The 72,089-nt window shown below is 35.2% G+C and overlaps 3 protein-coding genes and 1 long non-coding RNA gene across 5 annotated transcripts; 3 read left to right on the top strand and 1 right to left on the bottom strand.

Annotated features, from left to right (window-relative positions):
- Positions 1 to 8,533: 8,533 nt before the first annotated feature.
- Positions 8,534 to 9,358, top strand: LOC126824164 (diaminopimelate epimerase). The gene has a single exon (XM_050553346.2). It carries the CDS (start codon positions 8,534 to 8,536, stop codon positions 9,356 to 9,358), a length of 825 nt encoding a protein of 274 aa, XP_050409303.1.
- A 4,083-nt stretch (positions 9,359 to 13,441) lies between these two features.
- LOC126824163 (sulfotransferase 1B1) lies at positions 13,442 to 17,898 on the top strand. Its single transcript, XM_050553345.2, has 4 exons — positions 13,442 to 13,624; positions 13,978 to 14,301; positions 15,156 to 15,256; positions 17,791 to 17,898. The coding sequence occupies exons 1-4, from the start codon at positions 13,447 to 13,449 to the stop codon at positions 17,896 to 17,898; spliced, it is 711 nt and encodes a 236-aa protein (XP_050409302.2). The 5' UTR covers positions 13,442 to 13,446.
- A 17,843-nt stretch (positions 17,899 to 35,741) lies between these two features.
- On the top strand, positions 35,742 to 43,991 carry LOC126824571 (uncharacterized). 2 transcript variants are annotated; one of them, XR_007681565.2, is made up of 4 exons: positions 35,742 to 36,078; positions 36,383 to 36,421; positions 43,024 to 43,156; positions 43,856 to 43,991. It is a non-coding gene; the product is annotated as an uncharacterized LOC126824571 (long non-coding RNA). The 2 variants fall into 2 exon arrangements; XR_007681564.2 differs by lacking the exon at positions 35,742 to 36,078 and having other exon boundaries at positions 36,290 to 36,421.
- Positions 43,992 to 53,118: 9,127 nt separating this feature from the next.
- On the bottom strand, positions 53,119 to 68,608 carry LOC126824615 (sulfotransferase 1B1). Its single transcript, XM_050553882.2, has 5 exons — positions 68,482 to 68,608; positions 57,077 to 57,400; positions 56,264 to 56,364; positions 55,166 to 55,343; positions 53,119 to 54,729 (listed from the first exon to the last, which is right to left on the bottom strand). The coding sequence occupies exons 2-5, from the start codon at positions 57,369 to 57,371 to the stop codon at positions 54,617 to 54,619; spliced, it is 687 nt and encodes a 228-aa protein (XP_050409839.2). The 5' UTR covers positions 57,372 to 57,400; positions 68,482 to 68,608; the 3' UTR covers positions 53,119 to 54,616.
- Positions 68,609 to 72,089: the final 3,481 nt, after the last annotated feature.

The following is a 72,089-nucleotide window of genomic DNA, read 5'->3' as shown; positions in this document are numbered from 1 at the left end:
ACTGTTTATTACTGGGATGTGTTTCCACTGGGTTTCTCTTGTTCTTATCAAGCAATGATAAAATACGAAATTTAATGAGAGAATATGTAAAAACAATAATTGGTTAATACTGACCAACCAGATACAGTCTACGTTGATATTCTAAATTGTCCATTTTATAACAGGTAAGCTAAATAATGCAGTACCTGTACATATGAACTAAACAGGTAATTCAAACCTGGAAATAAGGCGACTGTGTCTGGCACAATCAATCTGGTGACTGTAAATTTATCTAACAAAGATGGTTTTTTTAATTAATCTTATTTATACATGTCTAGCGAAAAGATTAAACTGTCGGAAATTACTTCAGTAGGACCTGACATTATTATACAAACACAATTGAGTGTGAAGCATTGGGATCATGAGAGGAAGAACCCTATATAATTTGAGCCTTATGAAACCTGTTGGGGAAGCATTGGGATCAGAGAGGATGATTTTCAGCAATTTAGCAATTTCTTTTCCGGAGATATATTACACTTCTGGAAAAGCTTGTGAACATGATAGAGACCAGATTTTTTAAAGATGATCTTAATCAAATTTGGTCAACATCCAAGTTATCCTTTTGGACAATGGGGGAGTGATTGGCCGAATGGCTGGCGTGTGCGCGTTGTATCATAAGGTATGTCATTGAGTCAACTGGCGTGCTTTCGATTCCTCGTTTGTACGTGACAAGGAGTAGGGTGGCTTGTCCAACCTCGTGGGTTTTCTCCGAGTCCTCTGAAAATTCTGTTGAGACTTAATGCCCCCGTACGGCGACCAGAAAATGCACAAGGTCGCCGGCAAACGTGAACACAACACAAGAAAATGTCCCAAAAAATTGAAAAAAAGTCGCATTCTCATAGCTTTCTAGTTCAGATCGCAGAAACTTGGCGTTTGTTTTGAACATGCTCAAAACAAACGTCGTGACTCGGCGATCATTGGCGACCATGGAGACCACAGCAGGATATCTGGCGTTTCCACTACGCTTTCACAACGCGTATAACGATCTTGATGCGTTCTGCGCATATTTTCCGTCGCCTTAGCAGCGCAGTAAGGACGCCGCCCCTGTCTGATGGGGGTATAACAGATCTATGGCCGATTTTCAAATTTCGGGCATATTAAAGATTTAGCGCATTTCGATTCTGCGAACAAATCGCAAAATAGTTTTAAGCACTAACTACATTAAACTTCAGATCTCTACCTCTTATATTGCAGGAAAAAATATAAATAAATAATAATAGTACAGAAAATAAATTTCAGGGCAATCTAACCAACTTTTTTGAAAACTTTAATCCTTAATTTATCCAAGGAGAGATAAGTTAGAAAACTTCTAATGACATGATTGAAGTTGGATCAGCCAATGATGTAATTTTCGAAATTCGAAAATCGGAAATAGCAGAGTGAAACGAAAATATTTCAAGGTACTTAAAGAAAAAAATTAAAAACTTTTTTGAAAACTTTAATCCTTAATTTATCCAAGGAGAGATAAGTTAGAAAACTTCTAATGACATGATTGAAGTTGTATCCCCCAATGATGTAATTTTCGAAATTCGAAAATCGGAAATAGCAGAGTGAAAAGAAAATATTTCAAGGTACTTAAAGAAAAAAATTAAAAAATTAGTAAAATAGGCCAGTTAGTCACAAAGCAACAACTATGTAGGTCAACCGTTTTCGTTCGCACAAAAATACAAAAATAATAATACTAATCTTAACAAAAACAATAAGCTTTCATATGAAAAATGAAACCTTAATGAAGAATAATAATCTTAGTGATAACAATAGTTTTTCATCATGTCAAGGTGAAAGTCTAATTACGGAGATTTATATTATTTAAATTAAATTACTGATCTTTTTTTAGCTGAAGATTAACCGGAAATTAGCCTAATTTAAACGGCGAGGTATGATGTAGGTATGATGTGAAATATAACATTCTGTACTTACAGCCATAGATTGTCCTCATTTTAATCTCAATGTAATGTCCAATCCATGTCAACTTGATGCTATACACAATTTATCATCAACACCATTGTTTGTTTGTCACCAAGACAAGAAAATACAAATTATGTCATCAAGACTATCATTTACTATAAAGACAAGATACACCCACCAAAACAGTATAATTGCCACAAAGACCATATTCGAACAGTGGGGTTGGATGTATCATACGGTCTGTCATTGAGTCAACTGGCGGGGTTTCGATTCCGCGGTTGTACGTGACAAGGAGTTGGGTCGCCTGTCCAACCTCGTGGGTTTTCTCCCGGTCTTCCGGTTTCCTCCTACTGCTAAAGACCCCTACGCGCAAGCGAATGATTGAAATAAAATTGAACCATGTGTTAGTCCCGAAATGACCTAGTTTGTGTCGATGTTGAATTCAGATATTTTGACTATTAAACACAAACTAGTTTAATTTGGCCTGCGCCTCTAGACGCACCTAGACCATTCCTTCGCGGGTGTCATTAAATTACCCAAATCGCTCTCCTAAATATTGAGATTATATATTTTTAAACTACATACGTTCGAGCTATCAGTTTCCATGATGATAATTCTGACGCTACCATATTCACCAAACATATACACCAAAAGTCTAAAGCATAAATACAATTTGGCTCACCTTACTTTTACGGGAGCTTTTTTCTCATTTTTGAAATTTGCAGGATCTTTTTATGCCTTCATCACAATTTTATAAATGTGAGGGACTGAGGGAGTAAATTTGCATCAAATTCGGTACCAAGTTCAATACCAGTTATAGTGTTTGGGGTCATGAACTTTATAGCAGCATTTCTCATCTTTCTCCTCCCAGAGACACATAACCAGAAATTGGCGGATACTATTGAAGATGTAGAAAACAAGTTAGATAACTCCATAGAGAAAGATTACAGGGTAGATAACTCTAAACAAAAAGATATACCCAGTGAATCAGTAGATACTAGGCTTTAATAAGAAACTTCTTTGGGGGTTATACTGGTGAAATTCCTATGTTTATGGTTAGTCTTTATTTTACATGTTCATGTAAATTCCTGAACAATTACATTTTGAGCTATAAATACTTCGTGCATCTGGTACCAGGTAGTCTACCGTTGAACTAATAACAGTCACTTTGTAATTCCTATATTTATCACAGAATTGAATCTTTTATTTTACATCATTCATGCAAATTCCGGAAGAATTAAATTCTTCACTATAAATACTTTATGCAGTATAAACTTTCTGTGAATGAATCTTGTTTGTTTTAATAATAATTCATCATGTATTTGAATGGACACCTATCCTTTAGCAAATAGCTATTATTATTACAAGGGAGCTTTTTTTTCTTGTAAATCCCTAACAGCTTATATTCCCAAAATTAAACTGACAGCTTATAACCTAAGAATTTATTGTAAGGTTAAATAAGACGAAACTTGCCAAACATGATGGTATGGTTCTTTAACATTATTTAGCGGGCTACATTGGTTTTATTGTAATGTCCATGGGGCTGTACTATCAGCAGGCTATATTGGTTTTATTGTAATGTCCATGGGGCTGTACAATCAGCAGGCTATATTGGTTTTAATGTAATGTCCATGGGGCTGTACTATCAGCTGGCTATATTGATTTTATTGTAATGTCCATGGGGCTGTACAATCAGCAGGCTATATTGGTTTTATTGTAATGTCCATGGGGCTGTACAATCAGCAGGCTTTTTTGGTTTTATTGTAATGTCCATGGGGCTGTACAATCAGCAGGCTATATTGGTTTTATTGTAATGTCCATGGGGCTGTACAATCAGCAGGCTTTTTTGGTTTTATTGTAATGTCCATGGGGCTGTACAATCAGCAGGCTTTATTGGTTTTATTATAATTGTGATTTTTCTTTAGAAACTTTGTATTCTCATTCTTTTCTTATATTGCCTATGTTTTGTTGAGCAGTTGTCCATTAGATTAAGTAGAATACACAAAATTAATCGGGGGTCACGGTGCCCCCCCCCCCCCCCACACCCAAAATCGTTATGAAATGAAATGAAATGAAATAGGGTTTAACGTCTTACTCTTCTGCTCCGAACCGGAATAATGAAGACGGGCATACGCCATACAGTGTGCTATGATGGAAATGTTGCCCAGACAGCGGCACTACGACCTACTCTTATATCGAATTCCAACTGTCAAGGGATCTTTTACGTGCACGCCAATGTGTACACAGGACCTTGGTTTTTTGTCCATCCCAACGACTAGACAACTGTCCTTGTCAGGCCCTCCGTCCTGCATCGCTGACAAGTGAGAAACACGCCGGAAAATCTGGATGAACTTGCTCGTTCAATACAGGGATCGAACACCCGATCTCCATGAAAATCGTTATGTACGCCATTGGTGTTAGGTGCACACTGGGTTTATACATATGTTAGAACATTAAGACTTTAAACCTCATTTCAGTTTTTTTTCTATTCTTAAATAGGTCGTCTGCCCAACCTCGTGGGTTTTCTCCGGGTCCTTCCCCTGATATATGTATTCAGAATATATATAAATAGTTTTTCTCCCCCTCCCCACACACACACCTATTGGGACGTTTTCTTTATAATCTACTTCATGGTTGGGTTGAACTGAATAGAGGATATTTGCATGATAACGATATAAATGATAAAGATACTGGTCTAACTATGTTACTATGTTGAGAGTCGAAACAGATTTCAATACAATAAAAACGGTCACCTGCTTTATTCATCAAAATTTAAGCTATTTAAAAATATTGTTAATAGATTAAAAACCGTTATTATGGTAAATAATAACCGTTATTATGGTAAATAATAACCGTTATTATGGTAAATAATTATCATTATGGTAAATAATTATCATTATGGTAAATAATTATCATTATGGTAAATAATTATCATTGTGGTAAATAATTATCATTATGGTAAATAATTATCATTATGGTAAATAATTATCATTATGGTAAATAATGATCATTATGGTAAATAATAACCGCTATTATGGTAAATAACCTATATTGTGGTAAATAATAGCCGCTATTATTGTAAATAATAGCCGCTATTATTGTAAATAATAGCCGCTATTATTGTAAATAATAACCGCTATTATGGTAAATAATAACCGCTATTATGGTAAATAACCTATATTGTGGTAAATAATAACCGCTATTATGGTAAATAACCTATATTGTGGTAAATAATAACCGCTATTATTGTAAATAATAACCGCTATTATTGTACATAATAACCGCTATTATTGTAAATAATAACCGCTATTATGGTAACTTATTATTATTATGGTAAATAACCTATATTGTGGTAAATAATTTTTATTATGGTTATTCTGGTAAATATGGATTACTATGGTAACCACCTTTCATTGTGGTAAATATCAATTACTATGGTTAAAATATAAGTCGCTAACAATTTGATTAAAAATATATATTACTGTTATATTATGTCTTTAATGAATGGATCATGTAATAATGTTCTTATTCTATCTGTAACCTTGTCTTTATTGGTGATCAGCGGGACGTTAAACCCCATTTCATGTCGAATCTATACCAATGGGTATATTCCTCGAAATACTTCAACAGCTGGTCCGATTAGTTTAATATTTGTCAATACGTCACAGTGTGATATAAACGGAACAGTCAGGGTTCCTCCTGTCATTTCTATATTATAAGATATCAATTTATTCATTTCCTGGCTTACTCTGGATCGAAAGAACGAAATAAATGCAACAGCCGTGGCACCAGTACCACATGCATACGTTTCGGCATCCAACCCTCTTTCAAATGTCCTTGCTTTAATGTGGTTGCTACTGGATACCGTACAAAAATTAATATTTGATCCATTTGGTGAATAATGACCATAACATAGCTCAGTACCGGTATCATGAACTTTAACAGTCTAGATGTCATCGACTATCCTCACATGATGCGGTGATCCCGTGTCAATAAAGTAGTTATTGTCATCCAGAACTTCCACATCTCGCAAGTTGAAATCCTTCAAACACAGATAGTAGTTTTTATCATCGGCCATTTGACCACCTTTGTATATAACATCGTTTGTTTCTAGGGTCAGATATGGATTCAAATTATACGTTGACTTTAGAGCTTGAGCTATAGCACATCGACAACCATTTCCACGTAGAGAACCGATACCGCCATTAGAGTTGTAATAAACAAGCTTAAAGGTAGCCTTAGAACTTGGAAGTAGTTCCATTAATCCATCCGCTCCAATTCCAAATCTTCGATGACATACGGTCTTGCCCTCATCATCAGGGATGTTATTGATATTGGACGAATCTCTGTTATCAATAATAATGAAATCATTACCAGCGCCGTGATATTTTATAAATGAAAAGCTACTCATCGTTGTATGTTCGCCAGACAATAAAAACAAACTGTTTTCTGGACACTGTAAATATTTTATTCGTCGTTACGGTTGATAGGAAAGACGATTAAGATGTCCAGTATTAATAACCGCCACACATCACTAACAATATATAATTTACATTCTAGGTTAAGTCCACCCTTTTCATTGATACGAAAATGAAATGAAATGAAATGGGGTTAACGACTTACTGTTCTGCCTCACGAACTTAAAGGCAATTTTCCAGTGAGCAAGTGTCGGCAAAAAGGAGGCATATAAAATAGGATCGTCGTCGTGTCATAATACAAGCTTCCTGAAAGTTTCAGAAAAATCAGATAAAAACTATATCCTCTATTGCGCTGACTAGAAGTGTTTTCGTTTCGGCAAAAAAGGGACAAAACTCTAAAAGATAGGTAGCCAACCATAAATAAATATTTCCAAATATCTTGACAATTACACGACAATATTTTTATATATAGCAAGCCTTAAATCAGTTTCGCACATTTATAGTCATGTTGTACTTAATAAGCTATGACCATTTAACCATCAATAAATAATAGATTGAAAAATGGTTACGAGTGTTGGCCATAACATCTGGGCACTTTTGAGTAAAAAATAGGTAGCGTGCCCTTGTTTTGAAATTAATCCCGCTTAACCAGTCTATCGATCATTCTCCGTCTGATTGACAGGCCGGGATAATCAAAACTACCTTTTTACGAAACATAACAGAAAGCTGGAATAAGAAATTGAATTTAGAAACACGCACGTTATACAATTCAACAGTTGTTTTAAGAACATTGTAAAAGTAAAATGAAACTACTGCTAATATTTTTTTCTTGCCTAACCCTAAAGCTGCTGTAATAACCAAAACGTTGAATATTACTGCTATTCAGAATCTTCAATAATAGATTTTCTACGGCTGATAGATGTGTAGAGAATTTCGATCATGTGCGTTGGCTATTTATAGACTCATACGAGTGTTATCGTATTGTGTGACTAGCTGGCAATCACTTCGAGACAAGCCACTGAAGTGTGCACATTCGCCGTGGCGAGTTCAACTTTCAGTAGGTAAAATTTCGCTGTATCCTATATAAGAGAATTTTTATCCGTTGTTGCCGATATCAGTCCTAACATTGGTACGATGTACGAGCGGTTCGAATTGGGTACGAAACTGGTGCATGTTAAACAAATAAAATCTGAATACAAAAGAACGCAATTTTATTTGAAGATTGGTTACAGGTATTTAGCTAATAAGTCGGTTGTCATGTGATCGAAACTATATAAAGCAAAGCAATAAATCGACGAAAATGACATAAACTCGGCAAAAACAAGGAGACGAAATGGCCGAAAATATGCATTTCGTTGCTATATCTTCCCAATGGGCAAATTAAAAAGAAAAAAATGTTTGGCTGAGAAGTAACCTCGAGTTGGTGATCAGATCCAATGAATACGAACTCGAAGTGTCGACCAGTTATCCCCCTTTAATAATTATTGAGATATTATTCTATCACCCAATAATACATTCTACAGTAGATATCGCTCGTGTGATATTATTTTATCACCCAATAGCACGTTCTACACATTCTACAGTAGATATCGCTTGTGTGATATATTTCACAATATACTGCGATATCACTTTACATGAATTTGATGGGTCAATTAAAAAGGAACTACTTTTTTTCTTTTTTTTCAGTTTATATTAAAGGTAACTTATTTCTTATTAAAAGGGTACTATTTTTATTTAATTGACTCTGATGAAAACACTGGGTCAGTGTAAAGGACTTTGCAATGGTTAAATTGCTGTCAATAAATGATGTCGCCGTAATGTAGTCAGGTTCAGTAAAAGTACAATCTATAGCAATCAGGAACCTCGACCACTGTCGCTGTTTGTCTTACAATTGCGGAGACGAGGTGACTCAGTGAGTAAGTCGCTGCCTTTATTAGCCCAGTAGGACCAGAACAGTCGGACGTTAAACCCCATTTCATTTCATTTCATTTCAATACAAAAAGGCAGGTTATATTACAATATTATTTTGATATAGGATATGTTTACATAGATAAATACGGTAACATTGCATGACTCCTCATATTTTTATCTATTCTGTTTGACCTGAATTTCTCCTATCAAACCAAATAAATATAATATTTTATAGTTTATTTGTGTATGAGTTCAAAATGAATGTCGTTTCATTTAGAAAATATCATGGTGCTGGTAATGATTTTGTTGTAATAGACAACAGACATGATGGTGATACTGCTTCTATCTCCAGTGATCAAAGAAATTCTATGTGTCATAGGAATTTTGGTATAGGAGCTGACGGGGTGCTGGAGATCTTGTCTAGTTCTATAGCTAACTTTAAACTTATATATTACAATGCTGATGGATATGTGGGAAGTCTGTGTGGAAATGGATCGAGATGTGCCGTATCTTATGTTTTAAAGTCACTAGATGGCCACCAGTCTCAAGAATTGACCTTTGAGTGTAATGGTGTTATATATCACGGTGGATACATTTCTCAGGATGATAAATATTATCTATATATGAACGATGTTAAAGTGAGAGATATCTACAGACTGGATGATAGTAACTACTTCCTTGACAATGGGTCGCCTCATCATGTGCAGTTTGTCACAAATATCCAGACTGTAAAAGTCGGGGAAGTCGGACCGGAGTTATGTTACGGGCGTTACTCACCACATGGTTCAAATATAAACTTTTGTACTCGAACAACTGATAAATTAATCAAAGCGCGAACTTTTGAAAGAGGTGTGGACAAGGAAACATTAGCCTGTGGTACTGGTGCTACAGCAGTCGCCATTATTGCCCATTTCCACGATAGAAGTACTGTAGTAGACGAGATTGTTCCTGTCTCTTATGATGTAGAAATGCCTGGTGGAACTCTAACAGTGGAATTTAAAGAAAGTAAAGAAATAATATCTGACATTAAACTCATTGGACCGGCAGTTGAAGTCTTCCAAGGAAATTATACATTGATATAGATTTGAGTTGAAGAACGTTATACATAGATATAACATTTAGTTGAAGAACGTTATTTATTGATTTAGACTTAGCCTGAGGCTTGGGTGTGATTATACTACAAACAATATCAAAGTTGTTGTTAGTGAAAACCCTGGATTGTAATAAGTCGTGATACGTGATATACTATTATGTTTTGGTCTAGGGCAGGAGGTGGGGGGGGGGTGGTAGGAGTAATAGAAAATTTCTATCGGTGAGTTTAGAATAATATAATTTAACTGCGTGCTAAAATATTGCAAACCCAAAGGATCAAACAAAATATAGGGGTGCATGTAAAACGGAAGAGAAAGTCTTCTTCTATTCAGTTATAACTGATTTGCCCACTTGATGTCAGTAAATACCATACTAATCCCTTTGAGGATGACTACTGATATCTCTAGCGACAATCTAGCTAATATAGAGATAGCCCTTGAAGAAGATTTATTGGTGTAACGATCATGGTACGGTAATGAATGCTAAAAGGACCAAGCCATGCTAATAGCTCCAAAACCACCCGATTAGATTTTATTACATACTTCGAGAAGGTATTTGTTGAGTAATAAAACCTTCTAGTAGTTTATCGAGGGCTGGCCGTCCTTACCGCACGGTACAAATATTATCACCACTAGAAGCAACAAATTCCAGAACAAGCCAGAACTCATACCAAAATGGCCGCTTTATACAAATGAGTATTTAGGGGAATACTAACCCGAACCCTAACCCTAACCCTTTTAAGAGAAGTAAAAACTAAATTAGACCCAAGTTCAGTCTTTTAAAAAGGGTTAGGGTTAGGGTTCGGGTTAGTTATCCCCAAAAGTCTCATTTATATAAAGCGGCCATTTTGGACTCCGGAAGCACCCGAACCTCGATAAACTACTAGAAGGTTTTATTTGTACCGTGCGGTAAGGACGGCCAGCCCTCGATAAACTACTAGAAGGTTTTATTACTCAACAAATACCTTCTCGAAGTATGTAATAAAATCTAATCGGGTGCCAAAACTAGGGGTAATGTCAATAGAGGTACACTATGGTCCTGTATAAACTTTAAAAGCATGCAGCAAGGAGCATTTTGAATGAAAAACCCGAATCTCATTCGGCACCTTTATTTGAATCTCTAAATTAACCAACAAATCTACCAGCGTATTGGATACGATCAGGGAATTACCATCACTTGTATATCAACTAGGAATTCCAAAAAGGAAGAAAAGGGCAAAGAACATTTCAATATGCCGCTTCTTTATTCTGGAATTCACTACCTTAAACAGTTGAACATGCGTCTTCATGTTATGTTTTCAAAATGAGGTAACCAAAACATGCCAAATCCTTTATTCCTTTTTATTTATTGTTGTCATTTAAATGTGTGTAATATATATATGTATATATATGCACTTTGTAGATATTTTTAAATATTGTTACTGTGCAGAATGTATGTATGTAAGCTTATATATGATATATATATGGACTGTGTAAATATTGTTACTGTGCAGTTGCTAGTTTTATAGAGTAGGAGGGGCATGTTAAAAATTAGAACTAATATATTAAATATGTTCCCATAGAAAATAATAATAATATTATTAATATTATTATTATTATTATTATTATTATAGAAAATAAAGTCATTGTTATTATTATTGGTATATTACTATTATTATCATTATTATTATTATAAAAATAAAGTCATTGTTATTATTATTAGCATATTATTATTATCATCATTATTATTAGCATTACAGTCTTATTAAAACACAGATCCTATTTCGTTTCGTTTTTTATAGTTCAAAATTTCGTTTTACTTGTCTTTACTACACTAGGATCTGGTAGAATTGTTATATTACCAGTATTTTGGTTGATGTGAGGGATAAGCCAACACTGATTGATTGATCAATGTCTGACGCCATACGGTCAAAAGCCAACCCCTGACATGACCTTCGAGTACAACTTGTCAGAGCCTCATGTAAGTGTAGGCCATTGAAAGTATAAAAAACGAAACAAAATATAGATCTGTATTCCTATCAGGTTGATTAGCATTATTATTATGCAACGCAGATTTCAGACTGTGGCATTTAAATTTAGTTAAGATATTGGGTCTGAAACTGGATACAACTGTTTTCCACAATAATCCACAATAAAGACCCTAGTCTTCCTAAAACATAAAGTGGTTCAAAAAGTATCTAACTAGATCAATCTTAACGTTATTTATTGCCATTAATTTTAATTCTGTTCTTATATAGATAGCAGGCGCCTGGATCTTAATCTCGGTCCATATCGAGATCGAGCCCTAGACTTCATGACCTGGTTAGTAAGCGATCGACTTATCCACTGAAACATCTATTGGAACAATGACGTAGATCAGACTAAGAGGCTGGGGTTGGGCCATATCGTCAGGATCGTTTTTAAGAGTTGATTTGTTATCTTTTGATTGGCATTCTTATTATATGATCTTACAAACCATCTTACCAATCCGCTAGTCCAACAAACTATAGCCTGTATCCAAATAGACCATGTTACCAGTCCGCTAGACCAACTAACTATAGCCTGTACCTAAATAGACCATTTTATCAGTCCTCTAGTCTAACGAGTAATTGACACTAGCGTCCGCATCCCATTCGTACATCATTTTTATCCTCTGATTTAGGCCATTATTATTTTCAGTGGATGCCAAGATGAATTTGATATATTGGGAATAGAATAATATTATGTCCTATCCAAGGCCATTCACCTCCTGGTCTCATTCACTTTCGGTTTCAAATTAATAATTATGATCTCCCTTACAACTAATTCATCATTCACGAGTGACTTCAATGCTCTAACACCAAGCACCTGACACAAGCAGCATAAGCCCCTCACGGTTTTCAAGATGTATCTGACAAGATATTTATAAAATCTTTAAAATCGGTATTTGCAAAGTTTGCAGAGAATTGGAATGCATTGGGGAGAATTCGCTTGCAAAGCTATTATACATCAAAAAGCTGGCTAAATCGGAAACACGGAAACACTAAGGTGAAATCTTAGTAGGACACCAGCCCCTGCAACGAGTTCCCGCCGCAAGCGACAATAATGGTTTCCCATTCGCCGTATCTCCAAAAGAATGTCGAGACATGCCTCTAATCCACCTATATATGTAATATAGTTACTTAATGTCCTATTTATTTTACTGAATAGTGGAGCAATATATGCACATCACACGTACCATGATATACTGGTAACCCATATAAATATATAAATTGCTAAGATAGAGATTAGCACGACCAGCCAACAAACCGGATAAAAATCATTAAAATAGGTAAGGTGTTGTATCAAAACAGATAAGATTTATAAACCAGAGAAACTGAATGTCAGGATATTATCAATAATCAGGACCATATTGCTTGATTTGGATTTTATAGCCGAATTAAACGAATTAAAGTTCCAGTTAGGATAACGGTTGCATGGTGGATCCCGGGAGTCTTACGGGAGGTGAACCGACCCGTTTGAACATAGAATGTTATTATACGAGCGTACATTGAAACAAACTACAATTGTAGTGTTTCACCTTATACATGATACCTTTTCAAATTTGAGTGAATTCTGTGTCACTACAGACCCGGGACTGCACAGCGCAGTGGACGCTTATAGCTAGCCCCCGGATCAATTCACTTTTTTAAAATTTTTTGGAAGTGTCTGTATGTTTGTGTTTTCCTGAGTATGATGTCCTGTCCGTGTATTTGTTTTTGTGTAAATTTTGTGTGGTGCAGTCCCCCTGCACTTTCTATTAGTAACGTAATCTTCTAGTTGTTTACTGGGCGTTACCACCACTCTCTCTATCTCTCTCTCTCTCTCTCTCTTTCTCGATTGATCGATCAACCTGGATTAAAACCTTTTTAAAAATTAAACCGCACAAAATCGGGCCTCAATCGTCTATCAAAGAATTATCGCATTCATTATGGCTGTAGGTTAGTTGGAGTCATATTGATATGTGTTTCCTCTTACACATTATTGTTACTTTACTAGCTTGTAATCTCATCAACAATTTAAAATAAACGGATGATTAATTAACCTCTCTTTGTTTTGTTGTAGAGGGGGGAAATTATAAAATGACGACCAGAAAGTTTAAAGATCGTTCAGGTTGTGAACTGGGGCCATTTATAGAATATGACGAGATATTATTCCCCATTCTACCCATTACAACACCAATTGAACAACACTTTAATAATATAGCCAACCTTGAAATAAGATCAGATGATGTTTTAATCAGCGCCTACCCTAAATCAGGTAATATATAAGGATTAGAACCCCAACCTTACACCACACCACGATCTTACCTACAATCAAAATCTAGCTTATAACCTTACACGACGACATTACCCACAGTCAAAATCTAGGTTATAACCTTACACTACGACATTGACTATAGTCAAAATCTAGGTTATAACCTTACACCACGACATTAACTACAGTCAAAATCTAAGTTATAACCTTACACTACGGCCTTACCCACAACCAAAGCCTAACTAATAACATTTGTTTTTTGTAATGTAAACATTATAACAATTACTAGTATAAAAGTATCATAAACACGTTTTCAATTTCCGTGTTAAATTCCCAATCTCTATCAATTGTTGTAGGTACCCACTGGGTTTGGGAGATGGTGCGCATGCTGATTAGTGGATCGCCTAAACATACAACAGATTCAAAGGAGTGTCAAATGTTGGAATTTACAGAGACTGGAATCATTGATAAACGTCCATCTCCAAGGTTACTCAATACCCACCTCAGCGTAAAACATCTCCCAAAACAGATCTTTACCAAGACAACTAAAATTGTCTACGTGTATCGAAATCCTAAAGACGTAGTAGTTTCCTTGTATTGTCATATCACGGGAATAAAACGAACCAATGGATACGAGGGAAAGTTCCAGGATTTAATTGATCTGTTTTTACGTGAAAAGGGTAATGTATGACATTAATCATTTCAATCCCCTGCCGCGCAGCAGCCAACTCCAATTCTACTCTAATTTAGTTTTAACATATTTTTGGTTCATTAAATGATAAGACACGCGTATTTTGCAACTCAAAAAGGCCCTCTCCTTGTTAAATATAAAAATACATTTATATGGCACATCCTGCCTTATTACTTGTTATAGTCCATAACCCTCCCACTCACTTGAATTGTGGTACCAGGGTGATGTGAATGCCCCAATAATTATAACCATTGAGAGACCAATGCAATACATGTATAACCGTATTGATTAAGAGTGCATAAATCCGAATAGATCCCGAATTCAATTTTCACTACATCAGTGGATAAATCAATGAATGTTAAAAGTTTAAAAATATCAAAATATTTCAGACTATTTCATGAACGTCTGTGTATTGTAAAACAAATCAATATGTAGGGTAAACACTGCTCACCACATAATAATAGATTTGTATCTCAGCGAGCAGGATTTATTAGACAGGTCGGTTCAGAAGTACAGTAGGACGTTAAACCCCATTTTAATTTATTTTTTGTACAAGGACTATAGATATTTCTCCGCGATTCCTCGTAAAGTTTACGAGAGAAAAGGATTATTCTCAATTTTGTAATATTCTTAAAATCAGGGAAAAAGTTGTCAAGATCAGATTTCTAAAAAGGCATTTTCGCAACACATAGCTGCCGGGTGGACGTATTTCAACGCATGGTGATGCTACCTTCTACTATTGCAGAGTTCTTTAATAAATTGGTCAATTAATTCAAAGCCTTTGAATGAGTTACCCATTATTGTAATTGTAATTGGAGATAATTGTTTTGTATTTTATTCCAGTGGCCTTTGGTAAATGGGGTGATTATATTAAAGAGTGGGAAGATATCTTGGACAAGGGTGAGACACCAATCATAGCAATAGCTTATGAAGATATGAAAAAGGTATTTTATTGTATAATGTAGATTGGTTAACATGTATATATTTATTATACATTCAATCCGTGGATCGTGAATTAATAATAATCACCCTACCATACATGCACTGTCTGTCGATGGTTAACATGTATATATACTATTCAAAAAAAGTAGGGGATATTTGATTTTTAAGTGTTATTAAAGTCACCTAATGAAACTGACGAAGAAACAAATGACAAAATGAAATGAAGTTCACATTCATCGATTTATTTCAAATGATCGTTAGACAAAGTAAGGCACAGACTGACCATTATAAGGGTAAAATGATACCCGGGGTCAAACAGCAAAGTTACCACAGCATCACAACCAAGTCAGTAACGGGTAAATCCTCCTCTGTTTGCCAAACAAGCATTGATCCGACGTGGCATACTCCTAATGAGACGTCTAAGGTCATTTTGGTCCAGATTGTCCCATTCCTGTTGCAACGCAGCAGCAAGTTCTTGGACATTGGCAGGACGTTGTTGACGTTGACGTAACCTCTGTCCAAGCATGTCCCAGACATGCTCGATGGGGGAGAGGTCGGGACTCAGTGCTGGCCAAGGTAATGTGGTGATGTTCTGTTGTTGGAGGTAACCTGTAACGATCCTGGCCCTGTGACATCTTGCGTTGTCATCCTGGAAGATGAAACGGCGGCCATGACGTCGTGCGAACGGCACAACATGGACTGCCAAGATGTTGTCCCGGTAGTACTGGCCTGTAACACGCCCTGCAACAACATGTAAAGCCGTTCTTCCAGCAACAGTGATGCCTCCCCACACCATAACAGAACCACCCCCAAATCGATCATGTCTGATGACGTTAACGTCTTGGAAGCGCTCGTTTCGACGACGCCACACCCTCCTACGTCTGTCCAAAAAATCAACAGTGAACCTTGACTCATCTGAAAACATCACATTGCTCCAGCGTCGATTATCCCAGTGTTGACGATCCCTACACCAACGACGTCCTGCCTGAATGTGATGATCTCTCAAACAAGGGATCACGCGAGGACGTCGGGCGCGAAGGTGACCCCTATGCAGTCGATTCCGAATCGTCTGGCCACTCACTCTCACACCAGTGTCTGTTTGAAGATGAGCGCTGATCTGATTTGCTGTGATGACACGATTTCTCAAGGCCAAGGTACGGATAAATCGATCCTGGGCTTGAGTTGTCGCCCTTGGTCGACCTGAGCGTGGTCTGTCCTGTACAGATTGTGTATCACGGTATCTGGACCATAGCCTGCTTATGACAGACTGAGAAACATTCATCGTCCGCGCCACAACCGCCTGTGTTGTGCCGATCTGTAGCATGCCAAGGGCACGTAACCTTTCATTTTGGGTAAGCCGACACATATCAAAATTTGTTTTCTGGTCACTAAAACAATTAAACTGATGTTTCCACCCTGGAATTCAATGCCACAATGACTGTAACATTCAAAGTCAGAGTCGTGCAAATCTTGGGTTGGACCCCCATGATGATCCCAAGCATCACCTGCATTCTATGCGGTAGCTATTGGTGCGTTTGGGCGTCACATGTAACTGGAAATGTTTCTTCTGTTAGGTTCTATAGTGACTTTTTTCGTAGTCATTTGCATATTTTAGTATTATGCCCCCAAAATCAAATATCCCCTACTTTTTTTTAAAAGTATATTTCAATCGACTACATAAAACGTACACCCCATTGTTAGCATTAAACCTCACTGAAACCATTGATCGGGAACTAATAGACAATCTTCTAGAATATGAATATTTATCCTGTCACACGTGTCATATAACACTTACACTCATCAAAGTAGAAGGGTTTCTTTACCATGGTTTCTTTACCTTAAATATTACCTGGAAGGAAGGATCCGGTATGCTCAGAAAAGGTTAGCTTACCCAATCGTGCCATTTAGCTATGAGTATTAACGAATGCCATGCGCGGGGTAGTAAATGCTGATTGGTTTCACATTGTAGAACGACTAATACCACTTCACGTAGAAAATATAATTGATCTAATTATATTAATAATAATATAATTGATTTAATTATATTAATAATAATATAATTGATTTAATTATATTAATAATAATATAATTGATCTAATTATATTAATAATAATATAATTGATTTAATTATATTAATAATAATATAATTGATTTAATTATATTAATAATAATATAATTGATCTAATTATATTAATAATAATATAATTGATTTAATTATATTAATAATAATATAATTGATTTAATTATATTAATAATATTATAATTGATCTAATTATATTAATAATAATATAATTGATCTAATTATATTAATAATAATATAATTGATTTAATTATATTAATGGTCCCAAATGGACGGATAAGATACCGTTTTAATAGAAGCTTTAAAAACAGTTATTCAATATTTTTTTTTTCCAACACCATATTGTGACACATTAGAATTTGAATTGCTTTCTGCAGCAAATCGTTAATCAATGTATCTATCCGATAATATTCAAATGCACAAGATAAAAACATTTCCCCTTTTCTTCTAGGACAAGTTGGAGATTGGAAGAATTGGATAACGGTAGCAGACAATGACAGGTTTGATGAATTTATTGAAACAAAGATGAAAGAAAGCGACATGAAATTCATCTATACTTTGTAAGCCAAATATATTAAAGATAATTATTTGGGTAAATAACTTTTATTATGGTAAATAATTATTCATTATGTTAAATAATTATTCATTATGTTAAATAATTATTCATTATGTTAAATAATTATTCATTATGTTAAATAATTATTCATTATGTTAAATAATTATTCATTATGTTAAATAATTATCATTATGTTAAATAATTATCATTATGTTAAATAATTATCATTATGTTAAATAATTATTATTATGTTAAATAATTATTATTATGGTAAATAACCTTTATTATAATAAATAATTATCATTATGGTAAACAACCTTCATTATGGTAAACAACCTTCATTATGGTAAACAACCTTCATTATGGTAAACAACCTTCATTATGGTAAATAACCTTCATTATAGTAAATAACCTTTAATATAATAAATAATTATTATTATGATTGATGATAAATACTTTGTATTGTGATAAAGTCGTTTTATTATAGTTAAAAACATTTATTTGGAACGATAATTATTGTATTATTGTATTATATCATTTTTATTATTGACATTACCTCATGCAGTAAAACAATTTATTGGGACTGTACGACTACTTTTTATTGTAGTAAATAATTATATTGTGGTAAAAAATATTTATTGTAGTAAATAATTTTATTGTATTATATAATTTTTATAATGGTAAATAATTTGTATATCAAAATAACAACATAATGTATACCGAAATAACATAACGGTAAATGACTTGTGTTCTGGTAATATCGTAAATGACGTTATTGTAAAAAAAACTTTTATTAAATAAAACGTTTTGATTTTAGAGAAGAAAAATATTCTGGCAGATACATTTTATGGTGGTAAATATTTTTTGCTAATTGAAATAATGTTTTTATGGTAACCTCCTGTCATTTTGGTAAATATCGATTACCATGGTAAATCAATGCTCAATAGCCTTTGTGACACTATCCTGTGTCGCATTACCAAACAAAACTACGAGGACAGATGTGACTTTAATCCGGAACTTTCACATTGTGTATACGGCCCGTGATTATAAGATACAAGTGTTAATTTTAGTGTACAAATGTCGAAATACGACAACAAATGAAGAAATAAGAATTAAGGACTATGAATTAAGAACAAAAAATTAAGAACACTGAATAAAGAGCTGTTTGTCCCTCCATAGGATAGAAGAACATGGCTATTAGCCATATTCCATCAACAGTATTACTTATGTGGAGACAAGTTAGATTTATTACCACAGCAACATTTTTATAGGGTAGGCTTACAAGCTTCATTATAGACCCTTACAGTTACCTTCAATTCAACCAATTTGCAGCCTGTCTTCTTGCATACTGGCCAAGGTTTCTAGAAATGAATGCCTTTCGTCTCAGACTTTCCAAGAAAAAGGGAAATTTTGGCATTTTGAGACATACAAAGTGTAATAAGTGACCATTTTGTGGAGAAATGTAAAAGAAAGTCAATTTTTGAAAAATATTTCAATATTTTGAATATGTTTGATATGACTTGTTTGAAACTATTTAAATCTTTTTGCAGAACTCACATTTTGACAAAATTATGAAAGAACAAAAGGCCCATGGACCTGAGTTGCAACCTGGTATACAAAACAGTACATAACTTTAAAGGGTCGCCATTTCTGCAGTAATTTTTTTTTTTTGGATACTGTATTATAATAATGTTGCAAAAATGAAGCTATAAAGAAAGATCGGATAATCGTTTGAAACATTTAGTTAAGTGAGCCAATTTGAATGGTTTTATTTATAGCTATCATCAATCATGTAGATTTGAGTTTGTCTGCCATTTTAGCACTCTAACACTCACAGTGGCATCGCCAACGACCCCCTCGCCTTCTCCCCCGCCCCCTTAATACGCCAATAATCGTTATCTAAAGATCTCAACTGGGCTAGAATACTTTTTGGGTTAATAAGGATTTGTTACTGGTTATTTACATAATGTAAGTCATTAAGGTTCTTTAGAACAAATACACATATATTCAGAATAACTTGCATATTCTAATTTACTCTGAAAATGATACACTTTGATACTAAGAATTGTCAAATAACTGCATTCTTTTTTTAATAATTCATACAAATGTGGTCATAATCAGACAGACTATTGTTAGCCGATTTTGTATTCTTGTCGGATCCCAAATGATCATAATCTGGATCAGATATGGATTCCATCGAGTTACTTCTTTTATCTCCAATCATGTAACTAGTGTTCCCATTGTGATTTGAAAACTCCACCCGAAACGTCTTGTTGACTTGGGTGTATCCCAGATCAATCTCTCGTTTCCTTGAATCCGATCGCGAACAATCTTCTTGATTCCATCGAGTTACTTCTTTTATCTCCAATCATGTAACTAGTGTTCCCATTGTGATTTGAAAACTCCACCCGAAACGTCTTGTTGACTTGGGTGTATCCCAGATCAATCTCTCGTTTCCTTGAATCCGATCGCGAACAATCTTCTTGTTCTTTACTATCAAAAGAGACGGATCGTTCCAAATGATAGAGTAGGGATGCACCAGTGACACTGTCTTGTTCTTGTGGTTGAAGAATATCTATGGGATCAGCATAGTGATGTGAGTCCTTCATCCCTTCCAGTATACGAGAATGGAACAAACTTAACGTTGAAATTAGAAACTCTCGATCCCTTGCTATCTTTGGAAATTCACTAAATAAATTAGACACCATCGTGCCATCATATTACTATACTGGGATACGAAAATCACAAATAATCCACTGTAAACTAAGATTATGCTGCTCGAACCTACAAGGCCATAAATTCCTCAGACACGTCGATGATAGCCCTGCTTGCCTCTGTGGTCACAAATTCGAAGATACCGAACACTATTTACTCGTATGCCACTTATATTCAGATGCAAGAAAACGGACAATCCATAACCTTCAACATAATCATAAAACAATCAGTTGTCTGTTGTATGGGTCAACAAAACTTAGTCCAGAGATAAACACACTTATTTTCCAAGAAGTCCAACAATTTATTTCCTTATCAAAAAGATTTAAATCTCCATAAACAACTCTTAAGTCATTCCAAGCCCTGCACTCTGTGTAATCATCTAAGTCTCTATATTATCCATGATGTATCATATATGCTCTATAATTATGTAATTATGTATATATGTATGTATGTATGTAAATATTTATAATGTGTACATGTACCTAAATCAGAGAGAGGGGTCACACATAGGCATAGCCTGTTCCCCAATCCTAATTCAGATTTAATGAATAAAAATATTGTTTAAAAAAAAAAAAAAAAGTGTTTTTAAATGGTATTTCTTCATAATAATCGTGACCAGATACTGACTGGGAACCTTCATTAATGATATGGCTATTTCCATCCTCTGTACATTTCGTTTTAAAGCATGCCGTGAAGAATATATATATATTCACGTTTAGTTTCCTGAAATACAATAAACCATATTAAGAACAGATATTATAACGCTTGAGTAATATTAATTGGACGAACACAATAAAACCGTCTTATCAGAAGATATTATTATCCATGAGTTCTATAATTTAACATAACCCTGCCCTAGAATAGTATTTAGTCATTAAGCACATTAAAACATAACGGTGATTATATTTTCAATAAAATACGTTTCGTATAAACTGTAAGGCCATGACCTTTGGGTGATTGCGGTTGTAATACAAGTGTCATCGCTTGGACGTCATCGCGGGGATTTTCCCTTAACAGTAGTGTAGAACGGGTTGGGGGGGCAAGTACCTTTGAGAATTAGAATTTGAAATACCAATAGATCGCAGAGCCGCTGTCAATATAATTGAATTTATAAAGTCACGTGTCTCTATTTAATAATAGAAAATAAACTACATCAGCTACAACCACATGATTCATATCTCACGATGGTATGACTACGCATGTTTTATTCTTTTCAATTCATATAAAAAGAACAACTGTATTCATATGTTATATGAGAATCTTATTTATCACCGATAATTACAGTATATAGTTTACAATCCATTAAAGTGAGGGTCTAGATTATAAGCGTGGTTTCCATTCCAAACTTGTGCCATACGTTAGTCTCTAAATGGCCAAGTTTGTGTCGAGTTCACGTTACACCCCGCCCCCTTCATCCCTCTCTCGTCTTCAGTAGAAAAGTAGAATCATCTAACACGGTTAACGAAAGCTAGTTTTTAAATATTAAACGGGTATGGCTAAAAGGCTAGTGAGCGGAACATCAAACCTGGTGACTAAGTATTTGTCCTGCTCCCTATTCTTGAGCCATATGTGAATTTGTAAAGGATACCAGTCATAGACAGTCATAATGAAGCCGGTTTTATCACTCTAACAGAGATACAGAAACCGTCTTGTCTCTGTGGTCCAATCGTGACAGACAAGGGCACATTCTAAAACAAAATTACCCGAATATCAATGTGAAACAGATATCTTCTATAATTCTTTCATATCCTCGTCAATTAGTGAATGGAATACATTAAGTGGAGACATCTCTTAAATTCGAAACTGATGGCACAAGATTCAACATCACCAAAATTGTTTTCGTTTTGATCCCGGGCAAACCAAATCATTCAATGTAAGCTGCATACCTCTTGTGGCAATATATTTGTTACGTCATATTTCTGATAATACAATTCATAAATGGGATCCGCAATTTGGAGATACTAAACACTTTCTTTGGTTGTGCCCCTTATATCCAGGGGCCAGCAACAATACAATAAACAAATTGTCATGTACCCATCGAAACACTATTATCTACTGCACGGTAATGACGACGAAACAGAGAGCTCATTAATTATTTTGAAGCTGTCACCATTGGCAATTACTAGAGTTTAAACTTGTTAATTGTTTGTTTATCCATAAAATGTAAATATATGTGTCTATATCTGACATGGAGAGAGGTTTGAAATAGATTGCATCTATTCCTCAATCCTGAATAAAAATATTATTCCATTTTAGAAGCGTGGATTTGGATTTGCACAATGTAACGGCCAACTTGCACCTTTCATTTTATTATTGACTTAAAGCTGAACTCCGATTACAAAACTACAGAAATAATTACATAAAAAAGGGGTAAAACGTCCTAAACAACCACCATACTTGTTTTCAATTTGTAGAACAAACATGGCGATCGCTTAGGGGTAAAAAAACACAGACAGGCCACGCCCACATCCAGTATATGCCGTATCAAGCAAAGTGTGCACATTCGGTTATCTAGTCAACTACAAATTACCTCCTGAACGATTGAAGTTTTCTCACTGTGACTACTATCAGCTTAATAAGAATATTATTGATACACAATTATTATCTCTGATCAGGTACATATTATTTTACTAATTAGATAAAATAAGCCAAATAAGTATCATATGTATTTTTTGTTTAGACAAGCCCTGTATGATCTAGTCTTGTGCAACATGTCCTGCTAGGAAGAGTGTGGTAGTCATATATACTCAGCCAAATTAAAAACTTGACACTCGGGATTTTTGGGACTAGATTTTTAATATTTGGTTTAAGGCAACTATTTAGTGTTATGTTGTGCACAGACGACATTGACATCAACAGAAAGCAAGAATACGTCTCGCCGAAAGTCCTTGACATTGATAACGTTCGTGATGTCACAGTACCCCCCAAAATGAAATTCACAGACTTGGAGAACAATCGGAATAAAGTGTTTAGTAACGGTTGTGGCCTCCTCTAGCGTCTCGTACTGCCACACAACGTCTTCTCGTGGATCTCAGAACATTAGTAAACACTACCCAAGGAAGACGTCGCCACTGCTCAGCAAGAGCATGTTGAAGGTCCTGTGACGTCACCAAATCGGTCAACTTCTCTGACGCATACTTGAGCGTAACGTTCACCTCGTCTGCGGTACACTCGGACCCTGCCATCGGCAAATCTCAAAGTGAATCGAGATTCGTCACTAAAGACAACCGAATTCCATTGTCTTTGAGTAAATCTTATGTGTCTTGTGGCCCACACAACTCGGTTACGGCGATGAAGAGGTGTCAATATTGGTCCATTATAGGGCCTCCGAGCTCGAAGACCAGCAGCCTGCAACCGATTTCGAACAGTTTGTGCAGTTACCCTTCCACCAAACATCGCTCTACTTGTAGAGGTTGCAGTGACAAATCTGTTTCTAAGATGACATAATCGTATTGCTTGATCTTCCTGGAGTGACGTCACACGTGGCACTCCCGTCCTTGGGCGGTCGGCAATAGTTACTGTTTGAAGCACTCTCATTCTACGATTAATTATTGTCTGGCGTGAACAATTAAAGGCTCTTGCAACAGTGACTACAGACTGACCAGCATAGAGCCTACCTATAGCACGTAGACGTTCTACATTTGAAAGGCGCGGCATTTGTTTTTCCAGTTCAAGTTACGTGTGCGTGTTCAGTTTAAGAAAACTTGCATCGATTGACCTCACGAGTTTGTGTTTGCACGTGTTTTTCAGGTTTTTCATCTTTATAGGCTCAAAAGTCACGTGATCCACGTGAATTTACAATTTTATGAAATTAAAGGCTTCTTACTACTTACTATCGTTAGAAACACTTTAAAATTTATTTGACTTACCAGAAAAAAAAATTTGTTGAAATTCATCAGTGTCAAGTTTTTAATTTGGCGGAGTATATGTCTTAATTCTCGTCTCATCCTTTCCCATCAACTTTCCCATCAATTTGGCATGACATGGTATACAGTAGGAGTTGAAGCAGAGTATCTATATACACGAATTATGACCATTAATGATACTTTCCTCGTGTATGTAGCAGTGAATTTTATGGTAAATGGACCATGTGCTTGTTTTCTTTACCCGCCATCTCAGGCAAATTATTCCATGTCGAGATAACGATGTTTTTATTAGTTTAGCAATATTACACCTTAATATTATAATAAATGTAAACTGTCATCAAGTAATTGTTATTCAATATTAACTGACTATTGTTTGTTAAGCGTTATCTAAATCTGGCTTGAGTCCATGCAGGTAAGATGCCTGAAGACGAATTTCGGATTCGTGACGAAATAATTCTGTCATAATATTACTTTAATATTTTATTGTTGCATGTCAATGCTTGTACATGTATTTATGTCAGGAATTTTAATATATATATATATATATATATATATATATATCAGTCAATCATATTCATTTGTCAACATATTCAGTGAACATTCATCTACATTCATAATCAGTATGTCCATCAACATTATCAACCTTATCATCAGTGGCCTACAGAGGTCATACGAACGGCTTTTGATCCTATGACGTCAGCCATTTGATTAACCAATCAGCATTGGTGTTTCTAGCGGATAACCCACAGTTCCGTGCAAAAAACGCCTAAAGCTCGCCGTAACAGACCGTTTCATTGTCTAATCCCTCACACCATCCAGAACACATCAATGAAAACAACTCTTCAAGATCCTGGTGTTGTAAAGACAAGTAAAACAAAATTTTTAACTATAAAAAACGAAACGAAATAAAATCTGTGTTTTACTCAGATTGCCTTATCGTCACCATAGTTACCAGCAACATCATCACATCGGCATTGGTTGAATAAAGTATTATTAATCCGCCTACTGCCTTGAGTCACCTATTTATGTTTCTGAAAGTGTATTGCTTACTCTTTACACAAAATGACAGTTTCAGGACATATCGAAGATCAGATTAGGTCAAACTAATTAATGCTAAGTTTAATTGATAAGTACCCCCTCTTTCTTTCCCGTTAATTATATCGAAGGCGAGGCTAAGAAGCGGCGATAAATGGCTCTAACCGACTCCGTGGCTATGAGCTAAGCCGAATCACTTCGTAGCTTGGTGTTATTCACTTAATCGCATTGCTTTGAGTCCGTAATCTGAAGAATCGGACGTAAGAAGCCGAGAAGTTATTTAATTCATTGTGCCCTGCGAAGACAAACACTTTTTTTTAAGTATTCAGCCATCTGTCCATAAATCTTAGTTGAAACAGAGAAAATCCACGTGTTTCGAAATGGAAGTCCACTCCTTGTCCCATAAAGTCGGGAATCAAAAGTGGTCCTTAAGATCTAAAGCACACAAGTTGCCGCGCCCCCCCCCCATCCGTCCTTAGTGGTGTATCTGCTGACAATAGCACATGACAAGCACTGAAAATATGCTCCTGCATAAACATCATCTCAAAAATACAAGTTAATTACTTCTAACTTACAAACTACGACACTGCGTTCTATAACGTGATGAATGTCAATTTCTTTGGGGGGGAGGGGGGGAGGGGAGGGGGGGGGGTTCTTACAGCAAATACCTCCCCAGTCTCCTTCAAGTAGTAAGTGGTGCCCATGTCGCGTGTCCTATCTATCTTACCAGCCTATAAGCCACTCCCTGTCAACACCTGTCTTTATATCGATTTTAAATTTTTCGTTTAACCAAAACTATCGATTATAATATATTATATAACCAATTCGATACACACAGATATCATGCTTTTTAGAATCTAGTTTCAGCTTCATTAAAACCACATATGAGATATTAACAAGCTGTATTAAAGGTGGTTACCTATTTAAAGCAATATGTTTTAATTGTTGGGGCCTACTCTACGCTAAAACTGTATCCATATTGATTATTTAACAGCTAAGTATTTAAAACCAAACCCGAATATCTCCTAGCTGCGATTTAATTACATCTGTTCTTACCTGTAACTACCCCTCCCCCCTTCAAATACCTGACACTGGCCTGTCTTGATTGATCATTTGTTTCATCAATGTCATCACGATGTGGAATTGTATTACATAAAGGTGACTCCTTTCTAGTTCAAATACGCCATCTTGGAAATGTGTTGAGAATCATGATTACTTGGTAAGAACCTCCTTCATGTTTTTTTGTCGAAAGCCGTGTCCGGTTTGTTTTCCCAGGGGGAGAGGGGGGGGGTTGTATCATAAGGTCTGTTATTGAAAGACGTGACCTGTTTGTTTTCCCAGGGGGAGAGGGGAGGGGGTTGTATCATAAGGTCTGTTATTGAAAGACGTGTCCTGTTTGTTTTCCCAGGGGGAGGGGGGGGTTGTATCATAAGGTCTGTTATTGACTTAACCGGCGTAGTTTCGTTTCCCCGGTTGTACGTGACAAGAAGTGGGATAACTAGTCCAACCTCGTCTGTTTTTTGCGGGTTCTCCGGTTTCCTCCCACTGCTAAAGACCTCTACGCGCAAGCGAATTACTGAAATAAAATTGATCCATATGTTAGTCCCGAAATTACTTAGTTTGTGTTTAGTGGACATTAAACCCTATTTCTCTCTCTTTCTCCCTATAGTACCAGGGATTGAACCTTAAACGTCGTATGACATGCTGCTATCATATGAACACACTCGTGAAATCAGTTGCTCTCGTTATGTACATGTATAAGATTGATAATGTACTGACACTTTTATTTCACGCTTATTTTCTCTGGTACTTTATTTCTTCGTCAAACCAATATTTGTCATGTAGATAGGAGTATAATATTCTGTTTAATAACAATATAGACATGTTGGTCAGCTATCGTGTCTTATAGTATGGAGCTAGTACATTCATTAAGCCAACCAGATCTTCCCAATTCAACATTTTATTGGTTTAGAACCTTTCCCTTTATTCTGACCTAACTTTCTGGAATCACGCAGAAGGGATTTTATTTCAGTTGATGTTAAAACTGACTGAAACCGACTAATAGAATATCATAACATGACGTGTCGAGCAATATAGGAAAGGCTTCATATTTGACGGTAAAGAATTCCTACGAATAAGTGAGTCTGCTTCAAAATATCGAGCTGCAAGATGATGTTACTACTGTTTGTATACTACGCCACGTTCTTGTCTTGGGAAGCAGTTGATGGTAATATTACATCTTCTTCTTCTTTTAGTTTTATTTATGTTGGCCGAGAAATTTCTGTGGGATTTTCAGGTGTCCTACTGATCTGCTCCGTTTGGGCTAATGGCGACATTCTTGTCTTGGGAAGCAATTGATGGTAATATTACATCTTCTTCTTGGTTTAGTTTTGTTTATGTTAGCTGAGAATTTGAGTGACTGTGGCGCTGATTCATTGGCTCACCAACCATTAGGTCCAAGTTTCCATAGGAGTATGAGCCAGTGGAGGTGGGGGGCAGGAGAGGTCGGGGTCAATCTGACTCTTTGGGCAGCCGGGTAAAGTGAAAACAAAAATTATGATTTCATCTAGTTAGCAAAATAAAGTTCGTGAAATCTAATAAAACACTAATTTCCGTTTCCTTTAATTGCATACCACGAATTTGTACTGAACTCACTATGAATTAAAACACTTTACTTTGTGCGACATTTTTCGGGCATCGATTATTATTAATTCTGTGAACGCAGCTGCAACAGTCTGATTGGATGTTTGGAATTCAGATCGGCATAGAATGGGATTTCCGATGCAAACCGATTGGAAACTTTGGAGTTGCTTATTTCACGGGCTAGAATAACAGAATTATACGCATTTGCGGCAGTTAAATTTTCCAGAGAGAGCGAGCCCCCCCCCCCCCCCATGTCCAACAACGATTGTTTGGAATTTGGGATTTAGGTAAGACACCCAAGGTAGGCTATATTGGACCACACTGAACTTCCTGCATTCACGGGCACGAAAACGCGTTGGTGGCAGTTAAATTGTCAAACTTTTCTCCCGACGGTGCCATCTCCGTGGACTGTAGACGATTGATTGGTTGATTGGAATTCGAGTCAGCCACCTAAGTTAGGCACAATTATACCACTTTAAAGTTGTTGTATTCACGGTCTGGAATAACAGGAAAACGCTTTTACGACCGTCAAATTGTCCAAATTTGGTTGTTTGGGATTTGGGCTTCAGGTAAGTCACCTAAGGTAGGCTACGTTGAACCACATTGAACTTGGTGGAAAAGAAAGAAAACGCGTTCGTGTTAGTTCAATTTCAAACTTTTCTCCCGACGGTCCCATCTCCGTGGACTATTGACGATTGATTGGTTGATTGGAATTCGAGTCAGCCACACTAGTTATTAGGCTCTATTACAACATTATTAAGTTGTTGTATTTTCTTTGGTGGAGTGGGTTCTACAAGATACACTCCTATTCTTCCCCTCTCGCAGACGACCGGCACCGCCGTCTGTAACCCGAAATTTGTTTGGTCAGTTCATGTTTTGCCCATGACATCGCTGTCAAGCGTTACATCACTAGTTTATAAACAATATGATCGAAGTACTACTTTTCATCGAGTGTAAACAATATGATCCAAGTACTACTTTTCATCGAGTATAAACGAGTTTAAAAATATAAACAACCTTAACCTTAACCAAGTCAGCGCAGAGTAACTCGTTCGCTAATTGGCCGAGATATCCCACGTGGCATATCATAAATTAGTCAACTAGGTTAAACCCGAAACTTGTCATTTTAAAAATATTAATCAATTGCCATTCGTTGATTAATCCAAGCGGTGATTATTTGACATTTCGTTTTGTCTTAGAAAAAAATCATAAATTTATATTGGTAGTTTAATTTCGTTCAATGTGGCTTTATACGGCATATAAAATGTGCAAGCATGCCTAATTGGATAATACTATTTCAAATTTTATTATCAGCAAGGTTCGGAAACATTAGAACAACGAAAAAGTCGAAAAGCGAAGAATCTCGACTGAGAAAATTCTCCGCCGTTTGTTCACAATACCAAAAGGCCCTAAAGTGAACGTGAGCATCTCTTATAAATGAAATTGAAATTTCTATCATTCTATCAGTGATTCAGATTCTAATACCCTTACGGTACCTAAATATAACATGTACACGTAAAACCTTAATTTAGTTCAGTCGTGTGACGACGATAACAGAATACACGTATAGCTGTGGCGGTTGTTAGAATTCTCAAGAAATTAAACTTGATTACCCAATAAACAATTTTAATCTCTTGACCACTAAAGGTGCTAATTAATTGATGAGATTAACAGAAGTTATTCTCATAAAAGTTATAATATACAAAACATGGATTGTAACACTGTCATAGGAAATGTTTTTATTAAACTACCAAATAGCAAATAAATTCCCTGGTTGCTATGTGATTTTGTTTTAGAACATCCCAACATCTTTAACTTGATTTTTCTCAAAACTGACTTTCCTGACATGGGCAGCTTCAAACGGGCACAGCTTAGTTAATCAAACCAATCATACATTATTTTGAATGTACTGAATTGGTGAATGTGAAAACCTAATGTTTAAAATTTCCCCATTGCGACTGATTATGCCATTACGGGTCACATTTTATATATAAATTTATCTGATATCTCTAGATTTATCTTGGTAAGAGGACACCGGTTAAACCCACCTTCATAAAAGCATATGGGTATTAAAATATTTAAAGTCACGCCCTGACCCAAATGTATGAATAATGAATTACCATGTATTAATCGTTGATGTTATACATACGTATACAATTTCACCCACCTGTCTTCTTTATTTTATATATTATGATTGGCATACTTGTTCAACAACAAAGTTACTCAAATATCTATTTTATTTTTACACGTGACGGCGTTAAGGAGAATGAATAATAATAAATTTTTATTCGTACACTAAGTACAATAAATATGAAAAAAATAAATACATATACATATATACAAGTTCTCAATTAATACAGAGTTGATTAATTATTTCATTTAATTTTATATATTCAGTTGGGGAACAATCTCTTAAATCTATGTATTCTCGTATTGCATTTCCTATTCTCTTATCATTTTCCTTCCAGGAACTTTTATCGTGACATTCTATTTTATCTACAATATTTAACAATGACTTACGTTCTAACTTGTATTTTGGTATATTATAATGATATGATAAGTGATTGATTTTATTGCACATATTAGACTGACTTCCCAACAACGCAGTACGTCCACATATATGAAGACATAAATTACTACTATGTATAATACTATGACAAAACTTAATAAAACGTTTATGAAGCTGAGTTTTAATTGACAAATCCTGATATATAATATTTAATAAACTATTGTGGGTTCTTGGGGAAATGTTGAATACTTCCCTAACCTGTTTTCTCCAGGCTACATAAATACTCTCTAATGACTTTTGTGAGAAATCCCATACAGGGGCATACAATAAGTTTTGAATAATTTATATTTAACTTTAGATGAGGAGAATGTAAAATTTCTTAATGTTACATTACTTTTAACAGTAACATTATTTATACATTGACGTAAATGTTCATATTTTGACGAACTATGAAGCAGATTTCCTAAATGGGATTCAGATTCGACAAGTTTGATGGGGAGGCCGTTTATAAGAATGGGTTTAAGATCCTGATTTCCAGTTTCAGAGGGTTTGCATGGAAAATATATAAGTCTGCTCTTGTCGGGATTAAAAGTGAGGTTATATTCTTCAGAATATTTACTTGCTATGCGCAATAAACCATTAAGAGAGTTTTTACTTGGGGCGATTAGTGTGAGGTCATCAGCATGACGAGTGCACCGACATATACATTCCCAATATGACAGCCAAGTTTACTTTGTCTGCACCTTCTCAGAAGTTCATCGATATAGACGGTAAATAGTATTGGAGAGAGTACTCCCCCTTGTTTGACACCGTTAGTTACAGTGAAGGAGTTGCAAACTGTTTTGCCACATCTTACTCGTATCCTCTGGTTGAGGTATAAACAAGGTAGAAATACAGGACACAGACATCTAGAACGTAGCAGTTGGAAGAATTTTACATAGTTAACCTTATCAAAAACTTTGCTAGCGTCTAGTAAACTAACATACACACTAGAGTTGCGACTATTATAATAATTGATGGTTTCATTAAGTACAAAAGAGCAATGACTTGTAGAGTGTTTCTCTTTAAAACCAAATTGTTGATCAGAACATTGAAACACGTGATTAAACTTATCTAATATAACTTTGTCAAATATTTTACTAAATATTTACTAAATATTAAATGGTCTGACTATTTTTATTCGAGCCAATCACGATGGCGAACCAGGTAAGCAATGTACTTACTCGTTCGAATGGGACGGAAAAGCAAGATCATGTTTACACGTTGGTGTGTACGTTGTTATTCGTTATAAGAGTAGATCGTAGAGATGTAGTTCCGTCAACATATCCCTCATAGTACACATCATGGTGTATCCACGTCTTCATTTCCCATGTCACCAATGTCAAGGACATTGTAAGCGTAGTTCGCAGAGCAGCTGTTTCATCAAAATATTACGTTATGGTGTAAGCCTTCACCCCCCCCCCCCGCATTGATGCTGAAACGTAGAACGTTAAACCCCATTTCATTCATTCATCTATAATCAACCAGAAATGTTTTAGAATGTGTTAATTATTTTACAGGGTGGACCGAGATATATTTTGTGGATGGCGACAGTTTATTTAAATTTAACTTGAAGTCTGAAACCAAAATAAAACTGTTAACTGGAACAAAACACGCTAAAGATATATTTGTCGATTCAAGACGCAACACGTTATACCTGTTGGTCAACAATTCTATGAAAAGTTTCAAAACTAATGATACAAGTTTAACAGACGGTAGAACATTATTCACAGATGAATTTGACTATGGTAAATATGCATATTCATAAATCAAGTACATGTATATGTAAAATATGTAAATAATATATAGATTTGAAATTGATACATCCGTAAACGATATAATGATAAAAGTATGCCGACATAAACTTATTTCAACACTGGTTTAATAACAATTTAACATTGTGTAAGTATTTTTTGCTCATCGGATGGGGAGCTTTTCAAAATAATCGCATTGTATAGAAATGGACAACTGTTTTAAAGTTACAATTGTAAAAGTTAAGATTGTCTATCGTTACATAGGTGATATAAATAAAAGAGAACCTATACCCAATATTTATCAATATTTTGATATTAATTGTCAAAGCTTTATTTATCCCAACTTCTAATACCTTGTCTTCATCTATCACAATAAGTGTGCATACTTTTCTAGCTAAATGAATGTTATAATATTTAGGAAATAAGTCATAAAAATTAGCATTTTTACATGTGTAACTAGCCAGTTTAACATGCGTAAGTAAGACATTGCATGCATAGAAGTAATCATACGTATTACTAGGTTAGAGGTTACAATTATGACGAAAATTCCGCTCCTTATTATACCGCCATATTAGTTCCTGCTTTCTCCACTCTCTGGGTATGCGCCTTGCAGTTTTAACCCTAACCCTAACCCTATGAGCAAAATGGTGCCCGAGCACCAATGTTCTTCATTAGCCCTGTCCGTGCAGAGAATAGGGCGTTAAACGCGAATTCATTACATTAAATTTATTTCAGATACTTTCGTTGTAATTGTCCATGACTACATGTATTATAATAACCTGAAACGCATAAAGAAAGTAAAAGTCGATACCAGAACACCAACAATTGAAATAGTCAAGATATTTAAGGGATATGTCAATTATATGGAACTTCATACGGGCATCGATAACATCAAATGGTAAATATATACTTTTTTATATTATGAATTGTTTTAAAAGAATGGGACAAATGGTATAACACGTGCGCGTTGGATCAATGAGACAAGTGACAAGGTTTCGACTAGCCGCTTGTCTTATTGCTAAAGACCCCTACGCAGATGCGAATAATTGAAATAAAATTGAACTATATGTTAGTCCCAAAATGTTTTATTTTGTGTCCAGTGGACGTTACCGAAGCTCCTCCTCTCGACTATTTACACCAAGTCTAGATTACTTCGACACCCTATGTCTGGATTGAATATTTATAATGTTCTATTTCTAGACTGATAGTTATAATGTTCTATTTTTAGACTGATTAGTTATAATGTTCTATTTCTAGACTGATTAGTTATAATGTTCTATTTCTAGACTGATTAGTTATAATGTTCTATTTCTAGACTGATAGTTATAATGTTCTATTTCTAGACTGATTAGTTATAATGTTCTATTTCTAGACTGATTAGTTATAATGTTCTATTTCTAGACTGATTAGTTATAATGTTCTATTTCTAGACTGATTAGTTATAATGTTCTATTTCTAGACTGATTAGTTATAATGTTCTATTTCTAGGCTATATGTTTTAATTGGCAAAGGAAATCTGGTAAAATGTACCCTTGATGCCATTCAATGTGTTTCTATAAGAGTATTTGAACATGTTCTTATAATAATGTTCAAGTTTTATGGTGAGTTATTTATTCTTACGCTACATCTAGAAATATGGAATTTATGTTTTTGTTTTAAAATGCTCTAAAGGTTAGGGTAGGATCACAGCCCAGCTTAACCGGAGCGCGCCCTGTACCTGACTAGAATCGCGGGGCCCTTAACGCGACGAAAAGATTAGTTCATATCCTTTTGAATGGCACACATGTGTAACACACAATTAAACGACCTGTAGTACAAGAATAATTACATAATAGCTGATCACATATGAAATCCATTTAGTTCCGAATGGCATACAATGCGCGGAAATGACATATAATGGCAGGGAACTGTTTTTACATGTGAAGATTATAACAGAGAAAGTTGAGGAATTGCAGACTCACCCAGTCTCCGAACATTGCGCCGCCACATATTAAGCCTAGACCGATCTCCGAGTGGAACTTCACAGAGAAAGTTGAGGGATAGCTCAGTCTCCGACCTCGCGCCGCTAGATCGATTACCGTGAAACTTTCATTTTTTTCTTTCTCTTTTTCCCATGAACCGCCCCCCCCCCAAACCTCGGGGCTCATGGTCTGGGACCCTCAGGCCCATGCCTAGACTGGCCTTTGGGTTGGATGCAATGAAATTTGATTGCAGAATCTAAATGTTCTGGCCAACAAAACAACACGAGGGGAAATAAATGGAATTTGCATATTGACTTCCGATGGATTACATGTTGTCGACTGTGTATTTATTGGTTGAATTTGTATTTCTGAACATATTTTTAAACCAATCCATGTTTCTTCACTACGTCAATATAACGTTTCAAGCTATGCCCGAAAGCTCCCTAAGCTCGAAAGCTCCAAAACACCTGCACCAAATGCTCTAAAATGCATACACTCCCAAAATAACTACACTGAAAAAACACTTGTGTTGGATCTCAACACAAGTACTTGTGTTAAAACTAATCTACACAAGTTATGTGTTGTTTTGCATTGCATTAACACAAACTTGTGTCGATTTATAAAATCTTGTGTGTTTTTTCATATCATTAACACAAGTAATGTGTACCTTCCACGATTTGTTTTCTTTTTAAGAAAAAAACTCCATACAAAGTCTGAATTCGGGAGTCGTCAAGTTTTAAGAAAAGTAATAAAGGGCTTAATTCACATCTCGAAAATCACTGGAAGGGAGTGAGTACCAATTAATCAGACAATTGCCAGACAGACTTGAATGTTAATTGGTGTTAAGTTGTCTGTATAGTTAAAATGTCTGTCTTTTTTTATTGACCCAATAAACTGATAGACCAAATGAATATATAGTGTACATGTGATTTTCAGCACCCTGGTGTTTTCGAAAATTGATTCAATGTGCAATGAACAAAAAAATGAGTAAAACTCTTAATAATGTAATTGGTTGATGTAATCGAAATTGGACAGTATTGGTTAACTGAAAAGTAACCAATCAAATTTAATTGATCATCCACGTGTATCTCATAATCGACTTATTGATATAATGGTTCTCCAAGTTATCTATACTTTTTGTCTGCGATATCACTTCGGTGGAAGCGGGCGTAAAATACAACTAACTAAGAAGAAGTATCTATACTTTAGTCATTGCGACAAATTCTTTCTTTGATATTATATCAGCGACATTCAGTTAGATGTAGTGACGTTAGCATCAACAGAGTGCTTTAGCCGTGATATTTTTTTTAAAAAAATAATAATGGTCACATAGAATACCAGACCGCAGGTTTGTAAATTTTTACAAAAAATAAAACCGTGTATTTAATTTAGCATGTATATATTGCTTCTATGTATATAATAATTCGTTTCGTTTAAAACAGTCAGATTTAGAACCACTGCCACTGACTGCACCGGAATTCTATTTATATAATGGCGCCACAAAGAAATTTTTTTTGATGTGTTCTAAAAGTGTTCCGCTAATTCAGCAATCTAATGAATCTGTCTTAATTTTTCTGAAATCGTGCTTAATTATTATTAGCTAATCGGCGCTACACCGTTGTTCAAATACTTATAATTGCAAGAAACCCCCGACTAGGACCAGCAGGTAAGAATCTGTCTTGATTTTATAGTAATGCCCGGTTGCAATTTTTGGCCGCCATCTTTGATTTTTATAGACGTTCGGGCCAAAAAAAAGGAGAAATGTATATCCAGATATGGACTATAGCTAGATACTAACTTTTGTGTTAGTTGTTTATTTGAAATGTAATCTTAATATTTCTGTAAAAGAAAAAAACAACAACAAACAAATCAGCCTTTTTTTTTATATCAATGTCATCAATGTGTAGGCCTAATAATTAGACTTTCAATGATTCAGAAGTTTCTCTACAGTTTCGTTATTTTTTTTCCAGTCATTGATGTTAGCATATGTACTACACAAAGAAAAACAGGTAACAGAATTTCATTTCCTTTTAATATATTTTTTAAATAATGGCCAATAATTGTTATTGTATGTAACAGGAAAAGTATTTATCTCTGTAGAGAGAGGGCGAGTAAATGGGGTTTAAAATTCACTAAATTCACTTGACACAAACTATGCCATTTATTTCCTTGTATTAAATTGGTCGAATCAATGATGGGTTAGTTGTATTTTACGTCCGCTTCCACCGAGGTGATATCGCAGACAAGGTCGAATCAAGTAGGCCCATGCTTTATGTCCTAGAATCAAGTAGGACGGGTAGTCTTCTTCCGTTTCCGCCCTTTTCCTGAACACTGTCTCATTCTATTGCCATCTGTGTATGTTGTGTTATATTAATTCTGCATAAACCTAGAGTTGTTGTTAGTGTTTGTCGGATAGATCCTTTATACTTACTGGCGCTAGGTAATTTTGAGGCTAATATTGTTCAATTTTATTTGAATGATTTGCTTGCGCGTACCGTAGGAGTGTATTAGAAACAGTGTTCGCGCAGGTTCGAGAACGGCTGAAGAACATGAAAACACTTTCATGAGTCTCGAACATGAGAGAACAATATCCATGGTAACAAGATGAATTAAATTTATACAATCTGTTACGATAACTTGTTTGGTATTGACTTCGCTATTAGGCATACTTATGATAAATTATGACTCCATTTTACTCCTTTTCAATTCTTTGGATGACGATTACATCACCTTTTGATACGCCCACATGGAAATGTGGTCGCATATTGTCATCGCCCTCGTCCGTAGGTTTGTCCGTCGTCTACAGACCTGATTATTTTGAAATTGATATGTTGTTTATTTTAATGAGATGAATCCTATTTAATTTCAATAATTTCCGTTAGTTTCTTCTGGAGTTATGGCCCTTGTTTCACTTTGTGAAATTCATTTGCATCTTTTAAATTAGTAAAACGAAGACGTCTATTAAATTTCTGCGATTTCCCTGAATTATGTCTAGAGTTGTGGCCCTTGTTTCACTTTTTCGAACCTTGTGAACGCGCGAACAACAAAAATATCATCCGATTTGTATGCATTATTTAAATTAGTAAAACACAAAACAAAAAAATCTGTCAAATTTCAACAATTAAGGCCCTTGTTTCAGTTTGTAGAACCTTTGTAAACCCACAAACGACAAAAATTATAATCTTTTCTTGTAAATGCCCACATTACCTACAAAAGAATGAATATGCGACAATCCCTGTTGACTGAGCAAACGATTAAACTGCTGTGGGCATATGTTTCGTTGCCTGGCAACCTAACTTATTTGATGTTATACTGGCCACATACTACATCCAATTTTCGAACGGTATTAAACTTTTAAATTAATAAATGCACCCATGATGCTGTTTTCTCAGCAGTTATCGATGCGTCGACCATGTTTGTTCTCCCTCACACCAGCTATGAGGTAGTGTGGGATTTGAGAACGGGAACGTGTTCGTGAACGCATTCCAGACTGCTCAAGTCCGACAAGAACCCACCGGAACACTGTTTCGAATACACCCTAGGGGTATTTAGCAAAGGGAGGAAACCGGAGGACCCGGAGAAAACCCACAAGGCTGGACAGGCGACCTTATTCCTTATCACATTCAAGTGGGGAATCACATAATAATGGCTTATTTCAAATAAGATATTTGCATATAAAGAAAGTAGGCCTACAGCCTCTTTCAAATGTGATATTTGCATATAAAGAAAGTACAAACTTAAATCGTCAGTACTGGATAAACTAGCCAAAGGATTCGGCTGAATCAATTGGCGCTAAACTTCACCTAGTTTATCGTCTGATTTTAGAATTCATTAGCCAATCACCACTCATTTATATCGAGTGGGTATCACAAACTAGCAGTCGAACTGTGACACGGGTGCTACAGCCAACAAATTCCAACCACCATACTATCGGCTTAAATGCACGCCAATTGGACCTCAGGTTTTGTGTTCCATTGAAACTACTAGAAATGAAATGGGGTTTAACGTCCTACTATTTTGCTCCGAACTGGGCTAATGAAGACAGGCATACACCACACAGTGTGCTATGAGGGAAATTTTGCCCGGACAGCGGCACTGCGGTGTATCGAATTCCAACTGTCAAGGGATCTTTTACGTGGACGCCAACGTGTACACGGGACCTCGTTTTTTCGTATCATCCGAATGACTAGACAACTGTCCTTGTCAGGCCCTCCATCCTGCATCACTGACAAGGGGGAACCACGCCGGAAAATCTGGGTGAACTTTCTCGGCCAATGCAGGGATCGAACACCCTACCTCCAGGCTAGCGAGCCAGCGTCTTACCCACTTAGCCACCATGACGACTAGACAGGGAATCCATGCTGAAAAATCCAAATGAGCTTTCTCGGTCAACACTGGGAGCAAACCTACAAACTCCCGGGTAGCTATAACATAGTTTGAGTTAATAGAAATAAAACATGATCTGGATGCAACATTTTATTCTAGCATACTAGATATACTATAAAGTCGTACCTGGTCAGCCGCCAAAGCTGTTCTCATTTACATGAAAAACCAAAGCCAATTTATACTAAATTCACTTTGATAACACGGGTAATTAATAATATGGAACAAAAGGACTTATGTAAAGACTACATAATTAAATCATTTGTCATTGATAGATTATCTCACTATAAGCATATGGCAGGCTTCTGAACAATTGATGTGTGACAGCTAACGCTAGTAAACGTCATTAGTGATCAGCGGATTATCTAACTTGACCATTATACATATGGCAGCATCTGGTTCTTTATTAAATGAACAATAGTGTGGTCAATTAGAGAACAGTGGAGAGTTTATTACACATGCGGTCATAGGATAATTATAATCTTTTACCTATCACTGTCTCTCACTCACACTATGTAACAATACCTCCATTGCCAACAGTTTGTGAAACAAACAAAAAAAATATAATCACCCTATCCTTAATGGATATAAAAAAGTAATATATATATATATATAAAATTATTTGAAAAGTTCCTCTGAAAAATTGTTATAATGATGATCCAATTTTAACACATTAATAGTTCACAGTGTACACTAATTATCCACGGAATAAAATAAAACACACACAACAGCAACAACAGGATCCACAAAATTATCGGCACATCTATTCAGATCTTCTATATACAGGCACGTTCAACGTTGATTCAACAGGAACTATTTATATTTCCTATAACTGGAACAGCCAGTTTGTTCCGTATATCATTTGTATCAATTTTCTTCCTCTTACGACAAAGTTAACGTAGGATAAATTAACTTTTCTTTTGGTGGTGTGGAGCTAATATCTTCTCCTTGTAGCGTAATTTCGCCCTCGGTCTTCGCCGACACCATCTCGGTCAGAGCAGAATACGTTGCTCTGACTTCTTTGTTATTTTCGTATAATTTGGCTGATTTCTCATTTCTTTTTTTAATACATTTTACTAGTAAGTAAATACCAGTAATTATTCCCAAAAGTATTCCAAAACCGCTTACAACAAAACTTAAATGAGGCCATGGCTTGTCAACACTTATCTTATTTACACTTCTCAGTTGATTTACTAAATCTTTAATACGAATATTTTTAATGTTTTTAAGTTTAAAGGGAATCTGTGGAATTGTGACATTTGGAAAGGCTACTGTTAATGGTTTCCATAATTTAATGCTTGAAATATTGAAATGCATATGTATATTTCGAATAGAATTTTTAATGAGATAGTTACTTTCCTTCGTATAATATGGTAGTAACGAGAGATATTCATTAGATGCAGAGCATGACATATTCAATTTTATAATATCTATGGGAGGATGTGCAACTAATTTGTGTCCAGAATTCGAATGTTTACCATAAAAACAAAGAAGAGAAAACCTTAAAATTTCTGTAGTTGATATAGCCCAATAACCATCCGTTAAATATTCAGCCAATGGTAGAATTATTCGAGGTCTAATATTAACATTACAAACTTGTTTTACTAATTTAGAATTTTGCATAAACAAAGCTATAATACATAATTTACTTAAATTTATTGGATAAAGAGGACTTTTAATAGGACAAAATTTTACAACCCGATTTTTGCATTCTTGAACTTCAGGTTCAGATAATAGCGCATACTGAGTTCTTTCAGCATTAACAGCAAACATTTGACTTTCTAGTTGATAGTTAGCGACCATACTAGATAAATCGGATGTTTTATCAATTAAATGATTAGATGTCATAGGCGCTGGTAAATTGTGAGCGTAAAATATTTTAAGTTGCTTGTTAGAATCTAAAAGAGGAATATTCACAACTATAAAAATATGATCAGAGTCGATGACTGTGGTACAAGTTAAAAATTTATAATATTGCCAAAGTTGAGATGACGGATCTTTTGGTAAATGAACCGCATTAGATAATTTAGATCTAATTTCTATTAACATTGGATACCACATAAAATTTATGTCGAATTTTACTGTGTCCTATTTTAAATGTGAAATTTACACATCCATGAATAATAAGAGCATCTCCGTTAACAGATTGTAGTTTCACCTGTTCTTTAATTATTTCCGGTTTAAATTTTAAATTTTGATAAACACGATAATTCATTATTCTTACCTCTGCGCCGCTATCGATTAAGGACCTGAAACGTTGCTTTCCTACTGTTATTAAACACGAACTTGGATTTTTTGAAATATTTAAATTAAATAAAGGCAGGTTTAATGAGCTCTTTTCATTAGCTTCAACATGAAAAGAGCCTTTTAGTTTAAATGTTGTTTTCGCATTGGCCTACCCTGATGTCTCGTTGATTTATTCATAACTCTTGATTGATTTGAATAATATGCAGGCTTATATTGACAAAAACGACTTAAATGCCCTGGCTGATTACAATTCCAACAAATTATATATGATTTCGAATTGTAATGAGATTGATTTGGGTAATTATTAGAATTGAACCTAAATTGATTTGGTTGACTATTAAAATTTGACCTGACTTTACTTGCACTATTGTCATACTTTCTTTTATTAGAGATTGTATTAATAGTTGCTGCAGAACGACATTCATGGGTTTTATGACCATGTTTATTACAATTTAAACATTTTCGCATAGGTCTTAAATGATCTACTTCCATGGGTTCGTGACAGTGATCTGAAATATCTGGATTCATCCTTAATGCAAATCGTTCTTGTAAATTTTGTTCCGTCATTGCCAAAACAGTTGCCTCTTGTAACGTAGCAGGATTTTCTCTCATTAATTTCATTTTTAATTGAACATTGCCTATTCCAGTTATAAAACAACCTACTAATTGTCGTTGTATTGGTACTAACACAATTTCTTGTGCATTGTATGCTTTTTTAGCTAAATCTAATAATCTCTCAGCAAATATCTGAACATTCTCGTATCTACCTTGACGGGCGTTTTGTAAAACTACTAAATCATACTGAGGGTCAGCAACTGAACCATATCTGTTCGATAGTTCTTTTTTTAATTGTTCCCAAGTACAATTTGGATTGTCGGCCAAATGTCTACTTAAAAAGTCACTAACAGAACCTTTACTAGATTGATAAGCGATTAATTTCACTTTTTCAATGGCAATTTCAGCTAAAATTGCATATTTCTCTATGCTTTTTATCCAAGTTTCAAAATTTTGTCTTTCCCCTGAATATGTTTCGACTAACTGAGAAACGCCATGGTGTTTTAAAGTAGTTGACAAGCCTTTTAACTCCCCAGTTAAACCTTGAAATAGCGCAGAAACATCTCCTTGTTCAGCCATTTTTACGAAAAATAACAAATAACAAAGCTAACGTACCTTTCTGACTTTGACTGGTTCTGTACTTGGTTCAAACTGGAGAGAATTCGGCTGCCACTACTCTATTCTGTATCTTTCCATACAACCACAGTTGTATCCTGGTCACGGTCACCAAATTATGATTATAACATAGTTTGAGTTAATAGAAATAAAACATGATCTGGATGCAACATTTTATTCTAGCATACTAGATATACTATAAAGTCGTACCTGGTCAGCCGCCAAAGCTGTTCTCATTTACATGAAAAACCAAAGCCAATTTATACTAAATTCACTTTGATAACACGGGTAATTAATAATATGGAACAAAAGGACTTATGTAAAGACTACATAATTAAATCATTTGTCATTGATAGATTATCTCACTATAAGCATATGGCAGGCTTCTGAACAATTGATGTGTGACAGCTAACGCTAGTAAACGTCATTAGTGATCAGCGGATTATCTAACTTGACCATTATACATATGGCAGCATCTGGTTCTTTATTAAATGAACAATAGTGTGGTCAATTAGAGAACAGTGGAGAGTTTATTACACATGCGGTCATAGGATAATTATAATCTTTTACCTATCACTGTCTCTCACTCACACTATGTAACATAGCAAGCCAGTGCCTTACACACTAAGCCACATGGCTCTCTTCTAATTACTGTGACAGTCCAGTCACATGACAAACAAGGGTTATTAAAACAGATTTTCACGGCGTCGGTAAGATCTTCGGGATTCAAATGGTTTTAGATATCACACAGTTTGTATATGGTAAGGTATCTTAAACAGTTAATTACATGTCACATATTTATTTTTTTCAGTTTCCATATTAGATGCCATAGCAAATCAAAGATCATATAATAAAATAAGTCAAAAAACCCAAATATGGGAAAAAAGAGAGCTGAAGAAATGGTGATTTGAGCACCTATGATTTCTCATAGTTGTTTTTTGAGGGTGAGTGTTCAATTCTAATAGAAAAGATTGTTGTTGTGGTATTTTAGAATCTCACCATAATGTGTTTGGCACAATATAGCCCGGTTGGAGCTGATGTGACATAAACCTTAATTTCATTTTATTATTTGGAATTTAAAATTCAGTTTAGTATAGTAAAACTGTGAAGTACATGTATGTGCACAGACAGAATCTTACTTATGTCCAGATACATGTAGATATGACTATCTCATCTGTGGGGACCTACGGTGACCAAGTGGGTTAGACACTGGTTCGCATATTTTAAGGTCGCGGGTTTGCAGAAAGACAATGCAGAACGGAGGGCCTTACAAGGACAGCTGTCTAGTCGTTCAGATTGAACAAAAAAACGTGGTCCCGTGTACACATTGGCGTGCATGTAAAATAGCCCCTGGCAGTTAGAATTTGATACAAGAGTAGGCCTTAGGGTCACGGTACCCGGCAAAATTTCTCTCATAGCACACTGTAAGGCATATGCCCAACCTCATTAGCCCAGTCGGAGCTGAACAGTAGGACGCCGAACCCCATTCCATTTCATTTTTTTCATTTTGTCTCATCTGTGACAAAGCAAACCAACACATTACAATACAATGTAATTAAATTAAAACTTTCATCTTTTAACCGTCGAGTCGATTTAAGTCAACTAATACATAGTATGTTTTTTTTCTCCGTTAACTACATCAGAAAGATCAAGACAGTTGAAAATGGCTATTCATATTATGGAAACTTTTTCTCACAGAGCTTGATAATCAGGTAAAATGTAAGTAACATACATATTTGTATTTTTAATCATCAACTAGTTCTATACACTTGCTTGGTAATCTAGTTATTCTTCTTGGGGCAATGCCTAGGACTCAGCTATTTCAAGTACTTGGCATGCTTGATTTTTGCCAATCACATCCATTACAGTAAATAGCAGTAAAATAATGATGGGCAATATTTTACTTTTCAAATAGATTTCAATAGATTTTAAAGGGAAATATCCAATTTGTTGTCAATGGAAATAAAATAAGAATGGGTCCAAAAATAATTAGACATTGCCAAGTAAATAGGTGCTGCCAATGATGTAGTAGGGAATCTGGATTTGCAGACAATACATGTATGAACCGGGTGAATAGTTGACCTATTATGAGACTTCAGTCCCAAATCTCAAGACTTTTTTCTGACTTGGCCTGACAATGACAGCTGTCTAGTCCTTCCGATGAGACGAATATTGGAATGCACGTAAAAGATCCCCTGGCAGTTGGAATTCGATATAAGAATAGATGATAGTGCCGCTGCCCGGGCAAAAATTCCCTCATAGCACACTGTGTGGCATATGCCCGTCATTATTAGCCCAGTATAGGAGCAGAACAGTAGGACGTTAAACCCCATTTCATTTCATTTTTCTGACTTTTAACCCATTTGATTTGAGCATAATAATCTGCCTGGGTCTTTAAGTGGACAAGACACAATAAGCGTTACGCAAAGTTGAAACCAAATAGAGACTCAGTCTCGATGTGGCAAAATAAATTGTTTATTTAAACATTGTATTCTTATTGCCTACTTTTTATTTTTTAGGCTGGAACACCCTTGAAAGAGTATCCTGTAATCTTGATGCTTTGCTTCTTTTATTTATAAAATATTCATTTTGTTTGGGTTTTTTTTAATGAGGAAAAGGCTCTACATCATTTTATTACTCCTGCAAAATAGAGCAATTTTCTTTTGTTAGTTTTCTGTGTATGCTAGTTATTTCTAGATGCCTCACAAATCACTTGTAGTGTGATTTTGTAGCATTTTTCAGTTTTTGAAATTGTTTCAATTTAGTGCATAATTAATCTTATTAGTGCTTAGTTTGGATGTTATTAAATTTAGATATATTTGAATTATATATTTTGGGGTATGGGGTAGGGATACTGTGTACATATCTTTATATTCTCAGTTCTTGTTATGGGGTAAAGAACAATTTAAATAGCTATTTTATATTTTGTGATGGGTAAAGTGTGTGGGGCAAAAAACAATTTAAATAGCTATTTTATATTTTGTGATGGGTAAAGTGGGGGGGGGGAGGGGTCATTATATATAACACAATATAATTTGTATTAGAATTGAAGTCTCTGTTTTTCTGTTAACATTTCAAATATCTATTTAGTTTTGATGTATTAATTTACTTTTTCCTATGATTTTATGAATAAATAATAATCTTACAAAATTTTTTTTTGTTTCCTTCTTTTATCAAACTTTACAGGTCTAACAGAGCAAAGAGAGGGGTCCTGCATAGAAAGGTTGCTATGCTGGATATAAATTGGGGAAAAATACAACACAAGTTTTTGATGATGGTTATACACAAGTTTGTATGAAACCACACAAGTTTCAGAAATTTCAACACAAGTTTCAGAAATTTTAACACAAGTTTCAGAAATTTCAACACAAGTTTCAGAAATTTCAACACAAGTTTCAACACAAGTATTGTGTAGATTTCACACAAGTTTCAACACAAGTTTTGTGTTGTTTGATACATTTTAACACAAGTTTTGTGTTGTTTGATACATTTTAACACAAGTTTTGTGTTGTTTCAACATTTAACACAAGTTTTGTGTTGTTTTAACACAAGTTTGTGTTGTTAAATAGAGATACCTAACTTGTGTTGAATTTAACACAAGTTTGTGTTCTTTCAACACAAGTTTTTTTTCAGTGTAGAACTCGAACCTTTTAAAATACTAATTACACAAAAACCTTCTAAAATACTTACACCCAAACTGTCTAAAATACCTCCTAAATTACTACCATCGGAGCTTCCAAACCTGAAGACAAACAACCTGGAAACGTTTTTACAGGGTTATATGTTTGTAAATCAGAGAGAGAGGAGTTACATAATTTAAATTCAGATATCTACTGACTAAAATACAAACATATATTTTAGGTTTGGATAGCATTGTACTCAAGACTGGTTTCATAGATGAAATGATAATCTTCCATCTAAATGACTCAAGTACGGAACGAATTAGACACAATTTTAGAGAAATTCTGGGCTTTTATATTCTCGGTCAACGTTTATTCTATCGTGATTTTGATCAGTAAGTAGTTCTGTATTTACTTACTTATCTTTGGCACACACAATGCTATATTATAGTGCTCTATTTGCTCTATTTACTGTTCTAATCCTCTCTCCCTCTCTCTTTCTATTTCTCTCTCTCTCTCTCTATCTCTCTCTCTTCAACCAATGTATAGACAACACATCTTGTTTATTTGGGGCGGATCCAAAATTTAAGTTTCACCGGGTTACAAACGATTATGTATTCTGAACTATTTCAAATGGGACTGATTTCAAATAAAGAGTTATTTGTCTTTTTTTTTTAAGAATTTCAGTATATAATTTAAAAACACAAAAATCCAGAGTTATTGTACGTTTGCAATCTTTGAGGGCTTCCTTTCTTATCTACGCCATAGACATGGGTATAGGTACGTATTGTCTCTTGTTTTTGTTTTTTTGATTTTGCCATGTTTTTGGAACGTGGCATTTTGTCCAGAACGAGGCTTGGTAACACGGCCCCGTTTACTAAACGCAGTTTTCTTTTCCAAGATAATTATTAGCGGTATTTGCTATCACCAAAAATAGAGTCACACAAATAATGTTCCGACCATCACGTGACTAATGACAGATCTACAAATTAGATTATTTATTGGGACATGATATAATTCATTATTATGATTTACTTTACTGGAATTCTGTCGTGTATAATAAACGCTTCCCAAGCGAAACAACACAAAACAATATCACATGACAAAAAAAATCATCTGGTGGTCGAGGCCCACGAGCTCGCTTTGCCCGACAGACGTGATAAACTAGCATTGCAGTGAGCTACATATTTCATATAATACCATATTTAGACCATATCATGAACATCTGTATTTACTGAAAACTAAAGTTATTCCATCATTCAGGTTTCAGATGCTGGCATCAGTCATGACAGTATTGCGAATACCCCTTTGTTTACTACTCCACCCTGGACTATATGGCCACCAAAGATCGATTTAGATCTAACGAAAAACACCATGAAAGATACTAGTTCCACGGTGTTTCAATCTCTCTTTCCAGAGTTAAGGTCTGAATATGCTCCCATTTACACAGATGGTTCCAAAGATGGTGATCGGGTGGGTTCGGCTACCGTCACGCCATCTGGAATCATTTCTGTCAGATTTCCATCCGCCGCTTCCATATTTACTGCTGAGCTCTAAGCCATTTTTCAGGCTTTGGAATTCATGCAATCATCTTCTAATTTAAGACACATCATATTTACTGATTCTTTATCCTCTTTACAGACAATAAACAGCTTGTCCCTTTAGTAGCAGACATTTATCTTATGCTACTATCTCACGAGTTTCTTTTTTGGTTTTAAATATTTGTATGCATAAAAGATTGATTTTATTTTTAATTTTACTTACAGTGATATTGTTTTTATTTATGCATATAATTTTTTTTCTGTGATATCATTTAGCCTGTCTCGAAATAATCACCGTGTGTTTGGCGCAATATAGCCCGGTTGGAGCTGATGTGCCATTAAACCACATTTCATTTCATTTCCTTATAGGTACGTATTGTCTCTTGTTGATTTACATGACATAACCCCACATTTATAATTCGCTCTCGTCGAATGTCTGTCCCCTAGGTCAACCATTATTCCTATCCTTGACACAACTACCGAGCCTTCTATCAGTTGCAGACAATAATAATCAAGAAAAGCTATAAAGACTCATCCTGTGACATTATGAATCGTACAGACTATATCTCTCAGGCAGAGAAACAGCTAAACAACCCTAACAAAATACACGAAATTAGACCAAAATATCTTTAAGGACAGCGTCACTTTCATAAACAAAATCTTATATGATCTGCTAGACAAAGAATATATATTTATTCGCTAAATCTGACTGCCGACATCTACATCGTTATAGGCTATGGGTACAATAAGGACATCGATATTTGACTGTAATGCGGACTTCGATATTTTCGACTTTTTTTACTGACATAACGTTGTGTAATTTTACTATAATTAATCTGTAGAACATCTTATGTTTATATAAAAGTAGCACATTACTAATACAAAATTCACCAGTGTTTATCTGTAATTGTGTGTTATATAACAGTAACACATTACTAATACAAAATTCACCAGTGTTTATCTGTAGAAAATCTTATGTTTATATAAAAGTAGCACATTACTAATACAAAATTCACTAGTGTTTATCTGTAATTGTGTGTTATATAACAGTAACACATTATTTATACAAAGTTCACTATAACATTATCACATTGCTAATACAAACCTCACTGAACTAATAAATATTCGGTACTTAAACTAAATGGCATTTGTATTCCAGAGAATGATGACGTGTGAGTTATAATGAGTTATAATGTTCATGGGTAAGGTACAATGCTCATATCTATGACTTCAAATGGTCTGTTTTATATAATCAGGCTAGAATAAACAGGTTTACATGGTTCATACAGTCGTTCAATTAACTATATATCTATGGTATTTCAGAGAGCGGAAACGATAGTATGGTACGTCAAACTACATGGCATAACAACATAGAAGATGACAGTGGTACAATGCAATATACTGTGTCATCCCATGGGAATAACAATAGTCTAAACAATGATCATTTGCAGCCTAAAGATGTCAGTCGATTAGATTCTAATGACATTATTATGATCAGTACTGGTGCAGTAATATTTATATTTGCTGTCATCGCATTTTGGATTGGTTACAAAAAATGGTTGAAATATCGAAGAGCGCGCACTTTTCAACAGATGGCACCAAAGAGTAATATGGAAAGGCACCAGGGAACCGCACCACACTCTAACAATTACACGGGACAAACCTATAGACAGGACACACAAACAATTACACGGGACAAACCTATGGACACCTCGCGCTAACAATTACATAGGACAAACCTATGGACAGGACAGAATAAACACACACCACCAACAACAAACCTATAGATCAGATCAAGTGAATGGATCCCGGAGTTTGACGTAAGCGTCCTAAATAAATGCATTTCATTACGGTTGGTGTAAATGTTTAGATCAATCATTATATAGGATCGGCAAGCTGCACTAGGACCTCAAGATTACTGCAAGAACCTTGAAGTGACCTCATTTTCCATTTCCTACCAGCTTACTACGTAGTATGATAATACTCAGCGGTAGAGTCTATGAGACTATAAATAGCCATCGCACGTGCAATTCTCTACACATCTATCAACTATTACATCCGTAAAAAAGCTATTGTTGACGATTCTGAATAGCAGTAATATTTAGTTTATTGGTTATTACAGCACCTTTACAAATTACGTTCGTTTTATTTTTTAAATTGCTTTATCATTAACTATACCGTTAGGAGCGGCATCTTTTGGTTTAGTACAAATAATATCTCTGAAATACTTGCGTTGGGCAAGAACATGATACTAGCAGTAGTTTAATTTTTCTTTTACAAGGTTCTTAAAACAATTGATGAGTTGCCCAACGTGCGTGTTTCTAAATTCAATTTATTGTTCCAGCTTTCTGTTATGTTTCGTAAAAAAATAGTCTTGATTATCCCAACCTGTCAATCAAACATAAAATGATCGGTAGACTGGTTAAGCGAGACTACTTTCAAAACAAGGGCACCTAACCTTTTATTACTCACCTGTGCCCGGATGTTATGGCCGACACTCGTAACTATCTTGCAGTGTATCATTTATGGCTGATTAAATGGTCATAGCTTATTAAGTACAACATGACCGTTTATTTCGCGATTATAAATGTTTGAAACTGATTTAAGGCTTGGTGTGTATATAAATATTGTGGTGTAATTGTCGAGATATTTAGAGATATTTATTTATTGTGGGGCACCCTAACAGTGATAAAATTCCAATGGTAGCGTTTTATGTCACAATGGGCTATAAATAAACCCATTATAAATGTTTAAATATAAGATAAAGTGACATCGCTTTAATGTAAGCGTAATGTAAGCGTAATTTAGTCTGTTGTCATATGGCGATCGGACTTTATTGTTAAAACGGACACGTTTTATGTAAACAATAATAGTCACTTTAAGCGAACGTGGATTCCTTTTAGAATGATACACACTTCAAAGTGAGAGAATGCCGCTTTCAAACAAATACATAATTATGTTATTCTCACCTATAATCATATATTAAACATTTAGCAATGACTTTTACGCTTGATATGCCTAGTTATATTAATAACATGGTAGTGTACTTCATGTCATGTTTTTACTTGTGTATATTATTGTTCTCCTGGTGTAATTAATACTGTTATCTGATTAATGTTTATAATGTTATTTTATGTTGTATAACCCTATTAAGTTGGCATGATGGTTGGAAGGTGTTTTTCTATTATTTGTAACATTTTATATTTTCGTTATTACTGCCTAATTCTAATTGAACAGTTATTAAGTTGTGATTATTAATGCTAGTCTGATTAAAGGCTCAATACCACTCTCGTTGTAACTGAATAATGTGTCCTAATCTTTATTCTGGTCAACAAATTGTACTAATTTACAATATTCCAGTTAATTGATGATACAAATTTCATCTTAACACACCTTATTTAAAAATTTTGAAAAATATTTTCGAACCCTCTGGACAAGTAAAATAGGATGTAATGGATAATTTACACAACAGGTAGGACACTTAAACATCTAGTACTTAGATAGAGGTATTATTTATTTTCTGGAGCTTTCAAGCCAGCAAGAGTGTTATTGTCCCTTTAAGAAGTGATATTATAATGGTGTTATAATCTGCTATCGCTAATATAATTAATGCTTCTTACTTTATATACCGGAACATAAATATACATATATCGTCATACAGTACTGACAGGCCAGTTACTGCACTTAGTAAGGGATTCTAACTAGTGACTGCTTTCAATGTACAAATTTTGTAATATTTAAGGAAAATCAGATAAAAAGATAAAAAATAAATGTAATTAAAACTGACATGTCGATAGATGAACAATGCATAGAAGATTAAACAATATAATAAATCAACAAAAACAATAGATGGGATTAACGTCGTTACCAATGAAAGGCTTGAAAAGTTGTGACAGGTTAACGACTTACTAGGAAGTTGACCTTAAAGTGTTTAATTTAAGAAGCATTAATTATATTAGCAATAGCAGATTATCACACCATTATAATATGGTGAAACACTATTAAGGTTGCTCTTTGATTTTTAGTACTGATTATCTGTTATTATCCTACTTAAGGACAGTTATTGTTATTGTTTGTATTATTTATTGTTATTGTAGGTGCTTCTAATTATTTTAATGGTTTCTCCTAATTATTAATTAAGTTGGTGTAAGCTAAAATATATATAAATAGGCTGACTAGATGGATATTTATCATTAACTTGAAAACATGACCTGTATGTGTTACGAAACGTCGTTATTAAATAATAGAGAAGTAGTTATATCCATATATATACCCTGTGTTGTGTTTTGTTATGAATATGCATAACTTGTATTGGATCTAATGGAATATATCCGACATGTTATGTACACGACTTCTTAATTAATATTTAGTTTATGGTTCTTTGTCTTGTAGCAACCAAAAGTTTCCAGCTTGGCTCTCCAGTCCGACATACATGATCGCCCGACCTTCTTAACTCGAGACCTGCTAGACGCCCCACCTTGTCTCATCTGCTGATCTCGTTTCCATTCTGGGTTTATAAACCCTTCTAGACAACGAATCTCACAATATTACACATCTGGCTACTGCATTATATCAGATTTAACATTCAGTACAGATTGCTTATAAGACAAAGGACATTACATAACTCAAGCCAGCCATAAGTTTATATTATGGTAATGGGTAATGACTAATGAGTTCCATCAGAACCATCATGGGCGTCAATCGGCGACATAACTATATTTAATCTATTCTGCTTCCATGTGTCGAGATAGCACAACTATGGAAGACCAAACAGCTCTTTATTCAGTGTTCTAAGTTCTTAGTTCTTAGTTCTTAATTGATTTTCTAAAACAAAAATGATCTTTATGTTAAAATACAATTAAGTTAAAAAAATCATTTTACAAATCTGATATGAAATATGTTTGATTTGTGAAACAATATTGATTTTAAGATACAAATATTAATTTTACTGTACAAATGTCGAAATACGACAACAAATGAAGAAATAAGAATTAAGGACTATGAGTTAAGAACTAAGAATTAAGAACACTGAATAAAAAGCTGTTTGGTCTTCCATAATAACGAGGACTTCGCTACGCTCTTACCTCTTGCAAAAATTCTATAGGGCTTGGTAAGGTCGCGATGAAATGCGGAAAAAATTGATAAGGAGTCCGTGGAACAATAATCTTTATAGTTTATGTCGACGTGTAACTAACTGTAAGTCAGATAACACCCTATCGGCGTGGTTATTATTTGAAATATAACATGCCGGTTTCGCCCTTTAGATTTAGCCTATATTTCGAATATCAACCTGGACATCATAATATAACACCATTCCACTCAAAGGTCAATTCATCGGTTGAGTTTAAAACATAGCTATGATACACCTCGATCCATTTCCTCACAAACTGCCCACATAGCCATTAGCATTGTAATATATATGTTTAAAGTTAGTTATATAGAACTGGACAGGATCTCCAGCACCTCGTCAGCTCCTATACCAAAATTCGTATGAGACATAGAATTTCTCTGATTATTGGTGATAGAAGTAATATCACCATCCTGTCTATTGTATCATTACCAGCACCGTGATAATAATATACGTAATGGGTAGGAATAATGGATAAATCGTACAATCTAGTAACTCCAGGTCGATTTGTATAACTTGAATCATATACGTGTTCAACCTCAATGTCAAGTACCACAGTTATAATATGGAAGAGGCCAGTTTGTTTTATAACATATACGAATTTTGTTCCCCCATATAATATCTTTAATAATTCTATTTACCATAATAAACATCAAATAACATCTGAATGTTAAAGTCATTAACAATATTCATTATAAAAATCGTTGAAATGTTCCAATTAATAAACCTAGTGAATGTTATCCATGAAGCTACCTGTTAAAACATACCCCTTTCACTAAATGCCCTTTAAAGATAATAATACTAGATATGTACATGGCGATATTCATAATAACAATAGTTTTGTTTACTATAATAAAGATGCATTATGTAAGAGCTAAATCCGTCCATTCCAAGTCTTGTTGTTCGCTTCAAATATTATATAAATTATTATTTTGACATTTATTCACATGACAAGCCTTTAATTAACTCTCTGGATCATCTGATGGCGGAGATTCACATGACAAGCCTTTAATTAACTCTATAGATCATCTGATGACGGGGATTCACATGACAAGCCTTTAATTAACTCTATAGATCATCTGATGGCGAAGATTCACATGACAAGCCTTTAATTAGCTCTCTAGATCATCTGATGGCGGAGTATCACATGACAAGCCTTTAATTAACTCTATAGATCATCTGATGGCGGAGATTCACATGACAAGCCTTTAATCAACTCTATAGATCATCTGATGGCGGAGATTCACATGACAAGCCTTTAATCAACTCTATAGATCATCTGATGGCGGAGATTCACATGACAAGCCTTTAATTAACTCTATAGACCATCTGATGGCGGAGATTCACATGACAAGCCTTTAATTAACTCTATAGATCATCTGATGGCGGAGATTCACATGACAAGCCTTTAATTAACTCTATAGATCATCTGATGGCGGAGATTCACATGACAAGCCTTTAATTAACTCTATAGATCATCTGATGGCGGAGATTCACATGACAAGCCTTTAATTAACTCTATAGATCATCTGATGGCGGAGATTCACATGACAAGCCTTTAATTAACTCTATAGACCATCTGATGGCGGAGATTCACATGACAAGCCTTTAATTAACTCTATAGATCATCTGATGGCGGAGATTCACATGACAAGCCTTTAATTAACTCTATAGACCATCTGATGGCGGAGATTCACATGACAAGCCTTTAATTAACTCTATAGATCATCTGATGGCGGAGATTCACATGACAAGCCTTTAATTAACTCTATAGATCATCTGATGGCGGAGATTCACACGACAAGCCTGTAATCAACTCTCTAGATCATCGTATGGCGGAAATTCATGAGGATTAATAATTTAATTTAAACAGATATCTCGAATAACAAGTACCGATGCTAAGATAATCCACAATTTGTGTCTCGTATTGCCAAAACATCAATCAGTGATAACTTCGCTGAGAATAAAATAATTTGAATGAATTTACAATAATATATTCATTTTTCCTTATCTATCTATGATAGATCCAACTGTCAGCTCTTACATACATTTTACAAAAAAAAACACATTAAAAATCATTTACAATATTATCTTTTACCCATATAATTATCTGGGTTACAAAGTATAAATGAATTTCATGTGACTTTCTTTCATCTTTGTTTCAATAAACTCATCAAACCTTTCATTGTCGGCTACCGTTATCCAATTCTTCCAATCTCCAACTTGTCCTGTAAGAAAAGACGAAGTGTTTATCCTGTTATAAACCCTAACCCTAACCCTAGCCCTATTTAAAGAATCATCTGAAAATAGCCTACACGAAGTCAGTAATCACCAAATTACCGAACTTAGGTTTAGCGTTCAAATGTTATGACGGTTCAACCCAATTACAAAAGGTCATAGGTCAATTACATAGGGAATAGTAGGGTCTTGGCAAAAGGTCATAGGTCAATTACATAGGGAATAGTATAGTCTTCTTGATAGAAGGTCATAGTTCAATTTATTGTATTATTGCTGTACGTTAGCCTCGAGTTGGGATCACTAAATCTCCAGGTCTATTATATTTTCTTGGTAGCTATTAGAAATTGTAATGGTTGTTTAAAAAAACGAAAACAATCCCCACAATACCTCGTGTACGACATAAATGTCACAATTGTGTAAGCTAACCTTTTCTGAGCATACCGGATCCTTCCTTCCAGGTAATATTCAAGGCATTCTCTTTGAAGTTTTCTGCAATTGATTTCATTTTACTAAAACTGCAGGCATCAGCAATGGCGGCACAGAGTTCATCTGTTACATCAAGCTCCAGAAACTGTGCTACTTCCTTTATATATTTTACAGGATTCTTAAAAATTATCATGAAATAAAAGTAGAAAAAGTTAATACTAAAACCATGGTAACAAGCAAGGTGGGTGTATATATTTTACCGGATTCTTACAAATAATCATAAAATAAAAGTTGAAACGGTTATTACTGAAACCATGGTAAGAATAATTTAATCTATTATCTTGACAACAGAGTCTACGATCTGGCATACCTCTCTAGATTTACCCATATCCAAACACATGTCGTGCAATAGCGCTGAATGGTGTTCTTTGACACTATCATTAACTGTAATTCTTTTTATACGGAATTATAGTAAAATACACTGCAGCAGAGGAAGTAATATTGGCAGCGACCCCTTTCCATACTTTATTGGCATAAGAAATTCTGGAATTAATATCGGCAGCGATCCCCTTTCATACTTTATTGGCATAAGAAATTCTGGAATGTCAACGAGTCCGACTGCACAACAGTTTGGCCCCCATCCTTCGACCAGCAGTCGATTACTGCAAACACATCAACAGATCATTAAGGTTCCGATAGTAGCCCTCGCTGTACGTCTGCAAACGTTCATGCAGCAGTACTTAGTTTTATTATTATTATTATTATTATTATTATACAACACTTATATAGCGCTATCTTCCACATACGTGTTCAGGTGCGCTTTACAATAAATACATGTATAGAAAATAGAAAATCAGTAAAAAAAATAATAATTATAGAAACAGTAATGGGAGAGGGAACGCCCCTATCCTACAGAACTGTTCGTATTCCGCTCAGATCGGTTGGATATGGCGTTAAGAGAGACTCATCTGACGACCTCTCTAGTCACGTGACCATAACCACATCACCAATGGAACATGCTGCCAAGGCGTACAATTCACTGGTCGTATGATAGTCGCATATATAGATATACACTTTATTTAAGATATAATAAAATACCCTTTTCATATCTTCATAAGCTATTGCTATTATTGGTGTCTCACCCTTGTCAACGATATCCTCCCATTCTTTAATATAGTCACCCCATTTACCATAGGCCACTGTAATAAAATATAAAACAAATTATTTCCAATTATTACTAACGAGATCTAAAACTTTAAATACCTTGAAAAAGAAATGCAATAATACAATCGCAGTAAAAAGCACATAGCTGGACCATTTCACATTCCAACTGTAGCTCGTTTTTTCGTCCTTTGGTATACAGCTTTCGTGGCCAGATTAATGGAGGGGGGGGGGTAACTCTTCGTGACGTATAACTATTGAAATGATGCTTTCCGGTTTATAGTATTTATCAGCTACCTATATAGAATTTTCAAATCAGGAAAACGTTTCATTTATTAACGGACATAATAACGCTAATCTGAAATAAAATGAAATAAAATGGAGTTTAATATCCCACTTTTCTACACCGACTGGGTTAATGGAGACAGGCATGTGCCATAGTGTGGTATGAGGGAGATTTTGCCCGGGCAGCGGCACTGCGGTCTATTCTTATTTTGAATTCCAATTGTCAAGGGTTCTTTTACGTGCACGAGATCTCGGTTTTTCGGCCCATCCGAACGACTATAGGTTGTCCCTTGCCAGTCCCCCCTCCCCCATCCTGCACCATTGACATGGGAAATCTCAATGAACTGTCTTGGTCAACACCGGCATCGAAGACGGGACCTGACCTCTTGGTTAGCGAGCTAAAGTCTTACTCATGGAGCCACGGCGGTTCAGTGCTGTGCTAAGATATTAATATTTAAACATTACCCTTTTCACGTAAAAACAGATCAAGAAAATCCTCGAACCTTCCCTCATACCCATTGGTTCGTTTTATCCCCGTGATATGACAATACAAGGAAACTGCTACATCTTTAGGATTTCGATACACGTAGACAATTTTAGTTTTCTTGGTAAAGATCTGTTTTGGGAGATGTTTTATGCTGAGGTGGGTATTGAGTAACCTTGGAGATGGAAGTTTATCCATGATTCCAGTCTCTGTAAATTCCAACATTTGGCACTCCTTGTCGTCTTTCGAGTGTTCGGGTGATCTACAAATGAGCATGCGCACTATCTCCCAAACCCAGTGCGTACCTACAACAGATGAAATAAAAGAATGTTTACAAAAGTGAAATGGAACAAATATGTCTGACTTTAGTTAATCGTTGTAATGATATCTGTCACACTTTGTTATTATACTACATGCATGTAAGTTCAATAGGAGATTATTATGCTATCTGTCTAAAGTGGGTACCCTAAGGTGGTTACAGCCACTGCTGTTTAAAGGGGGAATACCCTCTACTGTCTAAAGGGGGGATACCCACTACTGTCTGAAGGCGGTAACACCCTCTACTGTCTAAAGGCGGTAACACCCTCTACTGTCTAAAGGCGGTAACACCATGTACTGTCTAGGGGATAAGGGGGTAACCCCATCTACTTTTACATGCCATACGTTAATTATTCCAAACGAATTCAGGTGCGCCATACCAGCAAAACCAGCAAAAACATGTGACGCACTGCAAGGGTCAGATGCTTGGCACATCAATGTCACGCAAGAAATTAAACGTTTATTGAACACCGGGCGATTTCAGAACAAAGGTCAATCTTTCCCTGTTTGGGACATTAACGACGGTCATTTTAAACTGAAAAAGATTAATGTGAAAGAAGATAACATTCATTAAAATGTTTTCTATCAAAGGGATAATTTAAAACAGAATTTTAGTCAAGATAAACTTTATTGTATGAAATGGCCGACGGGGAACAGCATACAATTACACAAATAACATTAAAACATATATAAAATAATAAAAGTGAAAATGATGTAGTAACAAGCAAAAATGCTTATAGAAATCTGTTTCCGGGGATGCAATGTACCACTCATTCTAATCATCCAATAGAGGGTTTGGGGTTAGGGACAGCGGACAACTTCCTTCATAGCACGGCGTATACCCATCTTCATTAAAGATACATTATTTAAAAATAAGATAAAAAAAAAACATTGCCATTCTTGCTATAAATGTTCAAATAGATTATGAAAAATGGATATATTGAAAATTTCATTTAAATTATTTCATTCTGATTGAAGTTGTCAATGTTAGTAGTTTTGACAAGATGTATGCATTGATTGTTTATTATTAGGTGGGGGGAGTTAATCTCAAAATTGGAGTGACCCCAAACAAATTGCAAAAGAAGCCAATGCAGTTTGGTTCAATCATATTAATATTAGACAGTATCATACTCCAATTCGGTCGAAGTGTGCCAAGGCGAAATGACGTAATTAACATAATTCAATATGGCGGTCTCAAGGAAGTTTCTGAAAGAGATATCTCGTAACCAGTGCGCTTCAGTGGTGGAACAATAAATATATATTTTATTAAAATCTTACAATACCAAAAGGTAATAGGGGCGAAATGTTCCGGAAATAACAAATTTGACCGAACCAATTTTTAATAAAAATATATTTCACATGGTACCGGCCATTTTGAAAATTTCGTAATAAAAATGTCCTTTATGTGTTTTTCGATGTCTCTGGATTTAAAATGAATTTTGAAATTCCAACATTGGTAGAAATTCAAAATTGCTACCATAATGGAATCCAAATTTGCGGTTTTTAATTTAATCGTTATTTTTCCCTTTTGGATACGACGTGTTACAAATCTTTCACATGGTTTTAGATGTCATCTGGTTGAATTCTGATCTCAAACAATTAATTTCGAAATTCAAAATGGAGGATTTTTAAATTTATCGTTATATTCTTCCGTTAAAGATGGCTTGTAATATGTCTTATATAAGGTTTTTGAGGTTACTGGGTTCAATTCTAACTTTTAAAACTAACTTTGAATAGCCCAAAAGATATAAATTCAAAACGGCAATGAAAATTGAATCCATAGTGGAGATTTTTTCTTTTGTTTTTAAAAAATATCTAATAAGGTTTTCAGGTTTACTAAATTCTATTTTCGGTTCGAAATTAAATTTAAGAATTTCAAACATCTGTTTAGCGTTCCTTTTTCAAGTGCAATTTTCTTTATTTGGTATTTGATATCACTAGGGTTAAAAGTTGTTTCGATGTATCTAGTTGTTAAGAATTTGCGCCCGAATATTAGGTCAGAAATGGTTATGCGATCCGTGTTTACAGCCCTTGCGGTATCAATTCCATGGATGGACTGAAAACGATTATCGTAGTTTCAAGGGTCTCTTAACTAGTTAATTTACGTTGTTGTTAATGAATTGTTAAGAATGCCACACGTTATGTATGTGCATAAGCTGGAAATACCATGATATACCATAGAAAGTATTAACATACAGTTTTTCAAAAACATTTCGCGCCCGGTTGTAGAGACCCCCCCCCCCTCATGTTCCCCACATAGTGTGGGTACTCTTAACGGAGCAAGGTTCAGTTCCCCCGAGTCCGCACCTGGTATTTTATAGACCGATAGTAACCACGGGTTTATTTAAGAAAATACACATTAAAAGTAACTAAGTCGCTATTCTTTGGTACCTAGTAACGGACACAAATGGGTGACAACGCATATAATAATGTAATATGAATGAATATAAACAGATTTACATTCAATCGTTTCTGTTTTTATACGTCCACATTTTCATGTGGACGTTTATTGTCGTCGCCCCTGTCCGTCCATCCACAATTTGTTTGCGGACACTCTACAGGTCATAATTCTTATCCGATTTTTACGAAACTTGAAATATAGGTTTATCTCCAAAAGATATTGGCATGTATCGGATCGAAACTTCATGGATTATGGCCCTGTACGAAAAATCCCGTGTTTAGCTTGTGGGCCCTATAGAGGTCACAATTTTTATCCGATTTTGTTGACACTTGAAATGTAAGTTTATAACCCAAAGATCTCGGTCCTTTCGATATTCGCGCATATCGGACCGTAACTTCCTGAATTATGGCCCCTGATTGTACGAAAAATCGCGTTTTTAGCTTGTGGACCCTATAGAGGTCATAAATTTTATCCGATTTAAAAAACGTTTTAGTATATCACCATTACACCCTAAGGACGGCTGAGTTCGAATTTCGTGAAAATCGTCCCAAAACTGGCAGACAAAATGGCCGCCCCTCTATCTCAAATAGCGTAAAAATATGGTATATCAAGGTTGTGGACCCTATAGAGGTCACAATTTTTATCCAATTTTCTTGAAACTTGAAATATAAGTTTATAACCCAAAGATCTCGGTTCCTTTCGTTATTTGCGCATATCGAATTGAATTTCCTGAATTATGGCCCTTGATGGTAGGAAAAATCACTTTCTTTTTTAGTTTGTTCTCTATCCATCTCTCGAAAATGTGGGCGTATCCTGCCTGGCAGCCACTGGTTACAGTAATTTCTAATTGAGTCCGAATTGAATGGCAGTCTTTGGCGTCTGGTTATTATAGTCTATACCGGTAGTATTCTCCTACATGGGGTATGTTTAGCCTCGTCCATCGAGTCGCTTCAAAAGTATTCTGGCACGCGAATAGTGTGCCAATCTTAAAATGTTCATTTTTTCTTAAATATTGGATATTAGAAGCCCGACTTTTCACGGTATTATAACAACATCAATGTTTATTTAAGTCGTGTTCGCAATATCAAAGATTATGGATGATATTGAGTTGAAGACTTGACTCCTTTAAACAACATTTAAATATGGCCTACCACCTATAGCACTTTAACCTCGAACTTTTCGATAAAACGGACACGTTTGTTCCGCATATGAATTAATTGAGAAGGACAAATACAACTTGTAGAACCAGATATTTAAAGTAAGTTTACGAAAATACACATTTAAACAACATTTAAATATATTCTACCACCTGTAAATAACCTAAAAATAATTGTTATTATTGGAATTTTCCATTAAACATAAACTTTCTTGTATCTATAAAATACTAGATTAAAATACCAATCGATAATTTGTAACACGTTTAACATCATATCTTTCTACACGAATTAACAATAAATTGTTCATTTGGGTAAAACGGAAACATTTTGTATACCTGTCAAATAATATACCAATTGTTTATATTATAAGTTAAGGTCTACCGTGTAATACGGTAATTTGCAACACGTTTTAACATCATATCTTTCTACATGACATATCAATAAATTATTCATTGGATAAAACGGAAACATTTTGTTTTATAACTGTAAAATAATATACGAATTATCATTTTATACTGCGTATTTTTAGTGATTATTAAAGTAATTGAGTAATGTGGGAATTTGAAACACGTTTTAACATCCTATCTTTCCCTTCCCTTTTCAGTGATATACTGAAAGGAGTATGGTAGTTTCAGGGGTCCCTAAATTAGTTAATGTTGCGTAGTGATGAATTGACGTCGTTTTTGATGAATTTTTAAGATATAAGCATAAGCTAAAACACCAGGACATAGTCTAGAAAGCACCATTTACAGTCGGTTTATTGAAAACAAATTCGAGTCTGGTTGACGAGAACCCCATCGATCCCCTCAAGGAGCAAAGATCAGCCCGTCCCTGGCATCATATATGTAATGTCTCAAAAAAAAAAGTATTACCGTGGCCATTGCACGACCTTGTCGTAACATGAATAACATTTTTAAATGAACCTGTGTTTACTATTGGTCTAGAGTCTAGATGATACCAGATACGGACCGGGTCCCAAAGATTCCTGAATCCCGGCGCGAAATATCTTTTGAAAAACGGACTGTAAATTTATGTTTTAAATAATGTGTCCTGATGTTTCTAGGTTACGCACAAATTTGATGTGTCACAATCTTATCGTAAGTTAACTTTTGAACCTACCTAATATAGAATTCAGTTATCCCGAAAACCTTATTTTACAAGCAATATCCACACAAACAAAAATCGCAATTTTGGATTCTATTTTGATTGTCGTTTTAAATCTACACCATCTTGGCTAGGTTTCTGATTAGAAACTGAACTCAGCAACCTCAAAATCCTTACATAAGACATATTACAAGCCATATCCAACAGAAACAAATGACGATTAAATAAAATTCAGCCATTTTGAATTTCATTTTTAATTTCTGCCGTCATGGATCCTCGAAATTGATCAGAATTGAATCCAATCCAGCGACATTGACAACCACATAAATGACATTCTAAAAGTCATATCAATCAGGAAAAAATGATGTTAACTTAAAATATGCGATTCTTTAGTCAATTTGGAATTACTGCCATGATGGATTTTCGAAATTTATCTTTAAATTAAAAGACATCAAAATCCATATAAAAGACAGTAAAGGTCATATTTTACGATATATTCGATGGTTATGTGGAAAGAATGTCATTTTATTACGATTAATTAAATTTCCGCCATTTTGAATTTCTTTTTTGCGGCAATTGGAATTTCTACCATTATGGATTCTCAAAATTCATGTTACAGGTCATGCCCAGCAGGAATAAACAACGATTAACTTAAAATCCGTCTTTTTTGGATTCAATTTTGACTATTGACTGCCATTGTGAATTGCTACCATGTTGGATTTTTGAAATTATCTTTAAATTCAGAGACATCAAAAACCATAGTAAATGCACATTCTCGCTGGTTATATGGCGAAAAGTCAAAAGGCGTCCATGTGAAAAATACATATTTTGTTGGGGTTTTTTTCATCAGATTCGGTTTTTTTTCCGGCAAATTTCTCCTTTGTAACTACTTTTTGTTTGAAGATTTAAAAAAAGAATTAGTTATTCTCCCACCACTAAAACACACTGGTTACGAGATATCGCTCTCCGAAACCTACTGAAGACCGCCATATTGAGTTATGTTAATTACGTTATTTCGCCTCGGCCGAATTTGAGTATGATATTGTCTCATATATGAACCAATCTGCATTGGTTTCTTTTGCAATTTGTTTTGGGTAAAACGTTATCCCTCCCCGACTATATCGTAACCACTGTGCTTCTTATTCGAGACTTAACCTCATGTCTCCATTTCATTTAATCAAATGATTAAAGGTCGAACCGTTCTTATCTACTTAAAATCGGAGCCAGTCGATGGCATCGAAAGTTGATCATGGTTTTGGTATGCTAAGTAATAATTTAAGGTTTAAAGAAAGACCTGTAATAGAAAGATTTAGCTTTTGCCTAATGCATCTGTAACATGGTAGAGAAAGAGGAGACGTTCATCCCCATTTTATTTAATTTCAAATTTACTTGGTAGAAAACTAATATATTACCTGATTTAGAGTAGGCGCAGATTAAAACATCATCTGATCTTATATCAAGGTTGGCTATATTATTAAAGTGTTGTTCAATTGGTGTTGTGACAGGTAGAATGGGGAATGACCTCCCGTCGTATTCTGTAAATGGTCCTAGGTTACATCCTGAACGATCTTCAACTCTTCTTAACGCCATTTTATAAATAAACCAAATCTACAAAGGGGGGGGGGGGGTAATTACATTATATGTTGTTTTTTAAGATACATTCCTACAGGGTAGTTGTTTCAATTAAAAGTGTGTCATATGTGGTATATATAAAATGTAGAGACATCTATCTTACTAGAAAGATACTGGATTACTAGGGCGCGCACAAAATATAAGAGGGTCAGTAACTGGCAGCTTGTCCCAGATGTACGCACCTTAATGACGTAGGAAGGGATAGATTAGTCGAATCGAATAATTAGCAGTGGTGAGAGAGCGAGTGACTTAAACGCAATGCATATGGTAAATGGATAGGCCATAACAACAAGTAAAGGCTGTAAAATGATTCCCCCCCCCCCTTAATAATTTCACGTGACCAACAGGGATTCTTTAAAAAAAGATTTTATACTGAAAGGAGTATGGTAGTTTCAGGGGTCCCTAAATTAGTTAATGTTGCGTAGTGATGAATTGACGTCGTTTTTGATGAATTTTTAAGATATAAGCATAAGCTAAAACACCAGGACATAGTCTAGAAAGCACCATTTACAGTCGGTTTATTGAAAACAAATTCGAGTCTGGTTGACGAGAACCCCATCGATCCCCTCAAGGAGCAAAGATCAGCCCGTCCCTGGCATCATATATGTAATGTCTCAAAAAAAAAAGTATTACCGTGGCCATTGCACGACCTTGTCGTAACATGAATAACATTTTTAAATGAACCTGTGTTTACTATTGGTCTAGAGTCTAGATGATACCAGATACGGACCGGGTCCCAAAGATTCCTGAATCCCGGCGCGAAATATCTTTTGAAAAACGGACTGTAAATTTATGTTTTAAATAATGTGTCCTGATGTTTCTAGGTTACGCACAAATTTGATGTGTCACAATCTTATCGTAAGTTAACTTTTGAACCTACCTAATATAGAATTCAGTTATCCCGAAAACCTTATTTTACAAGCAATATCCACACAAACAAAAATCGCAATTTTGGATTCTATTTTGATTGTCGTTTTAAATCTACACCATCTTGGCTAGGTTTCTGATTAGAAACTGAACTCAGCAACCTCAAAATCCTTACATAAGACATATTACAAGCCATATCCAACAGAAACAAATGACGATTAAATAAAATTCAGCCATTTTGAATTTCATTTTTAATTTCTGCCGTCATGGATCCTCGAAATTGATCAGAATTGAATCCAATCCAGCGACATTGACAACCACATAAATGACATTCTAAAAGTCATATCAATCAGGAAAAAATGATGTTAACTTAAAATATGCGATTCTTTAGTCAATTTGGAATTACTGCCATGATGGATTTTCGAAATTTATCTTTAAATTAAAAGACATCAAAATCCATATAAAAGACAGTAAAGGTCATATTTTACGATATATTCGATGGTTATGTGGAAAGAATGTCATTTTATTACGATTAATTAAATTTCCGCCATTTTGAATTTCTTTTTTGCGGCAATTGGAATTTCTACCATTATGGATTCTCAAAATTCATGTTACAGGTCATGCCCAGCAGGAATAAACAACGATTAACTTAAAATCCGTCTTTTTTGGATTCAATTTTGACTATTGACTGCCATTGTGAATTGCTACCATGTTGGATTTTTGAAATTATCTTTAAATTCAGAGACATCAAAAACCATAGTAAATGCACATTCTCGCTGGTTATATGGCGAAAAGTCAAAAGGCGTCCATGTGAAAAATACATATTTTGTTGGGTTTTTTTTCATCAGATTCGGTTTTTTTTTCCGGCAAATTTCTCCTTTGTAACTACTTTTTGTTTGAAGATTTAAAAAAAGAATTAGTTATTCTCCCACCACTAAAACACACTGGTTACGAGATATCGCTCTCCGAAACCTACTGAAGACCGCCATATTGAGTTATGTTAATTACGTTATTTCGCCTCGGCCGAATTTGAGTATGATATTGTCTCATATATGAACCAATCTGCATTGGTTTCTTTTGCAATTTGTTTTGGGTAAAACGTTATCCCTCCCCGACTATATCGTAACCACTGTGCTTCTTATTCGAGACTTAACCTCATGTCTCCATTTCATTTAATCAAATGATTAAAGGTCGAACCGTTCTTATCTACTTAAAATCGGAGCCAGTCGATGGCATCGAAAGTTGATCATGGTTTTGGTATGCTAAGTAATAATTTAAGGTTTAAAGAAAGACCTGTAATAGAAAGATTTAGCTTTTGCCTAATGCATCTGTAACATGGTAGAGAAAGAGGAGACGTTCATCCCCATTTTATTTAATTTCAAATTTACTTGGTAGAAAACTAATATATTACCTGATTTAGAGTAGGCGCAGATTAAAACATCATCTGATCTTATATCAAGGTTGGCTATATTATTAAAGTGTTGTTCAATTGGTGTTGTGACAGGTAGAATGGGGAATGACCTCCCGTCGTATTCTGTAAATGGTCCTAGGTTACATCCTGAACGATCTTCAACTCTTCTTAACGCCATTTTATAAATAAACCAAATCTACAAAGGGGGGGGGGGGGTAATTACATTATATGTTGTTTTTTAAGATACATTCCTACAGGGTAGTTGTTTCAATTAAAAGTGTGTCATATGTGGTATATATAAAATGTAGAGACATCTATCTTACTAGAAAGATACTGGATTACTAGGGCGCGCACAAAATATAAGAGGGTCAGTAACTGGCAGCTTGTCCCAGATGTACGCACCTTAATGACGTAGGAAGGGATAGATTAGTCGAATCGAATAATTAGCAGTGGTGAGAGAGCGAGTGACTTAAACGCAATGCATATGGTAAATGGATAGGCCATAACAACAAGTAAAGGCTGTAAAATGATTCCCCCCCCCCTTAATAATTTCACGTGACCAACAGGGATTCTTTAAAAAAAGATTTTTATACGTCCACATTCAAGATGCGGACGTATTACGCCGTCGCCCCTGTCAGTGTGTGTGTGTATGTGTGTGTGTGTGTGTGCGTGTGGGGGGTGCGTTGGTGTGTGTATGTGTGTGTGTGTGTGTGGGTTGGGGTGGGGGGCGGATGTCTGTGGGTCGTCTACAGGGCACAATTCATAACGGATCATCTTGAAACTTTGAAAACTTATTCCTTATATCCTAAGGATCAGTCCTATTGTTGTTGGGGCATACAGGCAGCAATTCTTAATGGATCGTCTTGGAACTAGGCATATATTCCTTATAGCCTACGGGCGGCAACTATTGATTTTGGTGCATGTCCCGGCCCCAGGGGCAGAGCCACGCCCATTTTTTGTGTTTCGCGTCTAAAGGCCACAATTCTGAATGGATTATCTTGGAACTTGGTATACTTATTTAATTTGGTACATGACCCTCCCCCCTTGGGCGGTGCCACACGCACGTTTTGTTAATATTATGTCTACAGGTTGCAATTATTAACATATTTGGATCCAATTCAGTATGATCCATCACAGGGTTATGCCTATTTATATTGGTCCATTTCCAACCCCTCAGGGGCAGAGCCCGATTTTGCATTTTTTGTCTACGGGCTGGAATTCTCAATGGATCATCTTGGAACTTTGCATATTTATTCCTTATACCGCAAGAATAGCAACTATTTATTGTGGTGCATGTCCTGACCCACAGGGGTGGTGTCTCGCCCACGCTTTGTTAATATATATTCCGTAAATTTGGCAAAAAAAACAACGCCTAGCCTTCTTTGCTTGTTGTCATATTATAGTCGTTGCAGTCATTTCAAAATTCATACTCTTTATATTAAAGAGTACTATATCCATCAAATCAGGAATGTGGATGTATATTGCAGCGGTAGCGATGCTCTTGTTACAGTTTGGGGTAGTTCTCTTCCGATTTAAATTTTTTGAGGGGTATTTGAAGCACACTTTTGATAGAGTACTTAGTTTGGCGTGCACGTAAAAAAAAACCATGTCAGTCTGATAGTTGGCCGCATCGCCGCTGTCCTCATAGGACACTGTATGTCGTATGCCCGTCGGTGCTGACAAGTAGGACGTTAAACCCCATTTAATGTCATAGATTATATACATATATGTTTATATCATGTTGGAGTGTGTGTGTGGAGGGTAAGCGCGTGCGCGTTGTTCTAGAATCTCTTTCGCTGAGTAAACTGGCTTGGTTTTGATTCCCCAGTTGTATTTGACAAGAAGTAGGGTTGCCTGTCCAACCTCGAGGGTACTCCGGTTTCCTCCCACTGCTAAAGGCGAATCATTGAAGCGAATCATTGAAATAAAGTTGAACCACGTGTTGTCTCTGGGGAAGACGATTTATACACATGTCTTGATAAATTTACTATACCTTATCTTGCAGCTTGTTTCGATTTCCGATCAAACTATTATCCTGGTCGTACGATAGGCTTATTTAAAATCAATTCGTTTTGCACAAGGTAAATAAAGGTTAATGGGACAAATATCCTATTAATAGAACGGTTCTAAAGATTATCACATTAACAGGTTTGTTCCCAGGCTTTTGTAGCGCTTTATCTAGGTTTTTAGTACGCTACAGGTTAGTCTCGGTCACCCAGAACCTCCTATTCGTCAACGTTACAGGTTACTCTCGGTCACCCAGAACCTCCTAGTCTTCAACGTTACAAGTCCGCTTTATTATCTTAATTGTAGGAAACTTATACCACTTCTTCGTTTTTGGTAAAAAGCTGCGTTGTGCCTGCGTCATTAAACCGTTATCCTCAGGTGAAATTTAAATACACAAAACAGACAATGGGAACCTGAACTGTTTGGTATTATTATGACCCGACTTTATTGTTTTCTTTCATCTGTAAAAAGTATTTTGAAGTAACTTACCGTTTTTTATGACTTGTCTCCGGTGTGTTGGGTGCTCGTGGTAATCTGTATCGTATCCTCTTATATATAAGTTATAATATACTACTGTATCATGATAGATGTGATATACATATAGTGTATCAGTGAACATATAGTTAGATACAGTGATGATAGACAGATGTTAGGGTTATAAATAACTATACGCTGGGAGACAATTAGATATAGTATATATATACCATACTCTCTGTACAATACAAATATATATATAGGTATTTATATGTGTAGTTTAATGGTCGAGTAATATATTGATATTTTACGAGTGCTATAGCACGACGGCAATATCTCTATATTATACAATGTTTTCCACGAGATCATTAAACAACTTAAAATACAGACACTGTGAATTCGTCACGCGGATCCAATATTGCTACTAGTATAAATAATGTACGCTTGGCACATTGACCGTACCGTTATTGAAATAATGGTACGCCAACATCAAAGGATGACGTCACATCTGTATTTTAATTGTATATATAGGATACAGGAGGTGGGGGCAAATAACGCTTTGTATACTGGCCACTCAATTAAATAGTGTCTTGTTAATCATGGGAGGTTAGTCTATGCCTATCTTGAAATCGACTCTGAGAAATCATTCCACCAGAATTTACACCGAATAGCTTCTTAGGAGGTATCTTTGATTCTTGTCAGCAGTTAGTAGTACTGGCTATATAGTTGAACTCGGACTTGGATTATACCTTATAAACGTATTGTCACTAGTAATGTTCTTTCTAATGGATTTTGCATATTTTAAAACGGCAATTTAATTGTTTAGACTTTGTCCAAAATAACACATCAGGGGCCGGATGATCAAAGCTAAGTTATTTTAACGATTCTTAAAACTCTAATGGATTGTTATCTTGCTAACGTGTCGTTTGTTAATGGTCCATTAAATGTATGTTGCTGGAAAGTCAATTTCATTATCCGTAACCTAACGGACTGAGTAAAGTTAATCTAAGAAAAGACTGTTTGTTCATTGGCTGATTTTGAATTTTCAAATTCAATGTACATGTATAACACCTTCATACAAGTTAGCATTAACAAGAAACTGAAGAAAGTGGGACAACTGTGCACCAGTGCAGTCTCTTCACAAAACTTGATTAAAGACAAAAAGATAACAATAGAATTTACTACAGAAAACACTATTGAAATAATATAAATTACTTTATATTTACCTTTAGAAATTTTAGCTTAAATCTGTAGGTAAAATTATGGCATTTGAACTACAGAAACTGTAGACTATTTGGGGCCATTATTTCCTACAGGACCCCAAGATGCTGTTGAATACTATAGAATTTCATCTTATAGAAAATGGAATAGCCCCCCATTGCCCAACCCTCTAGAATGTTCTATAGAAAATTACATAGGTAATCTATGACCTTTTGCTACAGCCAACTAATGCCATCATTAAACAGATAAAGGAGCTCAACACCTCCGTTAAAGGAGCTAAATCGCTAACATTTGGGACCTAGAAATTCACAAAAGTGGGTCGCAACGCATATAATACTGTAATATGAATGTATATAAACTGATTTACATTTAATGGTTTCCTTTTTTACTCCAATTTCAAATCAGTTATGTTCGGCGAAATAAGTCAGCAATCTTAATCGAGTGCAAATTTCTAGCGTCTAGTTATTCTAGTCTACATAACTCCATTTGATTTGGTGCAATGTGTCTAGCCTCGTCCCTCGAGTCTCTCAATACAACTGGGGCTGAAGCGCATTATGGTACACGATTCGTGTACCAATGTTAAAAAAATTATTTTATCTTAAATATCGGATATCAGAAGCTCATCTTTTCCCGGTAAGTTTACATCATCAATCTTGATTTAAATTGACCAATAATTCGTGTTTTCGATGTCGAAGATTTTGGAGGATTTTGAGTTACGGACTTAGGTCCTTTAAATATAACGCCAAGTTAACATCACGTTAAAGTTAACGGGGCTTCCAGCAACAACCTTTCTTTCCGTTAAAGATAACGATCCATTAACTCCATGTTAACGAGTCGTTAAACGTTAAGGGAGTATTGAGCAACCGGCTCCTTCCTGGTCCACCAAGTTTAAGAGATTTAACCCCTATAAGATATTTAAATATGATAGCAATACTTGTGAAATAAAATCGTACGTCTATAACTAGCAGAATGATTGCAGCCATGTTGCCTGGTTATTGCCCAACGTGTTGCCTATACATAATAATTAATAAACAAGGCTATTGACTATTAACTGAACTGCTATATATATAGAAACTCGCTCTTTTATTACCCGACAACACGTGGGTGGGGCTAATTGTCTCAATTGTGGTCTTTAGATCATAAGGTCTGCCATTGGGTCGGTGGCGTTGATTCATTTCCCCACGTGTAGGTGACAAGAAGTATGGTCGCCAATCCAACCTTGTAGGTTTTCTCTAAGTCCTCCAGTTTCCCCCTACTGTCAATTAAAGGACCCACCGTACAAGTTAATTTTTTATTTAATACAGAACCATGTGTTAGTCCCGAAATAACCTTGCTTGTGTCGAGTTGACGTTAAACCCATTGACCGGGATTTCAGAAGCTAAGACGATAACATTGGGATCAAGGCTGATTTAAATACAAAAATACAATAGTTGCTTAAAGGCGAGGAGAGATAATGTTTTACCCCCCCCCCCCCAAAAAAAAAACAAATTGGAAAAGAAACCAATGCAGTTTGGTATATCAGACATCATCTTATCCAAATATTCGACCAAGGCAAAATGACACAAATAACCACAACACTTGGGTGTCATTCCCCATTGTACCTATTACAACACCAATTGAACAACACTTAAATAATATAGCCAACCTTGAAATAAGATCAGATGATGTTTTAATCTGCGCCTACACTAAATCAGCTAATATATTAGTTTTCTACCAAGTAAATTTGAAATTAAATAAAATGGGGGTGAACGTCTTCTATTTCTGTATCAACTGTATCAACCAGGTTAAAGATGAATTATGCAAGAGTTGAATCTGTCTATTGTAGGTCTTTCTTTAGGCGAAATGTTATATGAATTATTACTCAGCATACCCAGACCATGATCACCTTTCGATGTTTTCGGATGGCTCCGATTTTTAGTAGATTAGAACGGTTCGACCTTTAATAATTTAATGCAAAAGAAACCAATGCAGTTTAGTTCAATGATACATATTATTATGTCAGACAACATCATACTCAAAATCGGCCAAGGCAAAATAACGTAATTAACATAACTTAATATGGCGGTCTTCGGGATGTTTCGGAGAGCGATATCGTAACAAGAGGAGAAATGTGCCGAAAAAAACGAATCTGAAGGGGAAAAAACATGCGTTTTTTCACATTGACGGCTATTGACTTTTTCCCCATATAAGCAGCAGACTTTTTCCCCATATAAGCAGCAGACTTTCAGTATGTCCTGTATACGGTTTTTAATGGTAGCAATTCACAATGGCAGCCAAATGGAATCCAAAAAGACGGATTTTAAGTTAATCTTTGTTTATTCCTGTTGGATATGCATTGTAACATGAATTTCGAAAATCCATAATGGTAGAAATAACAAATTGCAGCAAAAATGATATCAAAA

This window comes from Patella vulgata, chromosome 6 (assembly GCF_932274485.2).
Source record: "Patella vulgata chromosome 6, xgPatVulg1.2, whole genome shotgun sequence".
NCBI lineage: Eukaryota > Metazoa > Mollusca > Gastropoda > Patellidae > Patella > Patella vulgata.
Note: the sequence above shows the minus strand (reverse complement) of the source record. Positions and strands in the feature narration are given on the sequence as shown.

Coding starts and splice junctions, on each gene's coding strand:
- LOC126824164 (XM_050553346.2), top strand. CDS start 8,534: ATGAATGTCGTTTCATTTAGAAAATATCATGGTGCTGGTAATGATTTT.
- LOC126824163 (XM_050553345.2), top strand. CDS start 13,447: ATGACGACCAGAAAGTTTAAAGATCGTTCAGGTTGTGAACTGGGGCCA. Junction 14,302..15,155: donor TCTGTTTTTACGTGAAAAGG/GTAATGTATGAC, acceptor ATTTTATTCCAG/TGGCCTTTGGTAAATGGGGT. Junction 15,257..17,790: donor CTTATGAAGATATGAAAAAG/GTATTTTATTGT, acceptor CTTCTAGGACAA/GTTGGAGATTGGAAGAATTG.
- LOC126824615 (XM_050553882.2), bottom strand. CDS start 57,371: ATGCTCATTTGTAGATCACCCGAACACTCGAAAGACGACAAGGAGTGC. Junction 56,365..57,076: donor TCTGTTTTTACGTGAAAAGG/GTAATGTTTAAA, acceptor ATTTTATTACAG/TGGCCTATGGTAAATGGGGT. Junction 54,730..55,165: donor ATCCGGTATGCTCAGAAAAG/GTTAGCTTACAC, acceptor CTTTTCTTACAG/GACAAGTTGGAGATTGGAAG.